The 72,089-nt window shown below is 35.0% G+C and overlaps 2 protein-coding genes and 3 non-coding genes across 5 annotated transcripts; 4 read left to right on the top strand and 1 right to left on the bottom strand.

Moving 5' to 3' along the window:
* Positions 1 to 10,810: 10,810 nt before the first annotated feature.
* On the top strand, positions 10,811 to 10,917 carry LOC128280217 (small nucleolar RNA R71). The gene has a single exon (XR_008270398.1). It is a non-coding gene; the product is annotated as a small nucleolar RNA R71 (small nucleolar RNA).
* Positions 10,918 to 24,233: 13,316 nt separating this feature from the next.
* Positions 24,234 to 24,340, top strand: LOC128280103 (small nucleolar RNA R71). The gene has a single exon (XR_008270285.1). It is a non-coding gene; the product is annotated as a small nucleolar RNA R71 (small nucleolar RNA).
* A 3,081-nt stretch (positions 24,341 to 27,421) lies between these two features.
* On the bottom strand, positions 27,422 to 27,528 carry LOC128280356 (small nucleolar RNA R71). Its single transcript, XR_008270536.1, has one exon. It is a non-coding gene; the product is annotated as a small nucleolar RNA R71 (small nucleolar RNA).
* A 21,231-nt stretch (positions 27,529 to 48,759) lies between these two features.
* Positions 48,760 to 49,122, top strand: LOC108468315 (cytochrome P450 71B22-like). Its single transcript, XM_017769203.1, has one exon. It carries the CDS (start codon positions 48,760 to 48,762, stop codon positions 49,120 to 49,122), a length of 363 nt encoding a protein of 120 aa, XP_017624692.1.
* Positions 49,123 to 49,137: 15 nt separating this feature from the next.
* Positions 49,138 to 50,388, top strand: LOC108468314 (labd-13Z-ene-9,15,16-triol synthase, chloroplastic-like). The gene has a single exon (XM_017769202.1). It carries the CDS (start codon positions 49,138 to 49,140, stop codon positions 50,386 to 50,388), a length of 1,251 nt encoding a protein of 416 aa, XP_017624691.1.
* The last annotated feature ends 21,701 nt before the right edge of the window (positions 50,389 to 72,089 follow it).

Here is a 72,089-nt window from a genome sequence, read left to right as displayed (position 1 = left end):
GTTGAATCGTGAGCTTTGTCAGGAAATAAAGCATAACACACAAGATATAGGCGGTTATCCAATATGCTGTAGTTGTGGGCATTGTACATGATGATCGCTAAACTAACTAAAAATTCGACTAAGGCAAGCGCAACTATCGAACAATAGTATAATTATGGTGAGACCGAAAATATCGTATCCATAAGGACTAAAAGTAATAGTAATTACTATCTCTTTATTATCTAGCCTAAGAATTAAGGGATGTTTTAAACTAAGACTAATTATTTAATTAACTAAGATTACGATAGAGATAAAAGTTGGAAAATACTGTTGGAAAATTGATGGAGAAGACAATACCCAAGGAAGAATCCATCTAGACTTCACTTATTACCTCAGAATTAGACGATTTATTCACTTGACTTAATCTATAGAAATCCCTGATTTATGTTAATATCTCTCTCGATACTAAAAACAACTGACTCTAGGTTGATTAATTGAAATCTCTTTCTAATTAAAACCCCTATTGTTGCATTAATTCGATCTATGGACTCCGTTATTAAATTTGACTCTAATCCGACAGATTTATGTCGTCCTATCTCTAGGATTGCATGCAACTCCGCTTAATTATGGAAGATCTACTCTTAAACAGGGACTTTTGCTCCACTGAATAAGCACATCAGACTTGAATTAATATCCTAAAATATTAAAGCAAGAATTAAGAACACATAATTAAGAATATGAACAAGTATTTATCATAGAATTCAAATAGTAATAAGATCTGTCTTAGGTTTCATCTCCTTCAAGTATTTAGGGAGTTTAGTTCATAATGAAGGGGAAAACATCTCAAAATTAGGAAAATAACAAAACATAAGAAACCTAAAAAATTTGGTAAAAATTGAATGGAGATCTTCAGTCTTGACGTAATTCGTCTTCCAAGTTTATTCCAATGGCTGTCCTCGAGTATTTTCTACCTTTTGCTCTCCGTGTCCCCTTTGATCCTCTTTTAGGGTGTTTTTATAGACTTTGGAATGCCCAAAATAGCCAAAAATTAGCCTTTTCTGAATAGAATTAAACTTGGGCTCGACAGGGACACGACCGTGTGCCACGCCCGTGTGAAAGTGCTCAGGCTGTGTGCAATTCTGATGTGGTTTAATGTCGACATGGCCATGACACACGGGCGTGTGGCCAGCCAGTGTATCATACACGGGTGTGTGGATTACCCGTGTGGGAATGCCTAGGCCGTGTGAAACACTGATTTTAGCCTATTTTATCTGTTTTTGGCCCGTTTCTTACTCTTTTCACTATCCTATGCTCTCCTGAGTATAAAACATGAAATTAAAGGATTAGGAGCATCGAATTCTATAAAACCAAGGAAAAAATCATCTATAAATATGCCAAGCATGGGGCAAAAATATATAACATATGGTTTATCAAATATCCCCACACTTAAGCATTTGCTTGTCCTCAAGCAAAATCCTCAACTCACAATTAAAATAAATTCTTCTCAACTTATAATTTTCATTAATAATGTGTTAGAAATAATCCACAAGTAGTCGTACATTGAGAATTCAACTAAAAGAACATTAAAGTTTCAAATAATCCAAGCTAAGCATTTTAATCATAAAATTATAGGTATCCCCCATTATCTAAATAATTACCTTTAATTCTAAATCGACAAAAGTTGACATCCTCACTAAAGATTCACTCAAATCGCTCAAAGTGTTTAAGATTCAATAATCAGGCACTCAATAGTCAAACATGAAAATTTATTACCATAGCTTGCGTGAAAATCAAATCTCCACCACTATAAATGAGATGATACACAAATCAAAAGGTCTTTAGCAGGGTTGTAATGGGGCTTGGGTTAAAGGTGTGGATAAAGGCTGAAAAAGAGGGTTAGGATCGAGACTAATTTAATAAATTACCAACCTTAGAAAATAAAGCCAATTACTGAATTACAAACAAGTGCCAAAATAAAACTATCCATAACTAATGACGTGAGCTTTTTCTTGATAATAAAACTTTAACTTATCCCAGCTCTTTGTAACAATATGAAATTTTATGCATAGAATATACGGGGTTTTTTTTAAGAATAAGAAAAAGTAGAGAGTACATAATAAGAAATAATTCAGCAGTTGAGATGAACGAAAATCGTTAGGTAACTAATCAAATCAAATCTTGATAAAAAGGGAGTCAATAAAAAGAGAGAAATTCTTGATGAATAAAAAAGGGTTAAGTTTTGAGTTAACTTTTAGTGAGAAAATATCAAGAAATGGTGTTTAAGGCTCAAAGGGGTTCACTAATGGTTAATTATGAAGGTAGGCTTTTTAGAGAGTGAGTGGGTTAAAACCTAAGTGCCTTTATCATCTCAGTATATCAAATCGATGGTGTGGTCTCAACATGTATAATTGAAGCAAGTTCTAGAATAAGAAATCAGTATTGACACACTCATAAGTAACAATAAAAGTGAGCAAAAAAGGATATATGCTCTAAAGGCTAAAATTCTCACGATAATTATGGCTTTTGATGTCAATCCTGTGAATTCAGAATTTCAAGATAATAGCTCAATTCAGGGAAACAACCTAGCACTTTTAATTCTCAAAAGTCAACTTATCATGCTTGATTCTCTAATGTCTTAAAGTTACAATAATCAATGCATAATTACCTCTGATTTAATTCAAAACATATCAATAAAAGTTATAAATCAATCAAAATTTATTTTAATAATAATATGAGGAAATTATTTGAGATTGAAATAAAAATTCAGGGATTTTCTAATAAATATATAAATAACATCCCCACACTTAAGATGTACATTGTCCTCAATGTACGAAGATAGATAATAATAATATAAGCATAATAAAAGAGATGAAGGAGTGAAACTGCCCTGAATTCGGATGTAATCCTTGGAATGGGGAAAGCCGATTTATAGACATTGGATAGGAAGTGAATGTGTAACTAGGCAGAGGTAAAGGTGGGCCAAGATACTTCAGTGGTGATAGAGGTTGGGTTCCACAATCACAGTTCCATGCGAAGAGGTTATCGTGGTGGTCGGTGTTGTGGTGGCTATGGTCGTGGTTGAGCAGGTCATAGCAGTTGTGGAGGATTGTTTGTATATTCTTGAGTAGCACCATTCGACCGAACCTTTTGAAACTACGATCTTATTAGTAATATTTTAGAGAGTTATATTGATAGGGTTGTTATGGTTAGTCATAAAGAAACAGCTAGATAAAAAAAATTCAAACTATACTAATAAAAGTCTTTTAAGAACATGAAAATTAAAAACAAAAATAAACATAAAAAGAAAAAGAAAAACAAAGTGAAAAATAAATAGACACAAAAGTCCTCATCGGCAGCTGGATCGTGAGGTGGTGGATTTGGAGGCGAAATGTGAAAATGTTGGCAAATTTGTGCAAAGTCGCCTCTATACTGTCGAATCGCTAAGCGGTGGTGTGGAACTATTGAGTGCAGTATTGCTCGAAGTGAGTAAGGTGGCCAGAAAGGTCTGTTAATGAAGCAGCCGCATGAACTAGTCTGTGACTTAGTAGTGGCTGAGAGGGTGGGTCCTCCTGAAAGGAAGGGATATCATCAATAATATCCTCGGGGTCATCCTAATCGGTGGCTCATGCTAGTCGGTATTGAGGAGGATCAAACCTACAACGATACTTGATTATCTCATGTGAAGCATACTTGAGATGTCCTGTGGGGATATGTAACCGATGAGTGTGAGTGATGAGGACTGTGCCGATATGTTCAGGAGTGCCCGAAGTGTCTAACTAGATGAGTCACATAAGGGACGATGCAGATAGCTCCTTTTCTGTGTCGTTCGGTCTGATGACGAAAGGCGAGAGCTATAAAGTATACGAGATCAAACACATGTCCCTGCCTCATGCTCCATAAGAAGTATGCGTCATGGGTATTAACGACACCGGTGCTCTCTCGTCACCCTGTTAAGGTGTGAGCTAAAAGGGCGTGAAAATATTGTAATGCTGGAGAGAGGGCCGATGCCTTGGAGCGGCTGGGGTCATAGATGGCCGTAGTAGGATTGAGGGCTGCCCAAAATGAGGAAGGCGCATAGTGAATATGACGGTGTAGATGAGGAAAATTGTCGGCCTCCATAAATTCCTCTGTCTAGAGTCCTAATGTAACTCCGAATTCTGGGACACTTAATTAACGCACTAGTTCGCCAAGATGAAATTAGACTGTGCCTCAGTCGTCGAATTTTGACATCACTGTCTGTAACTGAAATGTCAAACAAAGTTCTAAAGTGAACTCGAGATATGTTGACTCAATGATGTCGAAGAAACAGTCCCCAGGAGCAGTAGCGAGGAGGGCCCGAATGAAATCAGCCAAGTGGACCTGCTCTAATGCAGCCCAATCGATGCACCGGCCCACACTAAGGGGTCGTGCATGTAGAATCTGAAACGACTCCTCCTGAGATCCTGGTGGGAATTGGAGAAATGGATGGTGTATCTCAGTGGTTACGCTGGAGGATGTCGCTCCTGGGCCTTTTCGCTTTTTAGAATTGGGGACTACAAACTTTTTCCCGTGAGTATTTGTCATAGTGTCCTGTAAAAGTAAACACATAATTCAATTGGACAAATCAACATAATGGGCAAACTAGTATGGAACAAGCATCCAAGTTCAACTTTAATCAAGCAGATGAAATAAGTAGACTCTTAATACCAAGTAGAAAACTAAATAATTGATTACTGAATATATATATATATATATATATATATATAAATGAACCAGCAAAATATGAATTAAATCAACAAAACAAATGACCCTAAAATATAAATGTAGAATATTGCAAACGTTTAAAACTTACTTAGGCATAAAATTATCAATAATAACCAACAATATCAGTGAAGTAATAACAATGTATAGAATTAATAGGATAAAATAGGAACAAAGTAATAAGAGTAATAATACTAAAAATAATAATAGTAATAAAACAACTAAAATTATGTAAAGCAATTAGAGGTGTAAAAGAGGAAACCAATAGTGGTGGTTGGTGGTGGTCGGGACGGTGTACGGTAGTTGAACGGTCGGTGTTACCGATTGAAGGTATGGGTGGTTGTGTGAGTGGAATAGGGGAAGGAGGGAAGAGATGAGAGCTTTTGTGGGCTGTGGGGGGTAAACAATAAGGGGGAAAGGACAAGGGGAAGGGACAAGTGTGAGGAAGAATAGGGAGAAGGGAAGGTTAATCGCCGATGACTCGTAAGAGAATGGTGGCCGGAGTGGAAAGGATGAATAGTTAAAAAGGAGGGTGGGATGAGTGAATAGTAGATTTTTAAATAGGAATGGAGGAAAATTAGGTAAGAGATTTAATTTAAAAGGGGGACACAGTCGTGAAAGCCCTGTTTTAGACCACACAGTTGTGTCCCACGCCCGTGTGTCACGTTCCCAGCCCGTGTTTTTCGTGAAATTGTAAGACAGTATTGTCCACGTCCTGTGGCAATGCCCGTGTGCCCAGGCCGTGTGGCGCACACAGCCTCATCGCACGGCCGTGTGCTCTTTCATTCGCTTCTCTCATGCCCGTGTGAGGTCCAACATGCCTGTGCTTTAGTTCGTGCTTGTGGGTTGATGATTGAAGTCAGTGTCACACACGGCTTGTGGGCATGCCCGTGTGTTCAGGCCGTGTGGCACACATGGCCAAGTCGCATGGCCGTGTGCTCCTTCGTTCGCTTCTCTCATACCCGTGTGTGTTTCAACATGCCCGTGTTCTGTATTCAGGTTTGCCCACGGCCTCAGCCACGCTTGTGTTTCTGGACCGTGTGGTTTGTACCGCGGCATCCTACGACCATGTTGATTTTTCGCATTCTGTGCCTCTGTTAATTTTTTTGGGAAATTAAAGTACAGTTTCACCACGGTCTGGGACACACGCGTGTGTCATAGCTGTGTGGTGCACACGGTCGAGTCGCACAAGCATGGCTAGTTATCGCAACCCATGTGTTATCTTGTCCTGTGAAAAATATTTGTCTTGTTTTATCCAGTTCATAGACACGCTCGTGTGTCAGGCTGTGTGTCAAAATACCCGCACTTAAATTATAACAAGTGAAAGAAAGAGAGAAAAATAAACTACTTTAGTAGGGTTAGTGCTCGGGTTGCCTCTTGAGGAGTGCTTATTTAGAGTCTAAGCTCGACTTTATCTTATGGTAAATTTAGGTAGGTTTGCGGAGCTGTAACTCCTCTCTATATTCTTTAAAATCCTCACCATTATAAAGTTTAAGATGATATCCGTTTACCTTGAAAGTGTCATAGGTTGGATGGCTTACCTCTACTGTACCATATGGAAAAACGGTTCGGACTATGAATGGACCTGACCGTCGTGATTTTAACTTTCCAGGAAATAATTTGAGCCTCGAGTTGTATAGCAAGACAAGATCTCTAGCTTCAAATTGCTTGTGTTGCTTTAAACGAGCATCATGGCGGCGCTTTGTTACTTCCTTGTATAATCGTGAATTCTCATATGCATTAGCTCGTCATTCATTTAGCTTGTTCAACTGCATCAATCTTTTCTCACCTGCAAGTTTGAGATCAAAGTTTAGAAACTTTATAGCACAGAATGCATTGTGTTCTAGTTCAAACGGTAAATGAAAACTTTTCCCATAAACAAGTTTGTAAGGGGATGTTCCTATAGGGGTCTTAAAAGCATTTTTATAGGCCCATAAGGCATCATCTACTTTTATTGCCCAATCTTTCCTATTAGACTCTACGGTCTTTTCTAGGATATGTTTATGCTCTCGATTTGCTACTTCGACTTGACCACTAGTTTGAGGATTGTAAAGGGTAGCTATTCTGTGGTGAACTCCATATTTCTTAAGGGTTTTTATCAAATTGAGCATTACAAAAATGAGTTTTCACTGATAATTGCTCTAGGTGTTCCAAATCGAGAGAAAAATTTCTTAAGGAATCTCACCACCACTCTAGCATCATTAGTAGGTAAAGATTGAGCTTCCACCCATTTGGATATATAATCAACGGCTACTAAGATGTATTTGTTCCCAAAGGAGCTAGAGAATGGACCCATAAAATCAATACCTCATACATTAAATATTTCAAATGCAAGTATATACATTTGAGGCATTTCGTCGTGTTTGGAGATATTACCTATTCGTTGGCATTTATCACAAGAGGTAACATATCTGTTGGCGTCTTTGAATAGTGTGGGCCAATAAAAACCTGATTCGAGTGCTTTACGTGCGGTCCTAGTCCTACTGTAATGTCCTCCAGTTGGTCCTAAGTGGCAATGCTCCAAGATTTTACTTGTTTCTGACTTCGTAACGCATCTTCTAATGGCTTGATCTACACATATACAGAAAAGAAAAGGATCTTCCCAAAAGTATTTTTTCACATCAGTAAAGAATCGCTTCTTTTATTGGTGTGTCAACCTTTTGGTGTAACGTTAGCAGCTAAATAATTCGCAATGTTTGCAAACCAAGGTTCCTCAGAGTTAGATAAAGCAAAGAGTTGTTCTTCAGGGAAAGAGTCATTTATCTCATGTTCATCAAGCTCCTTAAGATGTGGGTTTTCTAATCTAGACAGATGATCTGCTGCAAGATTTTCGACTCCTTTTTTATCTTGAATTTCTAAATCAAATTCTTACAGTAATAGTATCCATCTTATTAGTCAAGGTTTTGCATCTGATTTAGAGATGAGATATTGAAGAGCTGAATGGTCAGTGTATAAGACAACTTTAGATAATATTAAATATGGTCTAAATTTATCGAATGCAAAAACCACAGCCAATAATTCTTTTTCAGTCGTCGTATAGTTTTCTTGTGTAGCTGTCAATGTCTTGCCAGCATAATAGATTGGTTGAAAATGCTTGTCTCTTCGCTATCCAAGAACCGCACCTATTGTAAAATCACTCGCATCACACATTAGTTTAAAGGGTAAATTCCAATCAGGTGCAACTACAATCGGAGCATTAATTAATTTATCTTTCAGAGTGTTAATGCTTCTAGACATTCTTGATTGAAATCAAAAGGCTCATCCTTTTCTAGTAAATTCGTTAAAGGCTTAGCTATTTTAGAAAAATCTTTAATAAATCTTCTATAAAATCCCGCATGTCTTAAAAAGCTTTGAATAGCCTTGACTGAACTAGGGGGTAATTTCTTAATAGTTTCAATTTTTGCTTTATCAACCTCGATCCCTTTACTAGAAATTTTGTGGCCTAACAGAATCCCTTCACGAACCATGAAATGGCATTTTTCCCAATTTAGTACAAGGTTTGTTTCCTCACATCTCATTAGAATTCGTTTTAAATTTTTAAGGCAAAGATGGAAAGAGTTACTGAATACCGAGAAGTCATCTATAAATACCTCCATAATGTCTTCTACGAGTTCATCAAAAATGGCCAACATGCGTCGCTGAAAAGTAGTAGAAGCATTACATAATCCAAAAGGCATTCGTCTATAAGAAAACATACGTATGGACATGTGAATGTCATTTTCTCTTGGTCCTCATAAGCTATTAGGATTTGGAAGTAACCAGAGAGTCCATCTGAGAAGTAATAATACATTTTCCCAGATAATCTTTCCAACATCTGATCAATGAAGGGTAAGGGAAAGTGATCTTTTCTCGTGGCATCATTCAACTTCCTATAATCAATGCAAACTCTCCATCCCGTGACTGTGCGTATTGGGATCAACTCATTCTTCTCATTGGCCACAATATTCATGCCTCCTTTCTTAGGGACAACCTGCGCAGGACTCACCCAAGAACTGTCAAAAATAGGATAAATAACTTCGCCATCTAGAAGTTTAATTACCTCAATTTTTACGAATTCCTTCATGTTAGGATTCAGTCATCTTTGAGTTTGCACACAAGGTTTATATTCATCTTCCATTAAAATTTTATGTGTGGAAAAAGAAGGATTGATCCCTCTTATGTTAGAAATCTTCCAAGCTATGGCCCTTTTATGCTCCTTTAATACTTGAAGTAATTCGTCCTTTTCGATTGGCTATAAATCTGAAGCAATGATCATTGGTAATGTGGAATTATTTCAAAGAAATGCATATTCTAGGTGATTTGGTAGTTGCTTCAATTATAATTTATTAGGTTCTTCAACAGAAGGTTTTAATTTTAATTCATTGTTTACCTCAATACCCTCATAGCTCTTCTGTCTCAGTGAAGGCTCATTAGAATTTAGTTCAATTTTTGTCTTACCTATCGCATAATCATCGTTATTTATCTCCTCTCATTGGGCAAGACACAATTTTAACGTTTCCTTATGTATGATTTCCTTTAAAGAATCTTGGGTAGCATGATCAATAGAATCAATGAAATAACATGAGTCATCTTGTTCTCTAGAAAATCTCATAGCATCATAAATTTTAAAAATAATCTCTTCGTCACTTACCCTAAGCACAAGTTTACCGTCACCCACATCAATAACAACCCTAGCAGTGGCTAAAATGGGTGACCTAGAATTAAAGGCACATCAACATCCTCATCCATGTCAAGCACAACAAAATCAACAGGAAATATGAATTTATCTACTTTTACGAGTACATCTTCAACAATTCCCCTAGGATATTTAACAGATTTATCAGCTAGTTGAATACTCATCCTAGTAGGTTTTGGCTCCCCAAAGCCAAGTTACTTGAACATTTTGTAAGGAATCAAATTAATGCTAGTGTCTAAATCAGCTAGTGCCTTCTCAACATTTAAACTACCAATTAAGCAGGGAATAGTAAAACTTCCTGGATCTTTCAGTTTGGTTGGTAGTTTATTTTGGAGTATGGCCGAGCATTCCTCGTTGAGTTCTACTGTAGACAACTCTTTAAACTTCCTCTTATTTATTAGAAGCTCCTTCAAAAATTTTACGTATGTAGGCATCTGCGAGATAGCTTCAACAAAAGGTAAGTTAATATGCAACTGCTTAAAAAGTTCATGAAATTTACCGAGTTGTGTATCCATGCGATCTTTCTTCAACTTTGCTAGATACAGGATTGGTGGTTTATATTCCCTCAGCACCAGTTTTTCATTGTTCTCGGGTTTTACCTCCTTATCTTAGTTTCTGTTAGCTTCTTATGGCAGCTTCTTTTCAGATTCAGCTAACACTTTCCCACTCCTTAGTGTAATTGCTTTCACATGCTCTTTTGGATTGTGTTCAGTGTTACTAGGTAGAGTCCCTAGTGGTCTCTCTAAAATCATCTTAGCCAGCTGTCCTATTTGATTCTTAAGCCCTTGAATTGATGCTTGCTGATTTTTAAATGCAATTTCAGTGTTCTGAAAAGGGGTTTCCACTACTAAAATAAACTTTGTCATCGTCTCCTCAAGGTTCGGCTTTTTCTCTTATTACTAAGGTTGTTGTTGGAAGCTTGGAGGGGGTGGTGGTCTTTGATTCCCTTGGCCTCCCCATGAGAAATTTGGGTGGTTCTTCTAACCTGCATTGTAAGTGTTATTGTAATGATTATTTTTGAGGTCGAGGATTATTACCCATATAATTCATTTGCTCGTTCTCCATGTTGGGGCCGTAGGGTAGGTATTCTAAATTGTTCATTCCACCTCCACTTGCATCACACTGCATTACTGGATGTACCTGCGTAAAACCAAATAAACCATCAATCTTTTTATTCAATAGTTCTACCTGATTTGAAAGCATAGTAACCAAGTCGACGTTAAAAATGACGGCTGCTTTTGTTGGCTTTGTCCTCATGACTTGCCACTGATAATTGTTCAGTGACATCTCTTCTATGAACTCATAAGCCTCTTTGGGTGTCTTATTATTGATGGTTCCACTGGCAGTTGCATCGATCATTTGTCTAGTTGAGGGATTCAACCGTTATGGAAAGTTCGAACCTGTAGCCAAAGAGGTAACCTATGGTAAGGGCACCTTCTTAATAAGTCTTTGTATCTCTCCTATGCATCATAAAGTGTTTCTAAATCCATCTACACAAAAGAAGAGATATCATTCCTTAACTTTACAGTTTTAGCCGGTGGAAAATATTTAAGCAAAAATTTTTCGATCATTTGTTCCCAAGTAGCGATTGACCCTCGTGGTAATGAGTTCAACCACTGTTTAGCCTTATTTTGTAATGAAAAGGGAAATAATCGAAGGCGAATGGCATCATCAGAAATGCCATTATTCTTAAAGGTGTCACAGAATTCTAGAAAATTCGCTAAATGAGTGTTTGGATCCTCGTCTTGCAAACCATCAAACTGAACAAACTGTTGTATCATTTGAATCGTGTTAGGTTTCAGTTCAAAATTATTTGCAGCAACAGCAGGTCTAACTATACTCGATTCAGTTCCTGTTAAATTGGGCTTAGCATAGTCGTACATAGTACGAGGAGTAGGATCCTGATTCACTGGATTTACGGCAACCACAGAAGGCAGTGGATTATTTTGATTTTCAGCCATCTCCTCAGTATTAGTGGCGTCATCCTCGTGCTCTTCCTCTATATACCATAAACTTCGCCTTATTTCTCTATGATTTCTACGAGCCATGCTTTCAATTTTGCTGTAAAAAAGTAGAGGTCCTGACGGGTTTCTTCTAGTCATAAACTATTAAAACCTGCCAAAAGTAAATAAAAGAAAAATTAGTAATTAAAATAAAAACAAAACTAAATTGCAATAAAAATAAAAATGGCTAAAGTAGTAAAAATTAAATGTTCCTAATATCTTAGTCCTCGGCAACGGCGCGAAAAACTTGATGATCACTAAACTAACTGAAAATTCGATTAAGGCAAGCGCACCTATCGAAGAGTAGTATAGTTATGGTGAGACCGAAAATATCGTATCCACAAGGACTAAAAGTACTAGTAATTACTATCTCTTTATTATCTAGCCTAAGAATTAAGGGATGTTTTAAACTAAGACTAATTATTTAATTGACTAAAATTACGACAGAGATAAAAGTTGGAAAATACTGTTGGAAAACCGATGGAGAAGACAATACCCAAGGAAGAATCCACCTAGACTTCACTTATTACCTCAGAATTAGACGATTTATTCACTTGAATTAATCCGTAGAAATCCTTGATTTATGTTAATATCATTCTCGAGACTAAAAACAACTGACTCTAGGTTGATTAATTGAAATCTCTTTCTAATTAAAACCCCTATTTTCACATTAATTTGATCTATGAACTCCCTTATTAGATTTGACTCTAATCCGGCTGATTTATGTCGTCATATCTCTATGATTGCATGCAACTCCACTTAATTATGGAAGATCTACTCTTAAACAGGGACTTTTACTCCACTAAATAAGCACATCAGACTTGAATTAATATCTTGAAATATTAAAGCAAGAATTAAGAACACATAATTAAGAATAAGAACAGGTATTTATCATATAATTTAAATAGTAATAAGATCTATCTTAGGTTTCATCTCCCTCAAGTATTTAGGGAGTTTAGTTCATAATGAGGGGGGAAACATCTCAAAATTAGGAAAATAAAAAAACATAAGAAACCCAAAAAATTCGATAGAAATTAAATGGAGATCTTCAGTATTGATGTAATTCTTACTTCCGAGTTGATTCCAATGGCTGTCATTGAGTATTTTTTGCCTTCCGCCTGTGTCCCCTTTGACCCTCTTCTAGGGTGTTTTTATAGACTTTGGAATGCCCAAAATAGTCAAAAATTATCCTTTTTCAAATAGAATAAAACTTGGGCTCGACAGGGACACGACCATGTGCTACGCCCGTGTGAAGGTGCTCAGGCCGTGTGCAATTCTGACGTGGTTTAATGTCGACATGGCCATGACACACGAGCGTGTGGCCAGCCCATGTGTCACACACGGGTATGTGGATTACCCGTGTAAGATTTCTTAGGCCGTGTGAAACACTGATATTAGCCTATTTTGTCCTTTTTTAGCCCGTTTCTTGCTCTTTTCACTATCCTATTCTCTCCTGAGTATAAAACATGAAATTAAAGGATTAAGAGCATCAAATTCAATAAAACTAAGAAAAAAATCATCCATAAATATGCCAAGCATGGGGTGAAAATATGTATAACTTATGGTTTATCAGTACAATATGCCATTTTTGGCATTAGTGGGTTACCAACCCCCTAGGTTCCCACTTGTAAATAGGTAAAAAATGTATCAACTTGAATCAAGAATTAACAATTTTTTGTTTGGGAATCTATGCTAACAAGTTTAATTTGTTTTTAGATTGTTTTGTTTTTTGAGTATTGGGAAGTTAGAGACACTCGTTGTCTACCAATAGATGATAAAGGCATAACTAAGGACAAGGTAATTTTTAATTAAAAAATTAAATTATATTCATTTTGTTAAAATAGTTAGATTATGTTATTTAACTCGTGTAACTATCAACATGTTAAATATTGTGCAATTCGTGTTGATGTCATATTCCACACTAGACACTGTAGCTGTCATTCCACCTGAGCTCATGACCATTCAATTGTATGGTGCATCAATGCAGCAGTGTTGAACTTTTTAGTGGCAGAGTGGTACAATGGATATAAAGTTCTGAAAAAATTTGGGTGCATACAACATGCTTCAAACCGTCCGGTTATATTCAAAAATATCCACATGATTAATAAGAGGGGAAAAAGAAGGAAAGAATTGGGCATTGGAACATTGTGAATATATTACATTATGGAACGCTTGACTAGAGAGATGACCTCGGTTACATTCCTATTTTTTTAATTTCACTCCCTCAATCCACTACCAACTTTGGTACATGAAGAATAAGTTACCTTATTTATTTGGTGGGTAGTTGATGATAGTCTCGAAACATATGCACTAATAAGGGTCTCATCAAAGTGGATTAAATCAACCACATCTTGGTCGAGGTGAGCCGTCTCTTGCTACCCAAACTGTGCCTTAGTCTATGTTTGAGCCTCAACCTTCGAGGTTACATTCACAACAGGAGGGTAGTTCTTATCATCCGGAGTTACAAGTTGACAATTTTGGTTTGAGGTCCCAAAGCGACGCATACCAGTCAGAGGTACATGGTTGTAGTTCTAATTATCAGCAATTGCAAACCTCGATGATGGTTGATATGTTTGGCTCGACATCTTCATATTCCCAATACTCCACCCCCCGAATAAACCTTTGATCCGACATACGATTTTTCAAGTATGTTCAATACACCTCAAGGTTCGTCCATGGAGGATAAGGATGCCAATTTTGGTGATGAGAATGTTAGAGTATGCCCAAAGACCAATCATGAAATTATTGTAATCACATACTCGTTTTACCTTGTCTATTAATATAAGTCATTGCCGTTATTGTTTTATTTTCTTTTGCTGTGTATATAAATAAACTGAATTGTAATAAAGTCCTAAGAAAATATGATTATTCTTAAAAGGTCTTTAGTCAAGTATTATTGTGGGCTTGGACAACAATAATTCATTGAAAGTAATGTGAAGTTGATTGATGACAAATAGTTGTCATTGACATAGGGATGTCAAAATCAATACATGAGTATATGTTAGAGAACAACATATTAGACTGATCCGCTATGAGAAAGTTTATTGGATTATTATGTAATAATCACAATATTACTCATAGTGATGACTATGTATATGATCCTCATACTTGAGATCATCATTATCCCAACATCGTGAGTCATATATTTTGATACAGTTAAAACATCTACCGTAATAGGTTGTACTATAAAGACTGATATTAGATATACCATAATCCAATGTAATAGGATATGGTTGATCAAGATAGGATTTATCCCTCATATATAATGGGAGCAATATCTTAGGCCTCTTGATGGAATGAGACTAGAAATGCATGGCCATGCTCGAATAAGTTCATATAAGATATCACACTTATTTGTTTATTGTAGTTTGCTCAGAAAATCAAGAAATATGATATGACTTGTGTCCAATCTAGATATTAAGGATAAAAGGAAATAATACATGAAAAAATTATCACAGAAAGTTTATGTCGAATCAAGACTTCTTCTAACTTGAGTGGCAATGATGCATTTTTAAATGCCACCCATTGCTTGTAATGTTAGAAACGTTCTAGTATTACTAGCAACATTAAAAAAGCCTACAAGGTCACACACCATAGTTGAAACGAATAGAATCCAAATTCATTTGGTATTGTATTTAGTTGTTATATGAATTAAATAAATTGTTGAATTAATTTAATTTGATAGTTAATGTACTACCCCAAACCCGGCTTAGATGTTATGGCCAGATCTGGAGAAGCTATCAGGGTACTCTCAAAAAACCAGGAAAATCATTTAGGCTTGAAGAAATAATGCTAGATTTTAATAAAAACAATTCCAGTGTATTTTTAGTGAAAATATCCTTCTTATTTGAATTTTTAATTCTACCTATTAAATTTATATTTTGAAAATGCACTTATTTACAACAGAACTTTTAGTTCAATTTAGTTTGGAAAGCACGAATTGAATTTCGAAAATCCATCATTTTGTTGATAGTGAAATTTAACTTTAAAAACGAAAAACGGTTTGAAACAGTAAATAAAAGTTCAAAACCAAACAATCCCAAAATGTTCAAAACAGTCCGATGATATCAAAATAGAATTAACCAGAATTTAAAATAGCAAAAATTATCAAAAGATGTTTAACCGAGCTCTGATCGAACTGACCCATTCTAAGTCTGGGGGTTACCTAAAATTAAATAGATAGATGAGCTTTCGAGCTCAGTATGTAACTTATAAAAATAGAAGCACAGATTTAATTTCAGACATGCTTTCAGAGTTCAATCAGACAAATCTCATAAACAGAAATAGTATCAAAAGCATATCATATTGAGATTTACAACCATACCCCCATCCACTACACACTATATAGGTTATTAAATACCCTTCCAGCCCTACACACCACCTAGTGTCGGTATGATACTTTTCAGAATATTTGCAGTTTAGTTGCTAGGTCAATAGGCGATTCATTGCTACTACACATTTCTTTCATATACACAAATCTCATCCCAATGCACATGCAGAATTATTAGATGTTAGAAATGTACGTGTCATACATGCTTTTATAACAAATACAAATCATGCTTATCATATTACAAATCAAACATATCGTATTACAAATTATACTTATCACATTTTAGATCATATTGAAAAAATAACATATTAAACGCACGTACTTTTAATCATAATTTACACAATAGAATTCCAGATGTAAAATACAATTAAACATACGTGGGCCCAAATTCCAGATTCTAGATTGTGTGCCAGACCGTGTGGGCCACACAATAGAATAAACATACGTAGTTTCGACTCATACAACATGTACAATTCTAGGGAGAAATTTTGAAATTTGGGCCCACAAGATCGTATGGCCCACACAGCCTGACACACAATCTCACACATGCCTTGCCTACCACACGGCCTGGCACATGAGCCGTGTGGCATCGACAACCCCAATTTTTGGCTTTCACTATTCGCTATTGTCGAAACCATTTTTTTATTTTGGGAAAAAAATGGGGATCGACTTTTAAAACAAAGTGTGGAATCGCCACAAATCCTTTTGTTTAAGTGTGATTGGATCACCTAATAAAACATTTTATTCCATTTAAATCAATTTTGGCCTACGTAAATTTGAGAAACGAGTTCGGGAGCCGGTTACGTATGAGGAAGGATTAGCACCCTCACTACGCCCAAAATTGGTACCAAATTGATTAAGTACTTTCCTTATGTCTAAGATTTAAAAATATTTTGAAATATGGTTCCTTTTAAAACATTTGAGTGGTTCAAGTTGGTCGTCAAAATTCTCTAGTTTCAAAGGTATTCAGCATCACATCCAACACGATAGGACACGATTCTTTATACCTTTGAAAACACGATTTATTTTTGACTTCCAAAAGTTCATACGTTGAAAATTACAAAAGGATGTCTAATTATTTAGTCCAACGAAAAATTGAAACCCAGCACGGTAGGGCACGATTTCCCGAATTTTCAAACATTGAACATCGCCTTATTTTAGAATTTTTAAATAAAAAATTGTAAACTAACTCAAAACACATTTATTTGACCTGAAACAAGATGGAATAATTAATTTTTTAAAAAAATGGAAATTACAAAGCAACATTTGTATAAAAAGAGGAATAATAAACATGGGATAATATGCACACATAAAGTACAATACTTGGTGAATGAAGATGATACAACCTTATCTAACCAACTAACAAAACAAACAATTAAATATAATTAATCTAAGAAAAATGTAACCAAATTTTCAAGCATGGATGGAGAATAATTGATATAACATTACAAAAAAAGCGAATATGTAATTCGCCACAACGATATATAATAATCAATACAAAATGTACAAAAAAAATGGAAATTAGAAGTCAATGTGGTGTAAGACAACTTTAAAATAATGGCGAACTAATGAACACATAATATATATAATATATGAATTGATGAATTGATGAATTTGAAATAATTTGTATAAAGAACTAGGGATATATATATAATCATTAAAATGAATATTATAGAATGAAGACATTTGAATCAAATAATATGCAAAGTGTTAAAAATATTTGTTTAAAACGACAATATACACACAATAAAGGAGAATTTAAATAATATATAAAATATGAAAGGATAGTAAAAATACATAATAAGATATAATCTTAGGAAATAAATTATATACATAATAGATTTACAAAACATATATATGTATAAATAGATTTTGAATCAATTATTTGTAAAAATAGCATGGAATTAATAATGCGTATAAGATTAAATTAATTTTATCATAAATTGTATATGTAATAGATTTTAAAAACAAAATTATGTATACAAATAGATTTAAAAGAAATTATATGTATAAAATAACATGGATTTAATGATGTATATAGATCAAACATATGTACCAATATATATGTATATATAATAATAATTTAAATAATACATAAGATATGTAGGATTTTCCTTTAAATAACAAAGATATATAATAAAATATGTGAATAGATTTAAAAGAAATTATATGTATAAAATAACATAAGATTAATAATATACATAGAATAAAATTAACTTTATCATGACTTATATATATATATATATATATATAATAATGTATAAGAACATTTATATAAAATATTATACAAAATGTTAAAATGATATGATATAAAAATTTTACAATAATGTCTTTAAAAATAAAATACAATTATCAAAGTAGCTCAAAATATAAAAATAAGTAAACAAGAATTAAAAAATGAATGTGAAATGAATCTAAAAATAATGATGAAAAAAACTTAATTAAAATAAAAGAGATAATTTAAAAATGAAATAAACTTTTGAAACTAAAATGAGGACCAACGCACAATGCACGTGAACGTGCGAGGATTAAAAACACAATTATTCCAAGTTTTTGAACGCACCATGTAAACATGGATCAAATCAAAACAGTGCACAAGTTTTAAGAAAGAATTAAAAAAACAAAAGAAACATAAATGGGACCTAATCAGATAACAGAAAAACGAGGAGGGACCAAATGTGCAATTAACCCAAATCAATTAGGTGCGCGGATCCTCCCCAGGTTGGGTCGGTTTATGCGCGGGTTCCTCTATCACCTAAACAGCACTGTTTCATTAGCTGTTAAAGTTGGAAAAATTTTCTTTGAAAATATCATTTGCCATTTTCTAAAGAACAACCATCATCCTTACTAGGGTTTCGACCTCTCAAAGGCTACCCTTCAATGCTTCCTACACCACCACATATGGTGGCCGACGTGCAAAAGATGGCCTGGATCTAACCGACCATGATCACGAAAGTCAGGTAAGTGTTCATTTCTTTCCCTCTTTTTATTTTTGTACATTAACAACAATAGAAGAAGATAAAAAAAATGAAAGATCCTAGATGAAACCAACTTTAAATCTATTTTAAAAAATAAGAGAGATAGATCTATCAAAACGAAGAGGAATTCAATACCTTCTTTTATCTTTTTTGCAATCACAAAGTAAATCCACCCTTGAAATCAAACGAAAGCTAGATCCACTAAAAAATAAACACAACCCTCTGCTAAATTTATTTGATTTTTTTGTATTCCAATATGCCTCTGTAATCCATTTACAGTACAAATGATGGCTTTTTATAGCCGATTTACAGCATAAATAAAAGAAAAATAAAAATTCTATTTTCTTGTTGTCATTTGCTGGCTTATTTTTTCTGTTATTGGCATTATTGTTTTTGTTATTCTTCTAGCAGGTTCTATGGCCATACGGAGCAGAATTTGCTCGTAGTGACGTGGAGGAGGCTTGAAGCTGCGATACTGGTTTCGTGCGAGGCTGCTGCGCGCTTGAGCTTGGTGGCTTAAGGTTTCCAGAGAATTCCGTGTGAAAATTTCGTGTGAAAATTTCGACGTTTGGGCAATCAATTTGGTCAAAAGGACTAAATTGTAAAAAGTGCAAAAGTTGAGTTCTACATGTTAGAAGTGTCTAATTGTTATGAGTTTTTAAATTAAATGTCCTTAAATGGTAATTAGACCATTTTGAAGTTTATGGACAAAAATGGACATGGTATGATAGGTTTTTAAAAGTTTTTCATTAAGGGCATTTTAGTAAATTGGTAATTAAATGAATTAAAAATGCCAAAATAAGCCAAATTTGCTCATATTCTTCCTCATGGCCTAATGTCTCATGAAAAACACCATGGCTAGGGTTTTCAAGCTTTCCAAGCTCATTTGTAAGTGATCCCGAGCCCCGTTTTTAATGTTCTTTACATTTTTGAAGTCTCGGTAACATGTTCTAGCTATTTCTACCATTATTTTGAGCTAGGTTTTGTGTTTAAAATTTTACCCATGAATGATATGCATGTATTTTGATGTTTAATGGTAGAATATGAAGCTTGGAATTGTGTTAAACAACTTTTGCTAAGTGATTTTACGTGAAAACGAGTAAAACGGCATAATCGGTAAAAATACCTAATGTTCATAAGTACATGTTGGAGTGAGAACTTGATGTTTCCATAGAAGGGAAAATGATCAGCATGTCATAAAACATAAGAAAGTAGGATGAAGTTTAATTTCTGAACCTTGGGGTAAAAGTGCAAATATGCAAAAGTTTAGGGGTCAAAATGAAAATTTGTAAAAATATGATTTTTGGACCCGTATGAATAATGTGACTAATTATTAGGCTAAATGTGATATTATAGATCAAGGAAATCAAGATTTAGGCTTAAATCGGGAAAATACAAGGTTATGGACTAAAATGGTAAATTGTCGTTTCTGGATCGAGGTAAGTTCGTGTGTTAATAATAATGCAATACCATGCATGAATTGTAATTCTCTATTGATATGGGATAAATTGTATGATTTAATATGTTTAAGAGAAGTTGATGGATGGTATGTATGATATGGAAAAATGCAATGCTTGTTGTGTCATGTGAAATTGAATGGCAAATTATTGTTACATGAATTGAGTGTCAAATTACTATTACCTGGGTTGTATGAGTTGCTACACGGCTGTACTTGACGAGATTTTGACAAGTAAGCTCGAATAACTTAAACTAAACTCATAATATGCCTAATTGCATGTTTTATGAATGTATGATAATTATATTTGACGATGGCATGAAAATCCACGAAATGTGTGATTAATAATGACATGATGATAAATGTTTCGGTTGAGGTTAAAAAGAAGTTCGATGGATATATCATGATTTACATGTGACTAGAGATCTTGCATGTGTTGCAGACAAGGATTTAGCCCGGACGGTAATCCATTAATCTCAATGATGAAATGGATCTAGCCTGGACGGGTGTTCCTTTGGATGATCGAGCCTCTCGAAGAATATATGTGCATTGGATTTAGCCCGAACGAGTAATCTGATTAGGGTCTGAATTTAGCCTGGACTGGCAATTCAGATCCGAACTCAGTAAAGGTGTTTGTCACAATAAGGGATTTAGCCTGGATTGGTAATCCCGACATCACCTTATGAGTTGATATTACGAGGGATTTGGCCTGGACTGGTAATCCCGCCGTAAGATGTGAGGTTCGCGGGAGTGCATACATGAAATGATCATTCTTATGAATTGATAGTAAATGGATAATCCATCGGAATTTCTTAGAAACTCGACGGGATTAATATGATGTATATCAATGAAATGATAAATGATGAGCTCTTCTAAGAAAAATTTATATGGTGCATTGTCATGAGACTAATTTGATGATTGAGTCCATGTGATAAGGAATTATCTTATACTTGGAATGTATGACTAAGTGTGCCCATGAGAAATAATAACTTTTATATTGAGCTCCATTGTGAAAAATGAGTAAGGGATCCATGAAATGGTAAGTTCATGATAGTTGGAAATGATATTATGATAGTGATTATTATATTGTACCAAAACAGATTTGGACAACAGCATTGGTCTGATTTTGAAAATACACTAAAACTAGTGTAAATTTAGTTATAAGCTTAATAAAATATGAAATTAACTCTTAATGAGTCTAGTTTTAGACAAAGGAAACGGTGAAAGCAAAAGAATCTTGTATCATGAGATAATTGAATTCTTGTGAGACAGAGTCGGAGTGATTCTAGACTCCCCTGTCTCAATTGTGGAAAATCATTAGAAATTGTAAAAAAAATAATTATGAGTTAAAATTAATATTACTGAAACCCTTAATGAGTCTAATTTCATGAGAAAGAGACAGAAACATTATTCGAGTCTCATACTAGGAGATAAATAAATTTTAATGAAGAAAGGTCAAAGCTGTCAAACAGCGAAATAGGGGAGAATTTGAATAATAAAATGTACTTATTGGTTGGACCAAAAATTCTGAAAAATTTATTATAAAAAGATAAATGAGTCTAGCTTATGGAAAAATTAATGAATCTTAATTTGGAGTTCCGTAGCTCTAGATATAAATAATTTACTGACTGTGACTCGGGAAAACAGCTTAGCTAGAATTTGAATAAATAGAGAGAATATGAAAATAGCATGTTATCGCATTGCTTATTATTTTCATGCGAGCTTACTAAGCGTAAAGCTTACTCCCTTCTTTCCATTTCTTTTAGTTTTGTCAGGCCAGCTCGGGGTTGGAGATCGTCGGAGGCAGCATCACATTATCGAGTCATTATCCTTGGAGTACTGGCATGTGTACGTGAAATGTTTTATGCGAGTGGCATGTATAGGGACTTAGTTTTTCTATGATGACTATTGTTGTGATTAGCCAAAGGTATTGTTTTATATTGATTTTTTTTTATAGCCATGAGATGTGGCTTATAAAGATTTTGGCTTGTAAGTTTATTTATCCATGATATGTGTTAATGTCTTGTGATGTAGTTATGTGATTGTGCTTGTTCACTATGTATGAGAAGTATATGGCATATGTACATGATGAATCCCATTGAAATCATGTATGAGTGTGTATGTAAAGATGGTAGAAAGGCTTGGAAATTAGCCTAAGTCTTGACCACACGGGTAGAGACATGGCTGTGTGTCTCAGCCGTGTGGAGGACACGACCTTTGGTCACGGGTGTGTGCCTTGGTCGTGTGCCCTTAAACGGTTGTTGACGTCATAAACAGAGAGTTTCACGGGCTGAGGACATGGGCGTGTCCCAATCCACACGGACGTGTCTGACCACACGGACCAACCCATACGGGCGTGTGACTCTCCAAAGCTAGAAAATTGGTTAAGTTGCCTAAAGATTTTCAAAGTTCTCGGTTTAGTCCCAAACCACCCCGATGTATGTTATAGGCTTCGAAGGCCTATAGAAGGGACAATATACATGTGTTTGAAAAGTTTTAATTTTGGGCAAAATTTGGTAACCTGGATTTGTATGTTTATGAATGTTTAAGTCCGGTAACGCCTCGAACCCTGTCTCAGAGTTGGATACGGGTGAGGGGTGTTACAATAAGATTTGCCGCCTTCGATCTACTCCACTACTGCTTAGGGAGATAAGATCTTCAATCTTTAGTCTGCTCCACTACAATTGATAGTTCCTCCAGCGGCTGCATCAATCATCTGCCGAGTTGATAAACCGTAATTGATACATATTTTTACCCATGCTTAACTCATTTTATGGATGATTTTTCCTTAGAATTGGTGAATTCGATGCTCCTAATGCCTTAATTTCATGTTTTATACTTAGGTGAGCATAGGAGAGCAAAAGGAACGAGAAACGAGCCAAAAATGGAGAAAATGGGCCAAAGTAGGAAATCAACACGGCCTGGACCTCCTCACACGGGCATACCACACGGCCGTGCCAATCTGGCAGAATCGAAGCACGACTCACACGGGCATGTCCCTTCCGAGCCCAAGTTGAGTCCAATTTAAAAAACGCCAATTTTGAGGGTTTTTAGGCATTCCAAAGCCTACAAATACACCACTAGGAAAAGGGAGACACAGAGAGAGAGGAAGGAATTACTCGAAGAAGCCGATTGTTCCATCTCAGAAGCCGAATTCATCATCAAGACTGAAGATCTCCCCTCAATTTCCTTTCAGGAGTTTTGGGTTTTCTTTATGTTTTGTATTCGTTATTCTTCTAAGATGCTTTCCTCTTTAGTTATGAACTAAATCTCCTAAATACCTAAGGGGAATGAAACCTAAGACGAAACTTGTTATTATTTTTTGAATTGTATGATAAATATTTAACTTGTTCTTAATTATTTGTTCTTAATTCTTGTTTTGATATCCCAAGATACCGATTCGAGATAAGCTCTTATTCAGAGGAGGAATAGACCCCGTCTAAAAGTACATTTGTCATAATTAAGCAGAGCTGTTTGCGCGCCTAGACATAGGGTGACAAGATTTTGCCGGATTAGGGTGAAACCTAATAAGGGGATCCATAGATCGAGTTAATGCAACCCTAGGGTGTTAATTAGAGAAAAGTCTCAATTATTCAATCTAGGGATTAGACGTTATTAGTCTTGAATAGGGATAATAACATAACTTAGGGATCTGTACGGGACAAGTTAAATGAATAAATCGTCCGATTCAGAGCCAGAATAACAAGTAAAGTCTAGGTGGATTTTTCCTTAGGTATTGTCTTAATTCAATCATTTTCCAAAAGTAATCCCCTAATTCTACTTTCTGTAGATTCTTAGTTTAGATAATTAGTTAGTTAAAACAAAACCCCCCTATTTTTAGGCTAGATAACAAAAAGACAATCATTTCTAGTACTTTTAGTTCCTTTGGGTTCGACAATCCGGCCTTGCTAAAACTATCCTACTGTTCGATAAGTACACTTGCCTACAGTGATAATAGTTAGTTTCAAGAACAATTAATTATAAGTATTTAAAACCTGTCACACGAAAATCACGATCACGAGTCCAAGGATTCAGGCTATTGTGGAACGTTTGAACCTATAGCCAAAGCAGTAACCCATGGTGAGGGCACCTTCTCTAAAGGTCCTTGTATCTCTCCCATGCATCATAGAGTGTTTCTAAATCCATCTGCACAAAAGAAGAGATATCATTACGTAATTTGGCTATTTTAGCCGGTAGAAAATATTTTAATAAAAATTATTCGGTCATTTGTTCCCAAGTAGTGATTGACCCTCTTGGTAACGAGTTCAACCATTATTTAGCCTTATTCCTTAATGAAAAGGGAAACAATTGAAGGCGAATAACATCATCAGAAACGCCATTAATTTTAAACGCCCATGTTATTTTGGCAGTTTCACCCACGGCTATGTCGCACGACCGTGGCTACTTATCGTATCCCGTGTTGGGGAAGAAATTTTTGCCCTGTTTTCACATGGCCATATTGCACGGCTGTGTTGCATCCCGTGGTATGTGCACTACCTACGGCAGGCCCGTGTGCCTGGCCATGTGGTTCTGAAAAGCTTGTGTTCAATGATTTAGTTCATATGTTAGATTTTAAAAACTAAAAGTTAAAGAAAGTAATATTGTTAGTGCTCGGGTTGTCTCCCGATAAGCGCTTATTTATAGTCTAAGCTCGACTTACCTCTCTGGTGTGTGATCATGGTGGATCGAGGAGTTTACACTCCTTATCCCTGCTATAAATTTTATTAACATAAGGTTTAAGATGAGTATATTTACCTTGAACGTGCCAAATTTGGGGTGATTTACCTCGACTGTACCGTATGGAAAAATGCTAGTTACTGCAAGAGGAGTTTCTTCATTCGGTTTAGAAGTGGTGATTCAAGGATTTGCTACATCTAGTAGTACTTTGTCTCCAACTTGAAGTTGATCTAGTGAGGTATTGAGCTCGTTCTAGTGTAGTTTTGGTTTATCGTGTTTTCTCGATTTAAATGTCAGCCATTCATCTAACTCCTCGATTCGTAACCTTCGTTCTTCATGGGTAGATTCTTTGTTGTGAATTGAACATGGCTGATGTGTGTCCTTTGAACTTATTTCCTGTAAAATAGGTTGCACTGTATGATCAGTCTTCGTAGAACAATTTGTACAATCACCTTCAATTTTCGATGTGCTGTTCGGGTTGCGAGCTTAAAGGTTGATTGTTTCGTCTCCTACACGAAGTGTGAGTTCACCTGTGCCAACGTCAATAATTGTTGTAGCAGTTGCTAAAAAGGGCCTTCCCAAAATTAAAGGAACATTACTGTCATCTTCTATGTCTAAAACAACAACATCAACTGGGAATATAAATTTTTCAATTTTAACGAGTACGTCTAACCCTTATGTTGAAGACAATACCTAAGGAAAAATCCACCTAGACTTCACTTGTTATTTCACTCTGAATCGGACGATTTATTCATTCAACTTGTTCCGTATAAATCCCTAAGTTATATTATTATCTCTCTCGAGACTAACAACGTCTAACCCTAGTTTGAATAATTGAAATCTCTTTCTAATTAACGCCCTAGGGTTGCATTGACTTGATCTATGGATCCCCTTATTAAGTTTCACCCTAATCCGGCAAAATCTTGTCACCTTATCTTTAGGCGCGCAACCAACTCCACTTAACTATAACAAATTTACTCTTAGATAGGGTCTATTCCTCCTCTGAATAAGAGCTTAACTTGAATCAATGTCCAGGAATATCAAAACAAGAATTAAGAACACATAATTAAGAACAAGTCAAATATTAATCATACAATTCAGATAATAATAACAAGATCCGTCTTAGGTTTCATTTCCATTAGGTATTTAGGGGTTTTAGTTCATACTAATGCAAGAAAACATCTCAAAAGAATAAAAATAACAAAACATAAGAAAACCCAAAACTCCTGAGGGAATTTGAAAGGAGATCTTTAGTCTTGATGGTGAATCCAGCTTCTGAGATGGATCAATCAGCTTTCCTTGAGCAATTCCTTGCTTCCTCCTCTGCGTCCTCTATCTAACTGCCTTCTCAGGTGTTTAAATAGGCTTTGGAATGCCTAAGAGCCCTCAAAATTGGCCTTCTCCGAATTGGACTAAACTTGGGTCGATAGGGACACGTCCGTGTGCGGTTGCTTAAGGCCGTGGTCAAAGCTGTTAAATGGGCACGGACGTGTGATCTACCCGTGTAAATCATGCTTTGACCTTGCCAAAGGGACATGACCGTGTGGTGTACCTGTGTGAGGAAGTCCAAGCCGTGTTGATTTCGTACATTGGCCCATTTTCTCCGTTTTTGGTCCGTTTCTCGTTCCTTTCACTCTCTTATGCTCACCTAAGTATAAAACATGAAATTAAGGGATTAGGAGCATCGAATTCACCAATTTTAAGGAAAAATCATCCATAAAATGTGCTAAGCATGGGATAGAAATATGTATAAATTACGGTTTATCACTGAACTATACTACTGTTCGGTAGGTACACTTGCCTTAATCGTGATAATAAGTTAGTCTCAAGAACATTTCATTTATAAATCTTTAAAACCTGTTACGAATATCACGCATCAAGTTTTTGGCGCCGTTGCTGGGGAACTAGGATATTAGGAAAACTCAATTTTTATTACTTTAGCCACTTTACTTTTATTACAATTTAAATTTTCATTTTCTTTTCTAATTTTTCTCTTATTTCCTTCTAACAGGTTTTTCTAGTTTATGACCAGAAGAAACCCGTCAGGACCACTCTTTTTGACGGTGAGATCGACCGCACAGTCTGTAGAATCGGAGAGAAATAAGGTGAAGCCTAAGATACACAGAGGACGATTCTTCAACCACAACCGAGGAGATGGCTGAAAACCAAGAAAATCTGCTACCTCCTGAGATTGTTGTTAATCAAAATCCTGCTCCGCGCACTATGTATGATTATGATAAACCTTCTTTAACAGGAACTGAATTGAGCATAGTTAAACCGGCTGTAGCCGCAAATACTTTTGAACTGAAACAGAATACAATTCAAATTATACAACAGTTTGTTCAGTTTGATGGTTTGCAGGATGAGGATCCCAAGGCTCACTTGGAAAACTTTTTGGAACTATGTGATAAATTTAAAATTAATGGCATTTCTAATGACACCATTCGTCTTCGGTTATTACCTTTTTCATTAAGAAACAAAGCTAAACAGTGGTTGAACTCATTGCCACGGGGGTCAATCACTACTTGGGAACAAATGACCGAAAAATTTTTATTAAAATATTTTTCGTCGGCTAAAACGGCTAAATTACGTAATGATATTTCTTCCATTGTACAGATGGATTTAGAAACACTCTACGATGCATGGGAGAGATACAAAGACCTCTTGAGAAGATGCCCTCACCATGGGTTACCGCTTTGGCTACAGGTTCAAACATTTTATAATGGCCTGAATCCTTCGACTCGACAAATGGTTGACACAGCTGCTGGCGGAACCATAAATAATAAGACACCTGAAGATGCCTATGAATTTATAGAGGAGATGTCACTGAATAACTATCAGTGGCAAGTCATGAGGACAAAGCCAATGAAAATAGTCAGCGTTTATAACGTCGATACGGTCACCATGCTCTCTAATCAAGTAGAAATCTTGAATAAGAAAATTGATGGTTTCCTTAGTTCTTCACAAGTTCACCTAGTAATGTAATGCGAAGCAACTGGAGGCGGATCAAGCGGTTCAGAATACCCACCTTATGGCCACAACATGGAGAACGAACAGTTAAATTACATGGGTAACAATCCTAGATCTCAAAACAATCCCTATAGCAATACTTACAATGCAAGTTGGGGGAACGACCCTAATTTTTCATGGGGAGGCCAAGGGAATCAGAGACCACCACCTCCAGGCTTCCAACAACCACCCTACCAACAAGAGAAAAAACTGAACCTTGAGGAGATGCTAACAAAATTCATCTTAGTGTCAGAAACTCGTTTTTAGAATACCGAGACCGCACTCAAAAATCAACAAGCATCAATCCAGGGGCTCGAAACTCAGATTGGATAGCTTTCCAAGTTGATTTCTGAACGACCACAAGGTCGCCTGCCAAGCAACACTGAATCTAACCCAAGGGAGCAACTCAACGCTATTGCCATTCAAGATGAGGAAGGGCTAGTTGCAGAACCAAGGCCAAAAACAGTGGTATGCATAGGTAAGGATGAGGTAGGCTACAATGAGCCAAAGCCAGTGATTACAGAATATAAACCTCGAGTGCCATACCCCAATGCGACAAGGAAAGACCGCTCAGACGAACAATTTGGTAAATTTCTTAAACTTCTAAAGAAACTACATATTAACTTACCATTTATTGAAGCCCTTTCGTAAATACCAAGCGCAATCAAGTTTTTAAAGGAGCTTTTAACAAATAAACAGAAGTTAGATGAAGCATCGCATGTGGAGCTGAACGCGGTCTGCTCAGCCATTCTACATAATAAGCTGCTTAAAAAACTAAAAGATCCAGGGAGTTTTACAATTCCTTGTTTAATTGGTAGTTTAGATTTTAATAATGCGTTGGCTGATTTAGGGGCTAGTATCAATGTTATGCCTTACAAATTATTTAAGCAACTAGGTCTAGAGAAACCCAAACAAACGAGGATGAGTATTCAATTAGCAGATAAAACTATCAGATTTCCTAAGGGTATTATTGAAGATGTACTCGTTAAAATCGACAAATTTATATTCCCAATTGATTTTGTTGTTCTAGACATAGAGGAGGATAGCAACGTCCCCTTAATTTTAGGAAGGCCCTTTTTAGCAACCGCCAGAACAATTATTAACGTTGGCGTAGGTGAACTCACACTTCGTGTGGGAGACGAAACAATCACCCTTCAAGCCCGTAATTCTAATAACACATCAAAAATCGAAGGTGATTGTACAAATCATTTGGCTAAAACTAACCACATAGTGCAACCTTCTTTGCAGAAAACAGGTTCGAAGAACATACATAAGCCAAGCAACAACAAAGAACCTATCCATGAAGACCGAAGGATACAAATCGAGGAGCTAGATGAATAGTGGACACATAAACCGAGAAAACACGATAAACCAAAACCACGCCATGAGGAGCTTAATTCCTCCAAAAATTAACTTAAAGTTGGAGACAAAGTACTACTCGATGCAGTAGATCCTCGAATCGCCACTTCTGAACCAAATGAAGAAACCCCTCTTATGGTAATTAGTATTTTTCCATACAGTACGGTCGAGGTAAACCATTCCAAATTTGGCACGTTCAGGGTAAATAGTACTCGTCTTAAACCTTATGTTGATAAAATTAATAGCAGGAATGAGGAGTGTAAACTCCTTGATTCACCATGATCACGCACCAGAGAAGTAAGTCGAGCTTAGACTATAAATAAGCGCTTCTCGGGAGGTAACCCGAGCACTAACAGTATTAATTTTTTTAAATTTGAGTTTTTAACATCTAACGTACTAACCGAATCATGGCACACAGACTCTCTAAATACCACAAGGCCAGGCACATAGGCGTGCCTTAGGCCGTGCGAAAACAGGGCAAAATTTTTCCAGCACAGGAAGTGATAAAGTCGCCACGGCCGTGCGACATGGTCGTGGGTGAACCTGCCAAAACAACACGGGCGTTCGACATGCCTGTGCCTCGAAATTGTAGACGAACCTGTCAAACTAGCACGCCCATCCGTAGGTGAACCTGTCAAGTTAACACGGGCGTGGGCCTATGTACACGGGCGTGAGAGAAGCAAACGAAGTGAGACATGGCCGTACGACACAGCCATGTGCACTCACACGCTCGAGCAACACGACCATGGGTCAAATGTCAGACGCGCTCAAATTCAAAATTCACGAAACACACGGGAAAAAATTAGGGCACACGGGCATGTCCCACGGCCGTGTGCCCCAAAATCTATAAAAACCCCTCACTATTCATCACCTCCCTCCCCCAAAATCCCTAACCCTAGCCACTGCAACACCACACGCCCTGCCCCCATGCCCGTGCGCCGTCTACAACACCGATTTCAACGCCTCAAGTTCCTTCTTTTTGCATTTGTTTACTCTTTTCTCTCTATCTCCTTTGAATATTTTGTTTATTTCATGATTTCTCTGCTCTATTTGCTTATTTTAAATGAATTCTGATAGTTAGAACAATAGAATACTTTTGCTTATTTATAAGATTTTTGTCATTTTAGTTACTCCATTATGCTCTACATTTTCATTTTTCCTAGTTTCATGAAATTTATGCTTCCCATATACATTCATTCATATTCCTGCTACATTATTCCAATAATACTATAACTTGATACATTTAGTAGTTTTTTTTACTTCATCCACTACGTAAGTCTCATGAAATCTTCATATTTAGTTTTGTGCTTCTGTGCTATTTTTGGGATGTATTGGTTAAGTTTCGATTTTTCAACACAGGTACAATGTCATCATCACGTGGTATGAAGACTGATGTTCCCACCTCGAAGAAACGGAAATGAGCAGCGTCATCCTCGGGTCCCATCTCGAAAAATTGACACCCCTTTCTCCAATTTCCACCAGGAAATCAGGAGGAACTTTTTCAGATACTTCGAGCCTGACCTTTAAGTGTGGGCCGCTGCATTGACTGGACTGTGCTTGAACAAGTTCAGTTGGCTGACGATGTCCGAGCCCTCCTAACAATCGATCCATGGGAACTCTTCTTTGCGATCGTCGAGCCGACGTACCTTGAGCTTACACTTGAACTTTGCTCGACCTTCTATGTTCAAGATGTCATGACCAACTTCGATGACCCTAGAACGGTTCAGTTTCGTCTTGGCGATTTAGTCCACTAGTTAAGTGTGCCCGAGTTCGGTATCGCTTTGGGCCTTTATACGGAGGAGTTCATGGAAGACACCCTCCATCGCCACATCCACTACTCTCCTTCGAAGTGTTGGGATGCTTTGGTTCCAAGCTCAGCTTCCTACGATCCCAGCCGCTCCAAGGCATCGGCTCTCTCTCCCTCCTTGAGGTACCTACACGCCATCTTGGCACACACTTTGGCAGGATGGTGAGAGAGCACCGGCATCGTCAACACTCACGACACCTACGTTCTATGTAGTATGGCGAATAGGCACATCTTCGACCACGCCTACTTCATTGCCCTTGCCATTCGCCACCAGACGGAGCGATATTGGAGGGGGGTCATCTCCATTGGCCCCTATGTAACTCAGTTGGCTCGACACTTCGGGCTCCTCAACATAGCGGCCCAATCATCCTTCCTCACTCTCATTGGCCAAATGTCTCCACAGGGCATTTCGAGCATGTTACATATGAGGATGATCGAGGAGCGCCGAGGAACCTACCCTCCTCAATACCGCCTCGCCCAGTCCACCGAGGAGGAAGACCCTAAGGACATTACTGATGATGTCCCTCCATGTCACGAGGACCTACCGTCTCAACCACCACCTCCTCATCGTCCAGTTCATGCAGCGGCTTCATACACTGACATCTCTGAGCACCTTACTCAATTCGAGCAACAGTATTTTTGGCGCTTCGATAACATTGATGCTACTCTGCAGCAGATTTGTTAGCACTTCCACATCTTATCGCCACCCCCACCTCGCGAACCATCTGGCGATGAAGATGTTTAAAAACTTTTATTTATTATTTTATGTTGTTCCTTTTATTTTCTTTTAAGACTACTTTTTATTTTTCTTTCACCTTATTTTTATTAGGTTTTATAATTATTATTTTACAATTTTTAATTTCGGCTAATTCATTACGAGTACTTATTCTTCCTTATATATTTCCTAAAAAAGTTCCTAATTCTATCACAGTTATAAAGAGCTCCAAAGCTCACTATTACTCAAGAACTTGAAACTCCATTGAGAAAGGTTTTTCACGATTGCTATGCCCTGCTCGACCACGACCATAGCCAACTTGAGATATAATATTCTTTTGGCGCAGCATTTGTGGAACCCAACCTCTACCACCACCGGAGTATCCTCCTTCACCCTCATCATTGCTTTATTCAATTATTCTCCATAACCTTAATTCAAGGAGTTCATTCATCATTCATGAAGTTTCATTTCTCTCCCTATCTTATGATTATCAATCTATCTTTTTCAATATATCTATCTTTGTACATTGAGGGCAATGTACATCTTAAGTGTGAGGGGTCTTTTATATCATCATTAGAAATCCTTGAATTGTGTCTTATTCTCATGTGATCTTCTCATGCCATGATTAGAATGAATTTTGATTAATTTATGATTTTTATTGATATGACTTGAATTAAAACTTAGGAATTCATGAATTGATTGTTTAAACTTTAAGATATTAAAGAATCAAGCATGATAAGTTGACTTTTGAATTTAAAATTTTATAGGTTGTTTCTCTCAAGTTTAGGTATTATCTTGAGTTGAAATTCACAGGTTTAAACATCAAAAAGCCGTAATTTTTGTGAGATTTTGAGCATTTAGAGCACATACTATTTCTTTCATGCTCACTTTTATTGTTGCTTTGAGTGTGTTAGTATTGAATTGTTATTCTAGAACTTCCTTGACTATGCATGTCAAGACCACACCATTTGATTTGATATGTCAAAATGATAAAGGCACTTAGGTTTAACCCACTCACTCCACAAAACCCTACCTTCATAATAACCCTTAGTAAACCCTTTTGAGCCTAACAAGCCATTAATTGATTTACCCTCAATATTAACCTATACACCATTATTATTGAAATCCCTTAATTTGATCCCTATTTTTGTCGAGATTTGATTTGAACTAATTGCTTAGCTATGCTTTGCTCTTCTATGTATTTGACTTGCTTTAAAAAAAATCATACTTACATATTAGTAGTAATTTGGTATTGTTGAGCCGCAGTATCTAAATTCCATCTTCTGAGAAAAAGCTCACTTGTACTTAATTGATGTTTAATTACTTTTTCTATTTAGGCAATTTTCCAATTCAATCTCGATTCTAACCTTTTCTTTCAGCTTGTGACCACACCCTCTAACCAAAGCCATGTTACAACCCTTTAAAGATCTTTTGATTAATGTTCATTTCAATATATAGTGGTAGAGATTTGATTTTCATGCAAGTCTATGGTAATGACTTTTCATTATTGACTATTGAATGCTTCATGTATTGTCCTTAAACACCTCGAGTGATTTGAGTGAATCTTTAGTGAGGATGTGAAACTCTGTGATATTTTGAGTCGAAGGTAATTACTTAGATGAGGGGAGACACCTATGCTTTCATGATAAAATACTCAACTTGGAATATTTTGGAACTTTGATGTTCTTTCAATCAAATTCTCAATGTATGATTACTTATGGATTATTTTGAGATATTATTAATAGGAATTATAAGTTAAGAAGAATTTATTTTGATTGTGAGTTGAGGGTTTTGCTTGAGGACAAGCAAATGCTTAAGTGTGGGGGTATTTGATAAACCGTAATTTATACATATTTTTACCCCATGCCTAACGTATTTATGGATGGTTTCTCCTTAGATTTGGTGAATTCAATGCTCCTGATCCTTTAATTTCATGTTTTATACTTAGGAGAGCATAGGAGAGTAAAAAGAGCGAGAAACCGTCGAAAACGGAGAAAATAGACCCACATGGGAAAAAAACATGGCCTGGACTTCCTCACACGGTGTGTCACACGGCCGTGTCAATTTGGCAGGATCAAAGCACGACTTACACGGGTGGATCACACGCCCGTGCCAATTTAACAGCCTTGACCACAGCCTTCAATAATCGCACACGGGTGTGTCACACGGGCGTGTCCCTACCGAACCCAAGTTTAGTCCAATTCGAAAAAGGACAATTTTGAGGGTTCTTAGGCATTCCAAAGCCTATTTTAAAACTTGATGAGGCACTTAGGAAAGGGGAGGCAGGGGAGGAAGCAAGAATTACTCAAGGAAAGACGATTGATCCATCTCAAGAGTCGGATTCATCATCAAGACTGGAGATCTCCCTTCAAGTTCCTTCAGGAGTTTTGGGTTTTCTTATGTTTTGTTATCTTTATGCTTTTGAGATGTTTTCTTTCATAAGTATGAACTAAACCCCTATAACTAAGCGGAATGAACCTAAGACAGATCTTGTTATTATTATCTGAATTGTATGATAAATATTTGACTTGTTCTTAATTATGTGTTCTTAATTCTTGTTTTGATATTCTAGAATATTGATTCAAGTTAAGCTCTTATTCAGAGGAGGAATAGACCCTGTCTAAGAGTAAATTTGTCATAATTAAGCAGAGTTGATTGCGCGTCTAGAGATAGGGTGACAAGATTTTGCCGGATTAGGGTGAAACCTAATAAGGGAAGCCATAGATCGAGTTAATGAAATTCTAGGGTGTTAATTAGAAAGAGATTTCAATTATTCAACCTAGGATTAGACGTTATTAGTCTCGAGAGAGATAATAATATAACTTAGGGATTTCTACGGATCAAGTCAAATAAATAAATCGTCTGATTCAGAGTCAAATAACAAGTGAAGTCTAGGTGGATTTGTCCTTAGGTATTGTCTCAATCAATCGAATTTTCCCAAAAGTATTTTTCCAAGTTTTTCTTTCTGTGCATTCTTAGTTAGTAATTAGTTTAGACAACCAAACCTCTTAAATTTCAGGCTAGATAATAAAAAGGAAGTAAATACTAGTACTCGTAGTTCCTTTGGGTTCAACAATCCGATCTTGTTGAACTATACTACTATTCGATAGGTACACTTGCCTTAATCGTGATAATAAGTTAGTCTCAAGAACGTTTCATTTATAAATCTTTAAAACCTGTTACGAATATCACGCATCAGTAATAGATTTTAAAAACATAATTATGTATACAAATAGATTTAAAAGAAATTATATGTATAAAATAACATGGATTTAATAATGTATATAGATCAAACATATGTACCAATATATATATATATATAATAATAATTTAAATAATACATAAGATATGTAGGATTTTCCTTTAAATAAAAAGATATATAATAAAATATGTGAATAGATTTAAAAGAAATTATATGTATAAAATAACATAAGATTAATAATATACATAGAATAAAATTAACTTTATCATGAATTATATATATAATAATGTATAAGAACATTTATATAAAATATTATACAAAATGTTAAAATGATATGATATAAAAATTTTACAATAATGACTTTAAAAACAAAATACAATTATCAAAGTAGCTCAAAATATAAAAATAAGTAAACAAGAATTAAAAAAAGATGAATGTGAAATGAATCTAAAAAAATGATGAAAAAATTAATTAAAATAAAATTAAAATAAAAGAGATAATTTACAAATGAAATAAACTTTTGAAATTAAAATGAGGACTAACGCGCAATGCACGTGAACATGCGAGGATTAAAAATGCAATTATTCCAAGTTTCTGAATGCACCATGTAAACATGGATCAAATCAAAACAGCACACAAGTTTTAGGAAAGAATTAAAAACAAAAGATACATAAATGTGACCTAATTAGATAACGGCAAAACAAGGAGGGACCAAATGCGCAATTAACCCAAATCAATTAGGTGCGCGGATCCTCCCCAGGTCGAGTCGGTTCATGCGTGGGTTCCTCCATCACCTAAACGGCGCCATTTCATTAGCTGTTAAAGTTGGAAAAAATTTCTTTGAAAATATTATTTGCCATTTTCTAAAGAACAGCCATCATCCTTACTAGGGTTATGGCCTCTCAAAGGCTACCCTTCAATGCTTGCTACACCACCAAATATGGTGGCCGACGCGCAAAAGATAGCCTGGATCTGACCGACCATGATCAGGAAAGTCAGGTAAGTGTTCATTTCTTTCCTTATTTTTATTTTTATACGTTAACAACAATAGAAGAAGATAAAAAAAATGAAAGATCTAGATGAAATCAACTTTAAATCTATTTAAAAAAATAAGAGGGATAGATCTATCAAAACGAAGAGGATTTCAATACCTCCTTTTATCTTTTTTGCAATCACAAAGTAAATCCACCCTTGAAATCAAACGAAAGCCAGATCCACTAAAAAAATAAACGCAACCCTCTACTAAATTTAATTGATTTTTTTGTATTCCAATATGCCTTCGTAATCCATTTACAGTAGAAATGATGGTTTTTTATAGCCGATTTACAGCATAAATAAAAGAAAAATAAAAATTCTATTTTCTTGCTGTCATTTGCTGGCTTATTTTTTCTGTTATTGGCATTACTGCTTTTGTTATTCTTCTCGCAGGTTCTATGGCCATACGGAGCAAAAATCGCTCATAGTGACGTGGAGGAGGCTTGAATGCTGCGGTACTGGTTTCGTGTGAGGCTGTTGCGCACTTGAGCTTGGTGGCTTAGGGTTTCCAGAGACCTCACCTGTCCGAGCCATTTAGGCCAGACAATCGGGCTATTTTAGAAGTGGATTGTTAATTTTTTCAAAAGAGAGATTTGAACCCATAACCTCAAACACTCAATCAATGCTCTTAACCTCTAAAACAAATAATTAATTATAAAAAATTAACAAATAAAATATTCAAATTTTTGGGGCATTAGAGTTAAATATTAAACACATTATATGTGCAAACTTGTTGTACACAAATAGAGAACATAGATAAAATTAATATATGAATTTGATTCATACAAAATATTAATTTTATATATTTTACAATTTATTAATATAAACAGTTATATTAATTGATTTTGGTCAAAATATAAAAGACATGGAAATTAAGATTTTTTGGAAAGAATATAATTAATATATGAATTTGATTCATACAAAATATTAATTATATATATTTTACGAATTTATTAATATAAGCAGTTATATTAATTAATTCTGTCAAAATATAAAAGACATAAAATTAATATTCTTTTGGAAGGAATATAATTAATATATGAATTTGATTTATACAAAAATTAATTGTATACATTTTACGAATTTATTAATATAAATAGTTATATTAATTAATTTCAGTCAAAACATATATGACATGGAAATTAATATTATTTTGGAAAGAATATAATTAGCATATGAATTTAATTCATACAAAATATTAATTGTATATATTTTGTTGAATTTATTAATATAAACAATTATATTAATTTAATTTCGGTCAAAATATAAAAAACATGAAAATTAATATTCTTTTGGAAAGAATATAATTCATTTGTCTAACTTCCTATTTTTCTTCTCTATTAATAATAAGGAATAATCATATATTCTTTTGAAAAGAATATAATTCTTTTTCTAACTTTCCATTTGTCTTCTCTATTAATAATAAGGAAAAATCCTATATTCTTTTGAAAAGAATATAATTATTTTTCTAACTTTCCATTTGTCTTTTCTATTAATAAGAGAATAATCCTGGTTTTCCTTTTTAATATGTGATATCAAAGAGGATAAAAGGATGATAATCTTTTAGTGTGTTAAGGTTACCAAGTTAATAAAATAAAGGATTAGAAACCGTTTTTAATTCTTTCTGAAAAATTCAAGAGAAAGTGATTGTTCTTTTTTACGAGGTGAACTATGTAGAGGTCGAGATATTTTTCGTTGTGCCATGGAATTGACATCGAATCAGCAACATCCTTCTAACGTTTTCAGTAAAGAAGTTATATTTCAACCTGCTTCGCTCATCGTACATGGATCTGTGGTTGATGATTGTCGAAATAATTTTTCCGCTACACCATGAGGCGTACTAGCAATCCAACAGAGAATATGGACCGCATTGAGCAACCCCGACACCAACAAAGGGTGCCTCAACGTTACATCCTTCCAGACAACTCTGAGGTTCCAACATTTTTTATCCTTGTAAATTTAATTATTGGTTGATGTATATTTTTGAAAACAACATTCACATTACATTATTGTATATAATTTTGGTCAACATGTTTAATTTTCATACTTATTTGAAAATGATATATTTGATCCAAATATTACATCTAATAAATTTTCGCATCAAGTCGTGAACAATATACACTGAGGCACTGATCCAAATGGTACATTTAAAACTCGTGAACAATATACACCCAGGAACTGATCCAAATATTACATCTAATAATTATTGGTTGATGTATATTTTATTTCAAGTGATTCAAAAAAATTATTAGTGAAGGTAAGAATGAAAAATACAAAACTAAGACTAATAAAAAGAACCAAAACAGAAGGAAATAAACATGGGATTAGTAAAACAAACTTGAAAAAATTTGGAAAAAAATGAAAAAAAAAAGAAAAAAAAAAGGGGGAGAAGGTTTTTCATTTTCCTTTCTCTTGTTTTTTTTTTTCATTTTCATTATTGATGCAAGTCTCAGGACCCAATTTCAGACTCATGGATGTGATGGGCTTACACTACCTCAAGACCCAACCAAGCTGTCAAATTTCAAGCTGAAAAGATTAGTTAACTCGTGACAAATATTTGTACGAGATGTAGACATTTATGGATTACGATGTCTTCATAACATTTGAAGACCAATCTCTTAGCTTCGAAACACACTTTAAATTACTTGATTTTGAGTTCAGGAACTCAAGTTACAATCGTTTTAGTTTAAATAATATTGGGTTTAAATAATATGACGAGAAATACTGCATGGCCAGAATTTCTGGACAAGATTATGGCGAGAATTACAAGATTTAGGCTTTTAATTTGAGTTTAAATAATATTGGGTTCAAGTTTTAGGCTTATTTTTTTATATATTAGCCCAATATTGTATTTATCACCTCTTATAATTTTTTATTATTTTATTCTAATTTTTTATAATTATGAAGTATTTTAAGTTATTTAGGAGTTTTATGTCGACAAAAAGTTTAGATTAAAATTACTTCTTGTTTATGTTAATTAGAGTTCTAGTAATCAAGAGTTTTATTTAGATTTATTTAGCTAGTCTATATAAAGGCCTTTACATTGTACACAAAATCAATTCATTATTATTTAACTTCTCTTTTGAGTTAATAAATTCTCTTTGAGTTTTTCTTTTGTACAATTTCTCTTGAGTTTTCTTTTAGAAGAGTTTTAACTGAAACAGCCCGACTTTGAGCCTAGTCGGAATAATAGTTTCGGAACCACTAATTCAAGGCCGGATAAATTATTTTTAATATTATTTTATGTGTTATAGCATGATTATATGAGTGCATAAAAATTTTGGTGAAATAATTTTAGCGATTGTTTACTTAATTTCGAAAAAGGACTAAATCGCATAAGGGACAAAAGTTTTATTTCATTAGCTAAAGGTGTCAATTAGCTATGGAACATTAAATTAGAGGTCTTTATTGAGTAAATAGACCATAAATTTGTTAGTGGCTGAATATAGGGACAACAGAATTGTAAAGTCAAAATTAGGTGAAATTTGGTAACTAATTTGACTAGAATATAATAAAATAAGGAAAAAGTTATCATTTTTTTTTTCATTTCTTCTCTTCTCCCCTGATTTTCTTCAAGAAATAACGCCATGGGAGCTTGAAATTTTCAGCAACTTTAGAGTCTTGCAAGTAAGTGATTTTGATGGTCTTTCTTAATGATTTTGTACTTTTGGGGCCCTTGTAGCTTAAGCTAACTAATGGGAGGGCTATTTTGAAAAATGATTGAGAGTTTGTGGTTTTGACATGATAGTAATCATGTTTATTTCTGAAATTTTATGGAATAAAATGAATCATGGTTGTTAAACAAACAACTTTTGTGAAAGGATTTTCATGAAAACACCTAAAATAGACCATTTTGTAAAGATGATAAAATGAGTGATAAGTATGAGTAATAATTGGAATTTTGGGCTGCTTCTAGTATACAAAGAATTCATCTAGGCTTGGTTAGTGATAAAATTTGATGAAAATCGATTTATGATCCTAGGGGTAAAATTGTAATTTTTACAAAGTCTAGGGGCAAATTTGTTATTTTACCAAAAATGCAGTTTATAAAATGTCTTGATTAATGTGATGATTAAACTAGTAAATTTTATTGTTATAGATTAAGAAATACGAAATCTAGACCTAGATTGGGGGAAAGCCAAGCTAGTGGATTAAAAACCGACTAGTCGCCCACCTTTTGTATACCGAGGTAAGTTGTACATAAGTAAGGAAAATTTATCGTTATTATGTGTGGAATGATTGAATTTGAAAAATAATGTTGAATATGCTTATGATTAATGCATGATGAAATTTAATGTGGTAAATTTCTGGTTGAACCTAGGAATAGATTGGATATCCATGCCATTACATTTGGGTGATATGTGTGCTAGTGTAAGACCATAGCTGGGACATGACATTGACCACATTATGAGAGCCAGTGTAAGGCCATGTCTGGGACATTGCATCGGCCACATTATGAGAGCCAATGTAAGACCATGTTTGGAACATGGCATCAGTAATGTTATAAGAGCCAGAGTAAGACCATGTCTGGGACATGGCATCGGCCACATTATGAGAGCCAATGTAAGACCATGTTTGGAACATGGCATCGAAAATGTTATGAGAGCCAAAGTAAGACCATGTCTGGGACATGTCATCGGCATTGAGACGAGAGCTAGTGTAAGATCATGTCTGGGACATGGCATCGGCCTCGACATGTGAGACAGTGTAAGACCATGTCTGGGACATGGCATCAGCAATTTACTCTCTTGTGTGAGGATTATCAGATATCCTTTAGTACCCCAAATGATTTCACAGGTTATTTTAAAGCTTATGATAAAGATATGGAATGATATAATCATGTTGTGAGTGGTACATGTTCTTATTCGAAACTCATGATATATGAGTCTAGTTAGAATACCTTAATGGTAAGAATGACATGAGTAAGTTCTATCTATGAAAATGATTTTGGGACGATTTTGTAATCTTTGCTTATACTTGTGATATATAAGCATGTAGTGATATTTACTTTTATTCACTCAAGAATGTTGTGTTGATTTATAATATTCTAATGTTGTGTTGATTTATAATATTCTATGTGTTTAAAAACGTATAGTTGATGTTGTTACTTATTTATATGCAGCTTATTAAGCTCTATGCTTACTTCCTCTCTTTTCCATTTTCATATAGTGCCGCCAAGCTAGCATTAGGAATCCAGGGATGTCAGAGGCATCAATCACACTATCACCTGAAGCTTTTGGTATAGCTAGTTTAAATATTTTAAGTGTGGCATGTATAGGGACTTGGTCTTTTGTCTAGTGTCATGTTAGTTTAGCCACAAGGGTTGGCTCATATGAATGTGATATTCATTTTGTATAGGCCATTAATGTTGGCTAATATTGATTATTATTAAATGAATTTGATGAAAATTTTCATGGTTGTGGTTATTTTGATTATGTGTGTGTTATACTTGGATTGGTTACGTTTGATGTTGTGTAGGTTGGTGCAAGTGAGGGTGGCAAAAAGGCTTGGTAGATAGCCTTGTTTTTTATCCACACGGGCAGACACACGGGCGTGTGTCTAGACTGTGTGTGACAGATGGTTTGTCTTATGAGCGTGTAGTCAGGTCGTGTGTCCCCTACACGTAAATTTGGAAAAATAGAATGCTCAGTAGCAACCACACGAGAGGAGACACGGCTATGTATCTCAACCGTGTGGAGGACACGGCCTAGTACACAGGCGTGTACCATGGCCGTGTGCCCTTAAAGGGTTGCTGACATTAGAAACAAAATGTCAAGGTTTTTGTACATAGGCTGAGACACTGGCGTGTCATAGCCGTATGAGAGACACGGGTCATGGACATGGGAGTGTGCCAAGCCATGTGAAAGCCCCTATAGGTTCGAATCAAAAAATAAATTTGCACGGGCTAGGAACACGAGCGTGTCCCCATATGTTCAAGCTGTGTGAGCCACATGAGCCTTAAACATGGCCATGTTAAGAAGACACACGGGTGTGTTGCCCTTTCACACGGTCATGTGCCCCTATTTGCTTTGAAATTTTTCAAATTTTTCTAAAGTGTTTAGTTTATTCTCGAACCATTTCCAAAGCATGTTTTGGACCTCGTAAGTCTATATTAGGGTCGTTAAGAAAAAGTTTGAAAGTTTCAAAAATCGAACAAAATTTTGTGACCCGAAAATGATTGTGTGTATGTGTTTAAGCAAGGTAACATCTCATATCCTGTTCCGGCATCGAACTCGGGTAAGGGGTGTTACATTAACAATCTTTTCAAATTGTGGAGATCATCATCTTTATCATTTGGTATCAAATTTGGGTATTTTGGGTGTTCTTTGTGTTCTTATAAACTAATTTCCAACCAACAGCCTCAACTTTGGGTACTCGTGACAATGATGATGATGGGGACAATGAAAATCCTTGTATTCATTCTAATACTGGAAGACGAGGATATCGTTACACTGATGAAACTTTGGGTTCTTGTGAGAAGAATGATCTCTGTAACATCCCGAATTAAGGCCTAGCCAGAATAGTGGTTTCGAAATCACAAATCCGATTTTAAAATAATTATTTCATGATTATTATAAGGTCTAGGATATGAAAATAAGCATGTGTTAAAGTTTCATGAAAAAATTCTATGTGTAAGGTGTCTAATTAGAAATTAAGGACCAAATTGAATAAATTACAAAACTTGGGTTCTAGAATCAATTAGTATGAAATTGCTATGGATTATTAATTAGAGGTCCTTAAAGAGTAATTTTCTAAATTTCTAAGTTTTTGGACAAAAATGGGCATGCATGGAAAATTTTGGAAGTTTAGTAACGAATGACATTTTGGTCATTTGGTAATAAACTAAATAAAAAGGGAAAAATCAAGCTAAAATCAGCTCATTTTCTTTTACATGCTGCCGAAATTCTAAGGGTCTCCATAGCTAGGGATTTCAACATTTTCAAGCTCAATAGTAGTGCTCCCTAGCCTCGTTTTTAACGTTCTTCGTATTTTTGATATCCTCGTAACATGCTCTCTCTATTTCTACCCATATTTCAAGCTAGGGTTCATGTTAAAAAATTTACCCATGCATGAGATGTTTGTGTTTTGATGATTTATGGAGTTAAAGAATTTACCCATGCATGAGATGTTTGTGTTTTGATGATTTATGGAGGAATATGAGAGTTTAAAGGATAGTAAACAACTTTTACTAAGTAGTTTTTCATGGAAATGCCTTAAGGGACCATTTTGTAAAAGTTGTGAAAATGGGTAGAAAAATGTGAAATGAAAGAAAATGTAGGCTGCTATAGGCAAGAAAAATATTCGGCTATACTTGGATAACTTAGAAATTCCATGCATCTCATTATACAAGCCTTAGGACTACATTGTAAATGTGTGAAAGGTTAGGGGCAAATTAGTCATTTTGCCCAGGGGTGAGTTTTAAATCCTAAAATGAAAAATGTGATGTATTAATAGTCAAATTTTATTGATATAGACCCCGAGGAACCAATTCTAGATGTCGATCGTGGAAAACGAAAGGTTTCAGAATAATCGAAATATGAAACCGAAGCAATTACCAGGTAAGTTCATATAACCCGAAGTAAACTCTTCATATACTTAAACATGCATATTCTTGAATGTATGAAAATTTAGATATTCATGGCATGATAATTCATGAAATACGCTTATGTAAATGAAAGATGATAAATGTCTTGGTTGAAATTGAAAGGGAGATCCGATGGATAAACTATGGCTTTCAAGACATGAGATCCTGCATGTGTTGTAGAAAAGGATTTAGCCCGGACGAATAATCCAATGATCTCAAAATAGAAAGGATCTAGCCCGGACTGGTGTTCCTTGAGTGATCGAGACTCCCGAAGAATATGGGTGCATTAAGGATTTAGCCCGGACGGGTAATCTGATTGAGGACTGAATTTAGCCTGGACTGGCAATTCAGATCCGAGCTTATGAGAGCAATTGTCATCAAGAGAGATTTAGCCTGGACTCGTAATCCCGACATTGCTTTATGAGCTACTACTATGGGGGATTTAGCCTGGACTGGTAATTCCAGCGTAAGATATAAAGTTCACAGGAGTGCGTACTTAAGATGATAACTTATATGACTAGACGGTAATTAGGCTATCCATCGAGATTTCTGAGAAATTCAATGGGATTAACATGAGAAATAGGAATGGGAATATTGAATCGATGAGCTCATCTAATATTAATGATATGATGCATTGTTATGAGACTAACTTGATGATTGAGTGCATGTGATAGGGAAACTAATTCATGCTTGTTGGAATTATTACCTATTGTGGTTGTATGTTAAATAATCGGTAAGTTACTTTCCAATTATCCGGACTTACTAAGCATATAAATGCTTACCCTTTTCTCTTTCCCCCTGTCTTACAGAGCTCGTGGACTCGTGAAGATTGGAAGACGGTTGGAGAATCAACACACTATCGACTTGTTCTACTTTGGTATATAGATACTTTTTATTTTGTTTAATGACATGTATAGGATTTTTGGTTATTTTGTTATGTGTCATTTGGCTAGCCAATGTAAGGGTATAAATGGTATACTTATTCTTTTGTATATGGCCATGAGATATGGTTCATATTTATGTAGGTTGTAAACCTACTAATAATGCATGTTTATGATTAAATGTTTCATGAGGTATGATGATGAGGTTTATCATGAATGGATGTTTGAAATGGAACCTAATAATTTGAGAGTGGATATAGCATATAATGTATATGGTTATAATATGGCCTAAGCATAAAATATGCTATGTTAATCCTTAATGCTAAAAGGATAATTTAGCATGTACTAAACCGATGAGATGAGGTTAACATGCAATGAGTTATGTCAAAGTTATTCAAAAGTATAATTAGGCCATGTTACATACCATTGATATCTTTAACTGCGTATGGATGATAGAGGGTGACCAAAGGCTTGGAAAATAGCCCTGAAAAGGTCCACATGGGTAGACACACAGGTATGTGTCTAGGCCGTGTGTGACACACGGTCAGCCTCCATGGGTGTGCTGCCCGGTCGTGTGTCCCCTGCACTTAAAATTTTAGGTCAATTTGCATGGTAGTAAACACACGGGTAAAGACACGGCCGTGTGTCTCAACTGTGTAGAGGACACGGCCTAGCGTGCGGGCGTGTGCCTCAAAATGAATGATGATGTCATAAACAGAATGTCCAGCATTTTGGACACGGGCGTGTCTAGGCAGTGTGAGGGAACAGGACAGGGACACAGGCTTGTGCTTGGCCGTGTGAAAATCCCTGTAGGTTCGAAATGAAAAAAATAAATCCAAATAATTCAACACTGATGGGACACATAGGCGTGTCCTTAAGCACACGAGCATGTGAGGCATAACCCTAGTAATTTTTCTAAAATTTTTTATAGTTCTCGGTTTAGTCCCGGATCACTTTTAACATATGTTTTGGACCTTGTACGTCCATAATCGGGACACTATGATATCGTGTAGTCAGTTTTAAATTAGAATGAAAATTTATAACTTGTATTTTTCGAAAGTGTCCGAGTATATGTCTGGTAACGCCCCGTACTTGTCCCGGTCTCGAGTACGGGTAAGGGGTGTTACAATCCCAAAGTATATTGTGAGTGAGAATTAAAAATTAAACTTATGCTTCATCACGATAAATGCTCGGAAAAGGAAAAAGTCTTATTGGCGAGCTTTGAATTTTCAAATTATGCGCTGAGTTTGTGAATTCAACTTGGAATTAATAGTCAAAGAAAATACAAAAGGGTAATTGAAACACGAGATGAGTTGAAGCAAGTGATGCGAAAGCATTACATTCCTTCTTATTGCTACAAAGAGGTCAAAATGAAATGTTAACGCCATATTCAATTTAATTGATCAATTGATGAGTACTTTAAGAATAGATGGCCAAACGAAAGGAGGAGTACAACCAATCTCTCACTTTTTGTGAAATGTTATTAGTGTAATTCAAAAGATTATGAGGATTTTGACCGCCTTCGAACTTACCAACGTCTAAAGTAGAAATCCTGCACAAAAGATGTGAAATACGGTATTCACAAGTATACGAGTCAGATTTTAATATAGTTACAACAAAGTAGGTAAGTACTCCGAGGATCGTATCCAATGGAGGCTAGCACTACCTTAATTCAAATCTAAACATAAATAGATCTAATTAGTACTTTAATCAAATTATAGTACGGAGAATTAAAAGGAGTTTGATAAACTATACTAAAAAAAATAAGAAAGGAATAAATGAAAAGTAAATAAATGAAAAAAACGAGAAATCAAATAATCAAATATGTATCAAATCTGGGCATGGGTGATTAACTTGCTTTGGTAGTTATAATCAACTGTTGTCTCAGGTTTTCTTATTTAATCAACTATTCAATACCCCAATAGGATCTTCCGATTCGTCTACTGAAATACTGAGTCGGCAAGAACAACTTGTCTTTCGACGTCACAGTCCAGACCGGTTCAGGGTTAAGGTGTTCACGGATAGGCCATACCAAATTTGGGTTAATTTCCACCTTAATGACTTCCTAGAGTTGTCAGGCCTAGAGTTTAGATTCTTTCTTTCCTGAACAGCTAATCCATTAAGAAATCCCTATAAAATAGTTAATTATTCATACCTCCACTCACTAATCCCCCATAGGAGGACTAGTTCCTCATGGATCTAATAAACGATATAAACTTGATGAAAAGAATAAATATAAAGAACAATAATAGAGTTTAGAAGATGCCTAATTTGTATTGGAATTAAGCTAAAAATCCTCATAGAGTTTGACAGTAATTTTAGAATCTGATTTCTCCACAAAAGTAAATAACAAGGTCGAAAATAAAATCTAAAACCTAAGAGAATGGAAAAACTAAAGACTAAATCTAAAGAGAAAATCATACAATATGAAAGGTGTGTATAACATGTACAAAATGAACCTATTTATAGATTTTAGGGTGGTCGTCGTCCTTAACCTAAGTCAACTACTGTCCTCGTGCTTTGTGAGGAATGCAGTAATCAAGAAGAATGCAATAATATTTCTGTTACTTTGTACAGGAGTAGCACATGCTTTTATATAACAAAAGTAATCTAACAGATTAACTGACAACTAACTAACAACTAACAGATTAACTAACTTTCTTTATTAGCTACTCTAACATAAAATAGGATTCATAAACTCGATTAACTCAATTTTTTTTCATTTGATTCGCTTGAATGTTCACCCTTAGGTTTGGAGGCACCGACGAACACTATAGATTTCAGTTCATTCTCATACATGATTTTTCATTTGGGTAATTTTTATAAACAATTATTTCTTTTGAGTCGGTTTTGAGAAAAAACATAGAGAGATATCTAATGTATAATAACAAAAAAGAAGGTTTCATTAACCTTAATCCTAATAAGTCCATCTGCTTGGAACTCCCAGTTAACAATATAATCATAATTAGCCACTGATGTAGCCGTTCGAACCACTAACCTTACCTTTGGCCTGATCTAAAGGTCCACCCGAAATGTGGGAGGGTTTGGGCAAAAATGTATGCTCGAAAAATGCGTTTGGACAAAAAAAGTAAGGCCTGTTTAAAAAATAGGTCGGCGCCTCAAGTAAGACATTTTTGGTCCAGGCCCAGCTCAGCCCGAATTCACTAAAAGATAAAAAAATGCTATTTTTGAAATATTATTTTCTTGTTGTTTCTCCCTATTTTGCTACCATTTTACTATTGCGTTGCTACTATTTTATTTTTATTGTTTGGATATTGTATAAAATTTGTTTTATTGTTAATTTTGTTATTATTTTAGATGCATTTATTAATTTTGTTATTATTTTAGAGGCATTTACTTGTTAAGTTTCATATATCTTAGTGTTATTTAAGTATACATATTTTTTAAATTTTATTTTCAATTTGTTAGGAAATATTTATTTTGATGTTTTTAGTATTTTTGATGTACTATATATATTTAAAAATTAATACAAAGTGGGCGGGCCTTGATTTAATATTTTTATCCAGGTCAGGCTTGGCAAATTTTAGGCCCATTTTTTGGGCCGGGCCCAGGCCTAATTTTTTAGGTGGACCGGATCCATGAACACCTCTAATTGATAAGGACCAAAAAGGTATTTGCATCTATTTGTTATTCGAATTGTAAAATTCAACTCGACTCGAACTTAAAACTCGAATTACTTATTTGAGTTGACTCAAATAACTCGATTCGGTTAACTTGAAATTTAAATATTTTTCAATTTTTTCAAAATCGAATCAAGTTTTACTAACATCTACGAACAATTCAAATATAATTATATTAGTAATTAACTTCCATCAAATCAACCCTAAAACCCGAATTAAACACTAAAAACTTAACATTATTTTCTTTAGATATTAAAATACATAACTTTTGTTAAAAAAACTTGTCAAAGTTGAGTACCAAATTATATATTAAATCAATTATTTGAAGTGTTATCAAATTAAATATTTAAAATTTATTTTCAGTTTTTCTAAAGAAAGCCCCAGCTTCAGCTCAATCATGTACTAATTTTAGACAAATGTATAAGTATTTTATTTAAACAATAAACTATTATTATTTACAGTAAATAAGTTGACCAAGTTACGTGTTTGGTTATCCTACACTAATTTGTGTTGATAAAATATATTATTGAAAAAAGTTTTAACAAACAAAATTGTATGGGTAAAGATTACTTCCAATCAAGCTGTCTATATAAAGGGCAAACAAGATTGTCATGCTGCAACAATTCGAGGCCAAGCTCCTTAACTCTTACTGCTCCCCCATTTTCTCATTCACTTTAATCTCTTTTAATGGCGGTAATAACACTTTACACTGTTCTGATAGCAGTAGTAGCCATGTCTCTACTTTCACTGTCATTCAAGAAGCTGAGGAGCACAAAGGTCAAGTTGCCACCAGGCCCCTACGGCTTACCGCTCGTTGGCTACCTGCCATTTCTTGGCAGAAACATCCACCAAACTTTCATGGAATTGGCCAACATCTATGGTCCAATCTACAAGCTCTCTATTGGACAGAAATTATTTGTCTTAATTAGCTCTCCCACCTTGGCAAAAGAAGTGGTACATGACCATGACATCTCATTCGCCAACCGCAACCCAACCATTGCAGCACTGGCTTTCTCTTTCGGTGGAAAGGATATTGCATTCACACCCTAAGGGCCAGAATGGCGCATGCTGCGCAGGATCTTTGTCCATGAGATGCAGAGTAATGCCAATCTTGATGCATTTTATGCTATTCGGAGAAACCAAGTCAAGAAAAGTATTAAAGATGTATATGGCAAGAATGGAACAACCATTGACGTGCGGATGCTAGCATATTCAACTGTCATCAACATGATGACCAGCATGTTCTGGGGTGGCACGCTTGAAGGAGACATAGGTGCTAACATCAATGCTCAGTTCCGAGATGCAGTATCGGAACTCCTCATTATATGGGGGAAACCAAATATTTCGGATTTCTTTCCATTTCTGGCTAGTTTTGACATTCAAGGGATACAAGGAGATATGAAAAGGGCATCACGATGGATGGAGAAAATCTTCGATTTTGTCATAGATCCAAGAACTAAAAATAATACAAATATTTCTAATAATGACTTTTTAGATTTCCTCTTGGAGTTCAAAGATCATGAGACAGGGAAGTCGCTCTCCCGACCACAAATCAAAGCCCTTTCTTGTGGTGTGGTTTCTCCTTTCAACTATGTTCTTTCTTCCCTTCTATATTACATGTCACCACCTTGGCAAAACTTGAGTCCCCTTTTGGTAATTTACTTCGTATGTTCAATTTTCAATGGACAGGACATAGTAATTGGGGGCACCGGTACAACCTCCACCTCTTTTGAGTGGACAATGGCAGAACTAATGCTACACCCGGAAGTAATGAAAAAAACCCAGGAAGAATTGACAAAAGTTGTAGGTGATGCCAACGTTGTGGAGGAATATCACTTTCACAAACTGCCTTATCTCCAAGCAGTTGTGAAGGAGACATTAAGATTACACCCATCGGCCCCATTGTTGCTACCTCGCTGTCCTTCCCAAACTTGCACCCTGGGTGGATATACTATTCCAAAAGGTGCAAAGGTGTTCTTGAATGCTTGGGCTATGCATAGGGATTCTCAACTTTGGGAGAATCCGTATGAGTTTCGGCCTGAGAGGTTTGTTGGTGATTCTAATAAACTGGACTTCTCTGGGAACAAATTTCACTATATTCCATTTGGATCTGGTAGGCGAATGTGTGCGGGGCTTCACCTCGGGGAGAGGATGTTGATGTATACTTTGGCTACATTTCTGCACATGTTCCATTGGAAAGTTCCGGATGGTGAAAAGCCTGACACTGGTGAAAAATTTGGAATTGTCTTGGAGAAATCAACGCCCTTGATTGTTCTTCCGACCCCTAGATTGAACAACTTAAAGCTCTATCACTAGAATTATCTCATCCTTTGACTAATGAATTTATGTTTTAGTAGAAATGAGGATTTAAATTTTATCATATACTAGCAGGCTTAGGCAAGAAAATTTTGGTAAAAGTACCACAAAAACCTCTTATTATATCTTGGATTGTATTTTAGTCTCTCTATTAGAAAAGAATGAGCAAATTAGCTCATGTACATTAGATGAGTGAGCAAAACCTCTCTGTGTTTATATATAATTTATAATAACAAATTTATCTCTTAATCTTTACACACTTATTCAATTTGACCCTACTCTTTTATTAAAAGCAAATTAGAAATTTTTAAACTAATAAGACTAAAAGGTCAAAAGGCTTTAGTACTGATTAAAAAGATCAATTAAACCCTTTTAAAATTAAAAAATATATTTAAAAACCATAAAATTATAAACAACAATTATAAAATTTTTATTAAAAAATAAAAACATCGACCCATTAAAATTTAATGGTTATAATTTTTTAAAAAATTGACCCCAACTCTTTTATTGGGTCAATATTTTTACTTTTAATAAAATTTTATAATTTTATAATTTTATAGTTTTTAAATTTTGTTTATAATTTTATAATTTTTAATAATTTTAAATTTTAAAAGGGCTTGATTTACTTTCTTTTTTTTATTTACTAAGGCCTTGTTGATCGTTTAGCCTTATTAGTTTCAAAATTTTCTAATTTACTTCAATCAAAGAGTAAAGATAAAATTGAATAAATATGTAAAGGTTAAGGGCTAAATTTATTATTATACATTATATATAAATACTAAATCAAACATTTAATGGTTAAATTTTAATGGAGGAATTGTTTTGTCCACTAATTTAACACCGGACTAAGAATAAATTTTTCAATAAAAAACTAAAATGGAATATTGAATATAATAAAGTGGGTTTTGTAAGATTGTTATCAAAATATATATTTTTTAAATTTAAGTACGATACTTTTTACCCATTCAATTATGAAAAAAACATTTATTTAAGTTTTTGTTTTCAACAAGACTTAGGATAGATTACATGTTGAGATGTAAAGGCTCGCTTGAAAAATAAAAGAGTTTGAATAAAAATATAAACTTAAAAAATGGATTTAACCTAAACTTTTGTTATGTTGATGTTTGTTGTTATTTTGCTACCATTTTGCTATTATATTGCTACTATTTTATTGTTATTATTTAAATATTGTATAACTCTTATTTTGTTGTTAATTTTGCTACTATTTTAGAGGCATTTATTTGTTAGGTTATAATTATCTTGGGCAATTTACTAAAAAAAGCCCTTTTATTTCGTTATTTACCGAAATGGTCTGACTTTTTCATTATTTACAGGAAAGGACCATTTTCCCCGAAAGTGCGTCACGTCGTAGTGAGATGCGATGTCGAAAACGCTCCCCAGGGAAGCGTTTTGCCCCGTTTTTTAAGGTTAGGGTTTTTAATTATTTTAGGGTTAGGGTTTTAAGGTTTAGGGTTTTAGTGTTTTTTAAGGAAAAATTAATTTAATTAGAGTTAAGGGTTAATTAATTAAATTAACTATGAAATTAAAAAAATCAATTAAATTAAGGTTTAGTGTTTTTAGAGTTAAGGTTTTTTATTGTTTTAGGATTAGGGTTTTAGTGGTTTAAGGTTTTAGTGTTTTTAAGGAAAATTTAATTTAATTAGAGTTAAGGGTTATTAAATTAACTATGAAATTAAAAAAATCAATTAAATTAGGGTTTATGATTTTTTAAGGTTAAGGTTTTTATTCTTTTAGGATTAGGGTTTTAGTGGTTTAGGGTTTTAGCATTTTTAAGGGAAAAATTAATTTAATTAGAGTTGAGGGTTATTAAATTAACTATGAAATTAAAAAATCAATTAAATTAGGGTTATGGTTTTTAGGTGTTAGGTTTTTTATTGTTTTAGGATTAGGATTTTAGTGGTTTAGGGTTTTAGTGTTTTAATGGAAAAATAATTTAATTAGAGTTGAGGTTAATTAATTAAATTAACTATGAAATTAAAAATTTAATTAAATTAGGATTTAGGGTTTTTAGGGTTAGAGTTTTTTAAGGTTAGGGTTTTTGATTGTTTTAGGATTAGAGTTTTATTGGTTTAGGATTTTAGTGTTTTTAAGGAAAAATTAATTTAATTAGAGTTGAGGGTTAACTAATTAAATTAACTATGAAATTAAAAAATTAATTAAATTAGGGTTTATGGTTTTTAGGATTAAGGTTTTTGATTGTTTTAGGATTAGGGTTTTAGTGTTTTTTAAGGGAAATTTTAACTTAATTAGAGTTGAAGATTAATTAATTAAATTAACTATGAAATTTAAAAATCAATTAAATTAGGGTTTTAAGTTTTTAAGGTTAGGGTTTTTTTATTGTTTTAGGATTAGGGTTTTAGTGGTTTAGGGTTTTAGTGTTTTTAAGGGAAAAATTAAATTAATTAGAGTTGAGGGTTAATTAATTAAATTAACTATGTCTGCCCCCAACCTGATATATGCGTTATATCGGATTGGGGCACTGGAATACTAGTCGCAATTGAGCGACAAGGAAGCCAATGGCATCGCACACACCATCAGTATTACCTAAGGCACGTTGCATTCAACTACTACGAAATTATCGATCTACAACTGAACGACGACAAGTGAACAACATGGGTATTTAATCTCTATTAATATAATTTCATTTGTAATATTCAATTTATTCTGAATGGAAGAGTGGTTTGTAATTTTCGTTATCAACTTATATTGGCATGGTATGAGATAAGTAAGGATCGTTTTCATGAGATGTTAGCGGTTTTGCGTTCAGTTAACGAAGAAGGCGCAGACTACCTTTGTAACATACCTTTCGAACAGTGGACACAAGCATACGACGGCGGCCTACAATATAGTCATATGACCTCAAACTTGGCTGAATGCATAAATTCTGTTCTAAAAGGAATGCATCATTTGCCGACAACAACCGTTGTGCGAGAGTCATATTTTCGTTTAGCGACACTATTTTCAAAGCGAGCAGCGAGTTATAAAGGCCAAATGCAGGGAGGCCATGTATGGTGCGCGAAGGTATTGCAAGAGATTAAAAAGGCGAAAGCACGAGCCAACACCATGGACATAGTGTGTCACGATCACGACAACCTATGGTTTCTTGTGACGGAGTTTGACAGACCGAACCAAGGTATTATTGGCAAGCAATATCATGTACACTTGAGAAACAAGACATGCGACTGTGGGGTGTTTGGCGCACTACGTTATCTATGCGCTCATGTAATTGCAGCTTGTCAAAATCTCCGTCTGGATCCCACGACGTATGTTGACCAAGTGTACAAAATAGAATACATGTACAACGTGTGGAGACACGTATTCCCACTGATCCGAGATGAACGTAAGTGGCTATTTGTATTACTTGCTCCATTTAAGATGTTACCGGATAGAGAATTGCGTCACAAACTAAAGGGTTGACCTTACCCGACTAGAATACGTAACAATATGGATATCCGAAAAAGAACGAACCAACAGAAGTTGTGCGGATAGTATAGGAACCCAGGCCATATAACTCGATCATGTCCAAATCGGAATAGATTATAGTTGTTGTAATAAAATTATGTTGCATTATTTATATTTTATTAAAAATATAAAAATATTAAAAATATTGCCGTAGTCAAAATAACATTTATTTTAATAAAAATTATTAGCTAATTTAAAAGAACATTTATTGTATTAAAATTAAAAAAAGTAAAGTACAATTAAAATATTAAAAACAAATTTTATTTTATTATATGAAACTATATAAAAAAAGTTTCTAAAAATATATTTAAAACATCAATGTTGGTGCCGGTCGAAATTAATGCCACCTGGGGGTCGTGGACGGTTACGCGCTGGATTCCTCCTTGGTTCAGCTTCCGGCGAGGGTTGTAGTTGTTCCGGTGGGGATTGGGGTTCCTCCGACAGGCGATCTGGTTATGGGTGTTGGGAGGATGACCCACCTTGATAAAATAATGAATGCGGAGGTGTTTGCATCACCCATGGTGGAGGTGTTTGAATCCCATAAGGCGATAGGGAATGGTAAAAAGAAGAGCTTCCCGACGGAGCATCGTGCGATCCCTCATGCAACGGTGGCCTATTGATAGGCGGTTGACTCGGAGTAATTGGGAACGGAGATAAATCAGGCCATGCATTCCAACTTGCCATAGGACTAGGAAAAGGAAACATAAAAGGGTTAGGATACATATAAGGGCTAGGATACGCACCTGGCATAATCTAAAAAGGCTATGATATGGGTGTCGTCGGTTGAAGTGTTGGCACAGGTGGCTATGTGGGCGCTGTTGATGGGCCCGGTGATTGTTTGGGCGCTACTGATGGGCCCGCATCGTCATCCCTTCTTCTTGGATTTAAAGGGCCCCGTCGTTCCCTTTGCACACAAATTTGTCATCGCCTCTCCTCTTCCGATAGTATATATGGCTTGCTATGAATCCTAAACCATGGCATGTATTCCGGCACGCATGCTAACTCAGGAACGATGATCTGTTCTCGAGTAGGTATATAGTCATACTGATTTTTCCACATTTTGATATATTATGACTAGTGTCTCGGCCAATCCATATTTAATAGACTTAAGTCGACTTTGTACTCATCATCGAGCACCTTAGGTTCCACAGGAATCGGTTGTCAGAATCCAAATTAACGCAATACCCTATTTGACTGGTGCATCTCCACGATAGCATAGTTTACCAATGGGACCTTCGCATGCCAAACATTCGGATTTTGAAAAAAATCATCTAGAATTACTGCCCGAATTGCCGAATCCTCGTATGGTGTCCATTGAAACTATATGAACATGATAAAAATATTAGTTATATAGGTAATACTAAATAATAAATACTAAATACTAAATAAGAAACGACTATTTTATTATGTATATATATTTTATTTAATACTTACTTGTGCTTCCAACCGTTGATCTAATAGAAGGCGTATATCTTCAAGAGATGAGGGTATTCCAACATAACTTGCCGAATGGTTTCACCTAATTAAATAATTTTTTAGCATACAATTATATTTTAAATCAACGTAATAATTGTAAAATCTAATATAAAATTTACCTCGTTATTAGTGGGAATGTATATGGGTGGTGCACTCGAGGACGTAAAAATGGAAAGCGAAACCGTGCCCATGATTGCAGTAGTGATAGGCATCCTCCAATTTTGGCTTTATTCAGTTGTGTCGCCCAGCACATCTCCTGGTACAATGTTGCTAACACGGTAGACCCCCAACTTAATTCACCTGCTACTCTAAAATCAACGAGTTTCAGCAGCCATCTTAGATGTACGCGATTTCGTGACAAGTCCGGCATCAGATAACCTCCAATCATCTCATGAATATATGCCTGAGTATATCGTATTCTTTCTAATTCAGTTAAATCATTGTCTGGCTCCGGAAATGTGTCTCGTAACCAGCCCATCTCGATCCGACCTCTGTTAATATAATCCGGAATAGCACTCAAAAGCTCGTAGCATGCGGCCCCCTAATCAGCAGATTGAGCAGACCCGGTGACTGCATACCCATCGACCGACAATCCCAATTGCAATTGCACGTCTTCTAGAGTGATAGTACACTCTCCGCATGAAAGATGGAAAGTGTGCGTCTCGAGTCTCCACCTTTCTATCAATGCACTGATTAGTTTCGGGTCTAACTTGCACCCCCGGCCTATCATGGCCACGTGCCAAAAACCCACTTTTCGCAGGTAATTCTCTATCAACGACGATGGAGGACCAGGCATATTACGGATATAGCATTGCAACACCCGATCTACAGACTGTTACAAAAAAATTATAAACTAAATATTAATTAAAATTGCATAAATGAAAAATACATTAAATACTATTCAAAAATTAATTAAACTTATCACTTACCATTGTCATTTGATCGACGGGGATGTGTTTCGCATCGAGACGAATTAATTCTCCGGCCATTGCTAACACGATTGAATAGTTTTGTAATTTTAAAAATAAAACTAATTAAAAAAATTAAACACAGCTTTTTTTCAAAAATTAGAGACAAATTTGACAAAAATTGAAATAAATTTGAGAGAATTTGGAAAGAATTTAGAGAGATTGTGAGAGGACTATTGTGTGAAAAAATGAAAGGGGGGAGGGACCTTTTATAGTTTTTTTTTTTTTACCGTTGGAGTTCAAATGGTCATATGACCGTTCGGGGCAAAACGCTTCCCTGGGGGAGCGTTTTGTCCACGTCAACAAAGCGCGCCTTCAAGGAAGCGCTTTGTGCTGAGGTGGACAAAGCGCTCCCCCAGAAAAGCGTTTTCGACACGCACTCGACTTCCGTGATGTGGACGCGCTTTCGGGAAAAATGGTCCTTTCCTATAAATAATGAAAAAGTCGGACCATTTCAGTAAATAACGAAATAAAAGGCTTTTTTTAGTAAATTGCCCAATTATGTTAGTATTATTTAAATATAAAGAATTTTTTTTAATTTATTTTCATTTGTTGGAAAATATTTATTTTAATTTTTAATATATTTGATGTATTATATTTTTAAATTTATTTTGTATAAAATGATAAAAAAATAATACAAACAAACCGAGTCAAAATCGAATTTAACATTTTTAATTTAAATTAAACTTAAGTAAAATTTTAACTTTTTTTTTCCAACCAAACTCAAAATGGATGGAAAAAAAAAAGATCTCACCTGCCTTTAATGATGTGGTGCGCCAGATAAGTTTAGTCATTAAACACGTGTAAATTAAACTTGTGTTTTATTTTTTTTTTTTTACTCAATTTTTTCACTTCATTTCTTCTTCTTTAAACCAGAATGATCTGTTTCTCTTGCACCACTGCTCTGCTACCAGCGTCTTCTCCGACCCAAATAACAACAACATTTCATTTTAAATTTTAAATTCAAATTTTATATCTTCAATACTAAATTTTTCAACATTTCATTTTCTAATTTATGAAACAATAACTAAATAAGCAAAACAATTATATTGAATCAAATCCAATATCCAACTTGAGATATTGGTGTTAGAAAAAAATTCTTTTTCAAGTTTTGTAGGATCCCTATATCATGCATCATCGTGTCATCTATTCGAGAAAATCTTTTAAATTCAACGGTAAAAGTTTGGAATTTTTGAGAATCCAAATTTAGGATTCATTATGTGCAATTATATATTTGGGTCTTAAAGTCCCATCATATGTTGTTACTTTGTTTGGGGTTTTAATCTAATTAGTCAATTTAGTTTGAATTATTCTAATTCTTAATTCACATTTACCATAATAATTTGATTTTATTTTATGATTTCTCAAGCATATATCATATCTATACTTTAATTATATTATACGAGAAATTATTTTATGGATCCTTCCCACCACATAATCCATGGTCCCTCTCCAATTATTTAATGACATTTTAGTAATTTTTTCAATGTCATTGACACATAATTTTAGTAATTTTTTTTATCCTAAACCTCGAACCCAAAACCCGAACCCCAAACCCCGAACTCAAAATCCTAAACCTTGAACCTTTGTAACAACCTACACCCGGCTCAATCGTCAAGCCTGAATATTAAGATTTCACACCACCGTCACACATCGCACTCATAGTAAATTGTCATATTATTATTATTTAGCATTCGCACAACTTTGAGTCTAACATACAACATCCAACATTAAGTCATGCTTAACATAATTCCATTGAACTAATACTACAACTATATATGCTTTTGAACCACATAACAGAAATTTCAGAACAAGTACGTAGGTATTGATACTGTAGCAATGGTAACGATATTTCACAAAAAAGGTATTGGTACCAATTGGAAAATCAATAACAAAATAGCATTTTGTTTCTCGTTTAAAAATCAACATCCCAACAATTATCAGTACATTTGCTAAAGTATCGATTATTTTACCCCGAGTATCAATACTCGTGATATGGTATCGATATCAAATTGTAAAACTGACTTCCTCCACATTCGAAAATCACAGAGGTATCATTTTTATAACCCAAATACTGATACCTTTGATCCAGACCAAAAACATACAACACATCTAAGCACTTAATCCATTCCAACAAATATCTAATCAACGTGCATCATTTACCTCTTTAAACCAATTTCAAAATGATCAAAATAACAATTTAAAACATCAAAAACATGTCCGAACAAGAATCAACATACCAAGGTCCAAGCCTATAGTTCCTAGGAATAATTAAGCTACAAAATATCCAAAACATCATGGCAATATCATGCAACAGTTCTACCACATTACTCAACGTCCATTGACCGTACATACAGTTCATGGCACTTCAACATAGCAAATCTTCAAACCAAAACAATACCAATGAAATAATTATGACATCTATTAAAAGTGCTAGAAAACTAAACCCATAAAATATCATGAGGACCACAATAATAATCAATCAAAATGTAACCACATTTCCTTATCCGTACAGTTCAAAAAATAATATTAATACCACCTACGCAAATACTAAAGCCTAACTTGGATCACTTGGTATCCCCGCACCGCTCACATCGTAAACGCTAAATATCTGCAATGGTTAGAGAGTGTGGGTGAGCTTAAACAAGCTCAGTGAATGTCGAAGTAACCACAAAGTATACATAATATCAAAGGTTAAATAAGAGCATACTACAACACATTCACAACCATATTCTAACCAAGTCAAAATAACATAATCATGTTTCATTAAATCATAAAACTAGCATATACTCTTACATGCAATTACACTCAACTCGCTTATATATATAATTCATTTAACAATAATTCATCAAGACTAAACAACGTATACATGCTTTAATAACTTACAAGTCTAGCTCATATATTCACATGCATTCACAAGTTAAATGAAAATATCCCAAACCACAATTACATATACAATTACCATGAGAACATATTAACATTTTCATGAAACTGAAATCAACACATTTAACATATTATTCACATGTTTATGCATCCATCTCGCATCATATTATCACAATACATAAGATCACATTTAAACGATAATTTGGCACTTGAGGCTGTGAAACATAAAAGTGGGCTCTAGCACCACACATAGAATACACAGATCTCCAACACACCAATTGACTATAGAGTCGAACATATCCCAAAAAGTAAAGCATAAAGCTAACACTCTCCAACACACCAAACATGTCCCATTTAATGGAGCTTAGCTCACATTCTCTTATCTCTCCAACTTATCTCAAGGCCTCAATGCCTAAAAACGCAATACATATAGGTAAGTACTCACAATCCTATGGCATGTTAACTATACCCAACAATTTCAAGAGATCACAAGGCCAAAATATCCACAATTACACATTTTTAATTACTGATTTAATGCACATCATCTCTGTTCATATTCATCAATTTACATCACAACTTGTACACAATGCATGCTTATCGGATTCATATTTAATTGCACTTTAAAGGTCACAATAATAATCATTGAGCCATCACATATCCAACTACATATGTGTGCATTAAAATTAGTACATCATATATCACATACAAGTATTCTCACATAATACTTGTTATAATAATATCACATTCCACAATTCAACACATATATACTTACCGAAATTTTGCTCGCTTTCACTACATATTTGCATTATTAACATATCATTATCATAGTCATTGACATATATATCATACCCACAACACAACTCAATTCATAATAGTCATCACACATGTCTCATATCACAATATCGCATCATAATAATCAATCCATAATTATTCAAATAATCACATAATTTGCCAAAACAAAGAAAGGGAAATAGAAAGCTTACACTCAGAACTTAGGATAGAGGTTTAGGCTATTCCTAAGCTCCCAATTAACACTATGAATCGTGTCTACAAGTAGCGATTCCAAACACTCATTGATCACGCTTTCGTCTAATTACCGAAAGCTTAAACTAGCTTTTCCTTGTCTTTATCTTTTCTCGTTAAAAGTCCTAATGATTCCAAAGCTTCAACAAGGTAAATCACACAACAACACAATCAACAATTAGCTGCAGACTCACTTCACACAATCAAAACACAAGTCTAAGATAAATTCTCATGTAACCGAAATCTTCAACATAGCAAAATTGAATTTTGATTATCTCGGTCTATACTTAATATTTTTTCCTAAAATTGATTTCATTCATCTAATTATTCACCTACGATTGATTCTCAACCTTTAAGCTACTAAAAACTATCCAATTCATGGTATTTAAAATTTTCGACAAGTTTATGTTAATCTTCACAAAAAATCATTAAAATGTTGGAAATCTTCAATGAAACTTTAAATTAAGTTTAGAAACCTTCTAATCATGTCAAAACTAATTGGAAAATATTTGAAAGCACATTTTTACCCGAAATCTTGAAATCTACCATTAACGACTCAATTTTCGGCTTTTATTTAAAACATGCGATTTAACGGCTAAAAACTCTATTTAAAGCATCAAATAACATCAAAAATTACCTTAGTTGACAAGAATCTAATGTTTAATCAAAAACATGAAAAATCCAAAAATTAGCAATGGAGAAATCTATGTTGTTCTTAGATGTTTTTCTTGAAATACTATGGAGATTTATGGCTTGAGGAATGATATAAAACTAAGAAATTAAGTTTGGGAATCAAAATTGAATGGGAGGAGCTTTGGAATGCAATGGACTCCATAACAAAAATATGGAGAAGAGACTAAAGTGAGTTTTATAAAGATGATGAGGGAAATATGGTGAAAATTAAAATTTGGTTTAATTGCCTTTTAAAAACTCATAATTTAGACCATTTTATAAATCAGTCCTTATTTCAAAATTGAAAGTCTTTTGAACATTATTTTCAAAAAACATTTTATTTTTCAAAAGGCCATAGACAAAACCAATTTCGGGTTACCACAAATCAAAATTTTCCAAACCCATTCAGAGCCAAAATTCCTAATTTACCATAAAAAATTCTAGGCCCAATTTGGTGTATGATAACCTTGAACCCCAAATCTTGAACCATGAACCCCAAATCCTAAATTATAATAGTCTGTTTTCTAGTGGTGTCGAAAATAGTGGTTTCGGGACACAAATCCAACAAGTAAGTTCGTAAATGTTTTTATTTAATATTTACGAGTCAAGTAAGTTCGTAAATATTATTAGTTAATATTTACGAGTCAAATATAGTGCAATAATAAATTTTGATTTAATGATTTATATTAAATGAAAGAATAATTAGGTTTAAGTAGTATGACTCTAAAGTCAAGTGGTTTTAGAAAATGAGGTATCGAATCTCGATTCTATAAACCAAGCCATAAATATTTTTAAAATATTTTTAGAGTGTTATTAAGGTCGTATTAAAATTTGGTTAAGAAATTTTAATGTTTAAATAGTTAATTAATTAAAACGGACTAACTTGTAAAAAGTGTAAAAGTCAATTATTATTAGTATTTAAGTGTCCATTTGTATAAATTAAAATGGATGGTTATGGTAAACTAGCCATAATTGATAATAGTAGACGGTAATGTGGTTGATTTCTTAAGTTATTATTTGAAATGTTTTATTAAATTAATGTTTAAGTATTAAAATAATAAAACAAAAGTAAAATAGATAAGCATCATCTTGACTTTGTTTCTTCACCGAAAGTAGAAGGAAGAAACTCCATTTGAGAATTTTCAAGTTTCGGCCAAACAAAAGTATGTAAGAGTGTTGGTTTCTCGTAATTTTTATATTTTTAAGATCGTTATAGTTTAATCTAGTTAGCTCGGGGGTCAATTTGTTAAATTGTTGAATGTTTAGAATTCTACCATGGATGAAATTGAAGTTTTCTTGAAATTTTTTGATAAATTATTATACTTTTTTTTGTTAAATATAAGTATTTTGGTAAGTAATTTTTGATGATTTTCAAGTTTAGGGACTGATTTGTGAAAATCGTAAATTCAAGGAAAATAATGTAAATTGTGGATAAATATAGGCTATTATAAGAATTGGTAAAAATCAGCTAGCATGATTTATGGTTAAAAAGGGTGAAATTTCAAGTTTTGAGTTTAGGGAAATTGCATAAATGTTAAAATATTATGGGTAATTTTGTAAAATTTCATTATTATGGATTATAAGGTAAATTAATTATTTTAAATGCTGGAATGAGATTAATTTAATAAAAATGTTTATTTAGGTCAAGAAATGACTCAAACAGACACTAATCGCGGGAAAACCAAAAAAGCGAATTAGTCGTTGGATCACGTTAGGGCATCGTTTCAGTATAGGTAAGTTCGTATGAACTGTACTAGTTTCAATCTTGATTAAACTGAATATTTACCATGTAATTTTTAAAGTAAATGGATTGATATATAAACGTATCAATGCTATGATGAATTGATGGATATTGAGTCTCGGTTGAACCTTAAGAATTCCTAGGATATAAATGACAAGTCATTAGGGATTTCATGTTTCAAATGTTGGTCCTGAATGTCCTACCGATGGCTAGGGTCCTACATTTATTGTGAATTCCGACCCACAGCTTGTATGAGTAGCATCGTGTAGCTTACATTTCGACCCACAGCTCGTGTAAGCAGACCCATTTCACAACTCGAGTGAGCAACGATGTAAAGGAAAGGTTACTATTATATGTAAAGGCACACTGTGTGTGAGCTTTCCCGAGTATCTGACGTAATTCTAGATGGTTCAACGAGTATGAAAAGGAAATGAAATGGTAAGTATTCAAATGAAATGAATCATGAAATTATAAAGAAAAATGGATTTATGAACTAAATGATGTGATTACATATGTAAGTCTACTTATTTTATGGATAATGCATTTATATCATTGACAAATGCACTAACTTGTGAATTGATGATGTTATTTAGGCTTATACTAAGGTTTTGGAATGGAATGGTAAGTAAGTAAATTTGAATGGTTTATAATCTTATGAAAAGGTTGATGAATATGTGACGTGTCTTATGAAATCCACTTATGTTATAAATGAACTTATATGGTTTATAATTTTATGAAAAGGTTTATGAATATGTGATGTGTCTTAAAAAATCCACTTATGTTATAAATGAACTTATATGAGATGTTGATGCACTTACTAATTTGTGAGTTTGTGTAACACCCCAAACCCGGCCCAGAAGTTATGGTCAGATCCGGCATGCCACATCAAAAACATAAAAAAAAATTCCATTCTAAGTCCAGAAAATAGTACTTGATGTTCAAAAGATTAATTCATTAAGGGTTAAAGTGAATGGAAGTCATGCACCGTGTAGGAAACCGGAAAAGAGGTGGTGAGTCCATCGATCGCTTAAGTACCAAGCTCCTTCGGATCCAATCCTAGACATGCATACCGCCATTGCCACACCTTAACGTCATGGATATTTCTAGGAAACCGATTCGATTAAGTCATTTTTAGGAAAAGTGATTAATTTTGGAAAATACTTTCATTATGGAAGCTTTGCTTGTTGTCGTGTTATTTTGAAATCAATGTTGTTTTTGAAAACGCGCCTAAAGTTATCCAATTTCAACAGTTAAAATAAGTATTACCTATCTTAGTAATACATATTAAAACCATCAAAAATAAATAAGCGGCCTTATTACATTTAAAAGCCTAAAACCTCAAACGTAATTAAAAGGATGTCCAGTTCACGAAGAAAATCAAACTTTCGAATGGGTGGCCACTCCAATTCCCTCACGACTCCAAGCCCACTATGGTTGGCGATTTCTGCGTGGATGAAAATAAAAGGGTGAGTTTGGGGAAACTCAGTGTGTAAGGAAAACCCATTCAAAGCCCAAGTCACTCAAGCCTATTGGGCCTAAGCCCATTCAGTGTATGATGGTCTTGGGCGAGCCCTTTCAGATTACAATAAACTAGGCCTTAGCCCTTATTCAGATAATAAAGATGGCCCATAGGCCCATTTCAAAATACATGCAACATCAAGAAACATATGCAAGCCCATTTGGGTAATAGTGGTCTTGGGCCGAGCCCTTTTCAGACATAATAAACCGGGCCTTAGCCCTTATTCAGATAATGTGATGGCCCATAGGCCCATTTCAAAATACATACAACATCAAGAAACATATGCAAGCCCATTTGGGAGACTACTCAACCCACCAACCACTACACTCCACCCGTACCAGCCATACACTCCATGTGGGAATAGCTCAACCCACCCAAATTTAACACTCCACAGCTTGACCTTGTTGCTCGATTATCAAAGAATTGAGGCAAAGCCTCCAAGATGTGGACAAGCCACTTTCAGTACTTCCTCCGTCAATATCCCGGTCCCATGCATCGATAATAACAACATGGCATGCAAGAAATAACAACGATCAAACATGCATTTAGGTCAATTTAACCTAGGAGTATTTGGTAATTTATCTCCTAGGGTAAAACTATAAATTTTCCACTTTTAAAGGTATTTCAGTAATTTATCTATTTTAGGGTTTTTCATGCATATTCCTACCTTTCACGTACTAACAGAATCACTACCGAGGGTTCTTACCGAATTGGGCCCGTTGGCCCATCATTCCAATTTTGGCCCACAAGCCCAAAAATATCGAGGGCACAGAAATCATGCACTTTGCAGTCCAAATTTTGCAGCTTACCAAAAACATTAATCGATTTAACTCACGAGCATTCGCACACTCGCAAATCTATAAAATACCGGTTTTCGACATTTCGGCTTTTCGACTTTTGCCGATCCAGACTAAGAAAGAGGGTGTTAGTTACACACTGCTTATGCACGATATCTCATTGAGATCCACACACAAACCGCCTACAATTGGATTACTAACACGTTAATCTAACTATTCAAATACAAACTACATATTAACCCCTTACAATATTCGGCCAACCACACCTATAGATCATTGTAAGCTTATAAGAAAACAATAAGCAACTCATTAACAAATTTTTGTCAATGTTTACCACATAATCATAATTTCACTGCAAGCTGTCTTCCTGAGCAACAGTTACTAAATCATTTATAACTGGAGCTACGAAACTCCAAATCAAGTTCCGCTAATTTTCCTTGAAAATAGACTCATATATCTTCTATCCATAAAATTTTCAGAATTTTTGGTTTAGCCAATCAATACCAGATTTTTCTCAAAGTTTCCCATGTTTCACTGTTTGACTAATCTGACCACTCTTCATTACGAATCAAATTTCTCATTGTACAGAATTCAAAATATGTTCTTGTTTATTTCATTAGAAACTAGACTCAATAAGCTTTAATTACATAATTTATTCACCTTCTAACTCATCTCCCACAATTTATGGTGATTTTCCAAAGTCACGTTACTGCTGCTGTCCCAAGCAGATTTATTACCAAATCACTCTTTCATACACCTATCTTGCATGCATGTTATTTAAACATGTATATCACCAATCAATCATCACATATCTATGATTTTTACTTAAGCATAATCTCTATTTCATCATTTCAAAGCACAACATGTTAGCCGATTTTTCCTTTAGCATCTAAGGCACATGCATGCTCATTTGTTTGGCTCAACTTCACATATCTTCCATTTTTCATCAAAAGAACATGAAACAACAACCATTTCCTTCATTTTAATTCATGACCAAATGCTCACAACACAACTAAAAATTAAAATATACTTCAAGAGTTAAGGTAGAATCAAGAAGAACTCATGAACCTCAAAATAGAAGCAAGGTACCAAGAACTTACCTTCAATTTTCCTCCTCCTAATGACCGAATACTCAAGAGCTTTCTCCTCTCCTTTCTCTTCTCTAACTTTTAGCTATGATGAATAAAGATGGACAAAACTTTGTTCTTTTCACCCCTTTTTCTTTTAATAAAACTTCATATTTCATCCATTTAATTCTTTAATACAAAAGACATGATATTCTTATCATGAAACATTTACCTAACCTATTATCATGAAACATTTACCTAACCCATTATCATGGAACATTTACCTAACCTATTATCATGAAACATTTACCTAACCCATTATCATGGAACATTTACCTAACCTATTATCAATTTGTATCAATTTGTACCATAAATTATGGATATCAAGTGTACATTTTGTCTACAACAACATGATGGTTGGCCACTTCATGTAAAATGGGAGGTTTGTCATGCAAATCCTCCTATTTTGCACTCCTATTTATTTGGCCACTTCAATTTAGCCTATAGCATTTTCAAACATTTTCACATAGGTCCTATTTCATAATTTCACCCCCTTTTTCTTATGGAACAAAAATTAACTAAAATTGTCGGGTTCTATCTTAAGTTTGGGCTTTCTAGAGGCCCACAAACATAATTAAACCTATGCCAACATTCACAGAATTCCCGAAAATTGGGGCGTTACAACTCTACCCTCCTTAAAGAAATTTCGTCCTCAAAATTTACCTAATCCAAACAGATGAGGGTATTGTTGTTGCATCCTCTCTTCTGGCTCCCAAACTCAGAAGTTTCCCCTTCCTTAACTTGTTGAAAGCGAGCGACCAAAGACTCATCGTTCAACTGCTTTTCCTTAATCGATCCACCAAAGTTGGCCTCACTTGCAACTCACCAACAGACTTCCATCATCATACAGACTCGGATGAGCAAACATTGCTCTCAGATCAGATACAGTTCTACGACTTAGAGCATCGGCTACCACATTAGCCTTGCTTGGGTGATACTCGATCGAGCAGTCATAATCCTTAAGCAACTCAATCCATCTCCTTTGCCTAAGGTTCAGCTCCTTCTAAGTCAACAAATACTTAAGACTCTTATGGTCGGTGTATATAATACACCTTTCTCCGCATAAGTAATGTCTCCAAATCTTAAGTGCAAATATTACTACTGCGAACTCTAAATCATGAGTCAAATAGTTTCCCTCATGAGGCTTAAGCTATCGTGATGCATATGCAACCACCTTACCCTCTTGCATTAACACGCAGCCCAAACCCATGTGTGATGCGCCACATACACACAAGAAAATCATTCCTGACTCATATGAATTAACACAGTGCTTCAATGTAACTTTCTTCAACTTCTCAAAAGCTTCTTGCTACTTCTTAGTCTATACAAATGGTACTCCTTTCCTTATGAGTTTTGTCAGAGGTGCTGCCATCACAGAAAAACCTTCTACAAACCTTCTGTAGTATCCTGCCAGTCCTAGGAAACTCCGTATTTCCGACACTAACCTAGGTGGCTTCCATTCCAAAATCGCTTCAATTTTTCGAGGGTCCACCTTAATCCACTTAGCAGAGACCACATGTCCTAAGAAGGTTACCTCCCTCAACCAAAATTCACACTTGTTGAACTTCGCAAAGAGTTCCTTCTCCCTTAATACTTACAGCACTATACGGAGATACTCATCATGTTTCGTTTTAGTTTCAGAATATACCAGGATATCATCAATAAAGACGACTACGAATTGATCTAAAAAAGGTTGAAACACATGATTCATCAGATCCATAAATGCTGTAAGAGCGTTCGTTAGTCCAAATGGCATAACCAGAAACTCGTAATGACGATACCGAATCCTGAATGTCGTCTTTTGGATATCTGCCTCCTTGACCCTTAACTGATGATATCCAGATCGAAGGTCGATCTTGGAAAATACAAAAGCTCCTTTAAGCTGGTCGAATAGATCGTCAATCCTTGGCAAGGATACTTATTCTTAATCGCCGCTTGTTCAATGGCGATAATCAATGCACATCCTCATCGTACCATCCTTCTTTTTCACGAATAGCACTGGTGCTCCCCATGGAGACACGTTTGGCCTAATAAAGCCCCTATCCAACAACTCTTGAATTTGAGCATTTAACTCTACTAAATCCTTCGGGGCCATCCTATATGGTGCGATAGACACAGGCGCCATTCCAGGCAACAAGTCTATTCCAAACTCAACTTCTCGATTCGGAGGTAATCTTGGAAGCTCTTCTGAAAAAACATCTTGGAACTCCTTTACGGTCTTAACCTTATCCACTGTCAGTCCCTCCTCTTTCGACTGACTTACAAATACTAATTAGGCCTCACAACCTTTCCGAATCCACTTTTCTGCTCTTAATGCCGACACCACATTGGACAAATAATCCCTTCTCTCACCTATCACCATAACCTCCTCATCCTTTGTAGTTCTTAACACCATTCGCTTAGCAAAGACAATCCGAGTCGTCTTATGCTTAACAAGCCAATCCATTCCTGAATAAGGTCAAACTCTTCGAACGGTAACTCCACCAGATCTCCAGGAAAAACCTTGCCTTGAGTTTCTAAGGGTACATTCCTATACAGTTTGTCTACCCTAACCGAGTGACCCAAGGGACTTAGTACAGATACCCCACTCACAATCTCCTCAGAGCAGTCTAAGTCGTCCATAATCCGCTCTGTGGCCTCCAACCAATATTCTGCCACATTCGGGGCTATACCAGACACGCCCTTAAAGATCTTCATTCTGTTAGTCCCGAAGTCATTCAGAAATAGATCCCTGAATTTCGTTGTCTAAACTTGCTCAAGCAACCCTTTCCACAACACGAAGCATTGCCTGTGACAGGGCATCATCCTCGGCACCGCGGTCATGAGATTCTACCTCTATTGTCGGTGGTACCGGTGCATCCACCGTCAGATATGTCTCAAGACGAAGATCTCGCCGAGCACTTCCTCGGCTCCGCCCACGGCCTCTTGTACTCATGATCGTATTATCTTGATTACTTAATTTTATGCATCAATTAATATTCCAAAGGTTTATTACGATGTTTTATGAATCGACAAGAGTTCGAGTTTGTTTTCGCAGAATCAAGTCTAGCTACGCTTCAATCTCTTATCGATTTTCCTATGCTTTCAAGATCATCCTATCTAGAGTGTCCTAGTAGGGTTTGAAGCAGATAGATAATTCAGAAAATATTCGTAAAAGTTCGAGTAATACTTACAGACTTGAGTAGGAGATTGAATGCCACCTTCTAAAGATCTAAATTTTGAAAATCGAGTTTTTCGATTCTTTATAAAATTTTCGCTTCGAAAATCTTTGTTTTTGTAAACCCATTCCACAACCGAGTTGTTGCAACCTAGGCTCGATACCACTAAATGTAACACTCCAAACCCGCCCGAAGTTATGGCGGATCCGCATGCCACATCAAAAACATAAAAAAATTCCATTCTAAGTCTAGAAAATCGTACTTGATGTTCAAAAGATTAATTCATTAAGGGTTAAAGTGAATGGAAGTCTGTGCACCTGTAGGAAACCTAAAAGAGGTGGTGAGTCCATCTGACCGCTAATACCAAGCTCCTTCGGATCCAATCCTAGACATGCATACCGCCATTGCCACACCTTAACGTCATGGATATTTCTAGAAACCGATTCGATTAAGTCATTTTAGGAAAAGTGATTAATTTTGGAAAATACTTTCATTGCGGAAGCTTTGCTTGTTGTCGTGTTATTTTGAAATCAACTGTTGTTTTTGAAAACGCGCCTAAAGCTATCCAATTTCAACAGTTAAAATAAGTATTACCTATCTTAGTAATACATATTAAAACCATCAAAATAAATAAGCGGCCTTATTACATTTAAAAGCCTAAAACCTCAAACGTAATTAAAAGGATGTCCAGTTCACCGAAGAAAATCAAACTTTCGAATGGGTGGCCACTCCAATTCCCTCATGACTCTAAGCCCACTATGGTTGGGGATTTTGCGTGGATGAAAATAAAAGGGTGAGTTTGGGGAAACTCAAGATATAAGGAAAACCCATTCAAAGCCCAAGTCACTCAAGCCTATTGGGCCTAAGCCCATTCAGTAATAAGTGGTATGGGCCGAGCCCTTTTCAGATTACAATAAACTAGGCCTTAGCCCTTATTCAGATAATAAGATGGCCCATAGGCCCATTTCAAAATACATGCAACATCAAGTAAACATATGCAAGCCCATTTGGGTAACAGTGGTATTGGGCGAGCCCTTTCAGATTATAATAAACGGGCCTTAGCCCCTTATTCAGATAACAAGATGGCCCATAGGCCCATTTCAAAATACATACAACATCAAGTAAACATATGCAAGCCCATTTGGGAGACTACTCAACCCACCAACCACTACACTCCACCCTACCACCATACACTCCATGTGGGAATAGCTCAACCCACCCAAATTTAACACTCCACATTCTTGACCTTGCTGCTCGATTAATCAAAGAATTGAGGCAAAACCTCCAAGATGTGGACAAGCCACTTTCAAGACTTCCTCCGTCAATATCCCGGTCCATGCATCGATAATAACAACATGGCATGCAAAAATAACAACAAATCAAACATGCATTTAGGTCAATTTAACCCTAGGGGTATTTTGTAATTTACCTCCTAGGGGTAAAACCGTAAATTTTCCACTTTTAAAGGTATTTCAGTAATTTATCTATTTTAGGGTTTTCATGCATATTCCTATCTTTCACGTACTAATGTAATCACTACCGAGGGTTCTTACCGAATTGGGCCTGTTGGCCCATCATTCCAATTTTGGCCCATCAAGCCCAAAAATATCGAGGGCACGTAAATCATGCACTTTGCGGTCCAAATTTTGCAGCTTACCAAAAACATTAATCGATTTACCTCACGAGCATTCGTGATACTGCAAATCTACAAAATACCGGTTTTCGCATTTCGCTTTTCGACTTTTACCGATCCAGACTAAGAAAGAGGTGTTAGTTACACAATTGCTTATGATTTATATGTCGATTTGAGATCCACACACGAACCGCCTACAATTGGATTACTAACACGTTAATCTAACTATTCAAAAACAAACTACATATTAACCCCTTACAATATTCGGCCAACCACACCTACAGATTATTGTAAGCTTATAAGAAAACAATAAGCAACTCATTAACAAATTTTTGTCAATGTTTACCACATAATCATAATTTCACTGCAAGCTGTCTTCCTGAGCAACAGTTACTAAATCATTTATAACTGGAGCTACGAAACTCCAAATCAAGTTCCGCTAATTTTCCTTGAAAATAGACTCATATATCTTCTATCCATAAAATTTTCAGAATTTTTGGTTTAGCCAATCAATACCAGATTTTTCTCAAAGTTTCCCATGTTTCACTGTTTGACTAATCTGACCACTCTTCATTACGAATCAAATTTCTCATTGTACAGAATTCAAAATATGTTCTTGTTTATTTCATTAGAAACTAGACTCAATAAGCTTTAATTACATAATTTATTCACCTTCTAACTCATCTCCCACAATTTATGGTGATTTTCCAAAGTCACGTTACTGCTGCTGTCCAAAGCAGATTTATTACCAAATCACTCTTTCATACACCTATCTTGCATGCATGTTATTTAAACATGTATATCACCAATCAATCATCACATATCTATGATTTTTACTTAAACATAATCTCTATTTCATCATTTCAAAGCACAACATGTTAGCCGATTTTTCCCTTTAGCATCTAAGGCACATGCATGCTCATTTGTTTGGCTCAACTTCACATATCTTCCATTTTCCATCAAAAGAACATGAAACAACAACCATTTCCTTCATTTTCATTCATGACCAAATGCTCACAACACAACTAAAAATCAAAATATACTTCAAGAGTTAAGGTAGAATCAAGAAGAACTCATGAACCTCAAAATAGAAGCAAGGTACCAAGAACTTACCTTCAATTTTCCTCCTCCTAATGACCGAATACTCAAGAGCTTTCTCCTCTCCTTTCTCTTCTCTAACTTTCAGCTATGATGAACAAAGATGGACAAAACTTTGTTCTT

Source organism: Gossypium arboreum, chromosome 8, assembly GCF_025698485.1.
Source record: "Gossypium arboreum isolate Shixiya-1 chromosome 8, ASM2569848v2, whole genome shotgun sequence".
Taxonomy (NCBI): Eukaryota; Viridiplantae; Streptophyta; class Magnoliopsida; order Malvales; family Malvaceae; genus Gossypium; species Gossypium arboreum.
The sequence above is the reverse complement of the archived record's forward strand: the minus strand, read 5'-3'. Positions and strand labels throughout refer to the sequence as shown.

Bases quoted from the DNA above. Each gene is read 5' to 3' on its own strand.
- LOC108468314 (XM_017769202.1), top strand. From the start codon at position 49,138: ATGCTGCGCAGGATCTTTGTCCATGAGATGCAGAGTAATGCCAATCTT.
- LOC108468315 (XM_017769203.1), top strand. From the start codon at position 48,760: ATGGCGGTAATAACACTTTACACTGTTCTGATAGCAGTAGTAGCCATG.